We start from the raw sequence: 72,089 nt of genomic DNA on the forward strand, positions 1-72,089 counted from the left end.
AGTCCCACTTTAGGCACAAGTGGCTGGGTGACTTTGGACCAATCACCAGGAGACAGTAAGTCCTAGTCCCACCTTAGGCATGAGTGGCTGGGTGACTTTGGGCCAATCACCAGGAGACAGTAAGTCCTAGTCCCACCCTAGGCACGAGTGGTTGGGTGACTTTGGGCCAATCACCAGGAGACAGTAAGTCCTAGTCCCACCCTAGGCACGAGTGGCTGGGTGAATTTGGGCCAATCACCAGGAGACGTGAATTCTAGTCCTGATTTAGGCATGGAAAACTGGCTAGGTCACTTTGGGGCGGTCCCTCTCTAAGCCCAACCCACCACACAGGAATGTTGTTGTGGGGAAAATAGGAGGAAGGTGTTTTAAAAATTCTAATAATAAACATCTAATTCTATTTCTTTGCACCGAGATTGTTAAGGCAGACCACAGCATTTCCATCTGCCATTTTTTTCCTGGCCATTAGCTTGTGATATCCATTGGGCGGATTGAAGTTCCTAAATTTATATGGCTGAAGGTGGATTCCATTTTGGTTCTCGCTCATACACACATTCATTCAAAATCACATCAGAAACCTACCTTGCTCACTGTATGAACAGCCTCTCACTGGTGATTTTATTGACTGACAGCCCTCCCCTGCTCAAGCCCTTCTGATGTCCCTTCTCCAAGGCTCCCAGAGGGCCACCATCACTCCATGCTGGGGCACCAGAATTCAGATTGTTAGCCTGAGAGACGAAGTTGACACTTCAGACATTCTGGGCTCGCATGACGAGACAATCTTGAGCCCTGCCTGCCTTGGCTCAAGTTACAGCTATATCATATCATATCCAGATATGCTATCATGGGAGTTCTCTTCCGATCTGGCACCAACATCTTCACACCTAAGAACTGTTAAGCTTGCATTTGATATTTAGGACCCTCGTTTATGCCGAGCTTTTCAACAGTCAGGGGTGTCAAACTCGAAGGGGTGTGTTTGACCTCGGGGGGGCTGACCAGCTCGGGGGTGTGGCCAGCTCAACATCCTGCAGCCTGCGTGGGGTCTTCCCGGGCTCCATTTTCGGTTGCGACGGCCTCCTGCAGCCCTCTGCCAGTGAAAATGAAGGCTGGGAAGGCCAAGCTCCATTTTTGCTGGCAGAGGGCTGCAGGAGCCCGTCGCAGCCAAAAACAGAGCTCGGGAGGGCCGCACGCAGCCCCCCCCCGAGGTCCGTTTTCGCTGGCAGAGGTACCGCGGAACGGGTCCTTCCGTTTTCAACGGCGGCCCCACGGGCCAGATCTAAGCACTCCATGGGCCAGATGCATCCCGCGGGCCTCGAGTTTGACACCCCTGACCAGAGTCTTCCCACCAAAGCACCACACGAACCAAAGTGAGAATTAAAACTTTTATTAGTGTATTCACATATTAGGCAAATGCAACACAGATGAAAGCATCCCTCTTTTAGGTTTTACAAGTTCTACCAATACATGAGGCTACTGGTAAAACTACACAAATTGGTAACTCTTTGCCCAATTCTTCTTCTGAATTGCCCGGCCCACACTTGATTTCCACCCACCCTCCCTCCCACCGGAGTTATTTCTTTTTTAAAAAAAAAATTTTTTTTTTTGGTATTGCTCTTATGCCCTATTTTGTTACGGCATAAAAAATAATAATAATAATATCCCCTCGTTGCCTTTCGGGTTCAGGCAGCCGATTACAAAGCTTAACACTGGCCAAACATTAGTTGTCGAAGTTAGAATTGCCACTAGGTGTACTTACGAAGTACAAGGCTAGTGCAAAGTAACTTTGGGGGGGGGGGCAGGGGGTGTGGAAAGGAAAGAAACAAGACGAAAAGCAATCCCGCTACTGCCACGACGAAGAGGACAGACAGCTAGATCACAAGATGGTTAGTAAGATGTATACTTTTCAAGTCAGAACCCTTCTGTACAGTTTTTCCCAACCCTTACCCAACCCAGACGTATCTGTAGAATATAATTCAAAATATGTTTATTTTATTTTATTTTTTAAAGCAAGGTCCAGATGTAGGAGTGTCCTAAGGTTCACCCTAACATGTACTCGGAAGGTTGTTCCTTTGGTCAAGCAATAAGCAACCCATAGAAACTGCTGCCGCTTCTGCCAAGAAGATCCTATCATGGACGCTGGTGGCTCAATTCTTATCGTTCACACACACACAAAATAACAACCTTTGGTGAAATGCTCCTTTGTACAACCCACCCAGGAAAAAACCCTGTTCCGCCATCTGCAAGAAGGAAATAGTGAAGCAGAGATCTCCTCTCCAATAAAACGGGAGACGCGGTGGCCTCACTTCTCCCTCCTCACGCCCCTTCCTTCCCTTCGGACTCCAGATGTAGCAGAAGGAAGATTTTGGAGGGCGGGGGGGGGGGGATAACGGAAGGAAGCAGTCACCTGTTTGGCCTTCCCCTTCGTCGATTTGATTTAGAAGCCCAGCAAGCAAACACGTCATAAAAATACTATTTCCAGGGAAGTAGGCAGGCATTGCAGGTCCACTGTTAACATCCGATGGTGTATTAGACAGAGGGCTGATGGAGAAAGTTTAAGGAAGAGAACACAAGCCCTCTTCCTGATAGGGAAGGAAGGATCAATTAAGCCGTACCTGACAATCTCGTTCTCCGCGACGAAGAATATCCTGCTGTCTTTCTTAAGTAGGTTTTGAAACCGGAAGCAAAACCTACCAATCATGGATTATAGAAACATTCAGGTCTTGGAGGCAGCAAGGGGCGAGGGAGAAAAGTTGACTGATTCACCGGTTAGGAGAAAATTTGATTGTTTCATTGGTTATAAAAACCGAATTGACTTACAATTAGTGAATAAATGATACGAAGCGAATCTGAAGGACGGCAGCAGTGACTGCCAGCAAGAAATGCATTTGCTGAATGGACAGGGCGTGTCCCAATTCAAACTGGGATTTGATCGTTTTGAGGAGTGAGGAAGGTTAAGAAATTTATTTGCATCGTTTTTGGGTCCATCAAGTTTTCAGGTGATAAAACCCAACGTTTAATATCTCTCTCTCTCTCTCTCTCTCGTCAGCAGTTGAAGAGAATGGAGCTGGAAGCTTTCTGTAACAAGCACTTCTTCGAGGGCAGTGTAAAAAAGCCTGCAGGCATGCCGATATGGATAGAAAAATATAAAAAGATATGGAGAACCAAGTATTTAGTAGGCTTTTTATGAGATGTCTGCTTAAGCCGGAGCTCCGTACATCTACCAGCGGACAACTGTTAACTAGGACTGCAAACATGGTGCCACGCTTTGGAGACGCTTCCCGACTTATTGCTAAAACTGTACTTGCCCATGTTATTAGTAAACCTGTAGGACACTCAATTTATATATACCCAATAAATTTTTTTTAAAAAAAACACCGTTAAAAGTCTTTAAATGTCCCTCCCTCCTTCAGGAGAAGGTGTTTCTATACACTAACGTTTCACCTAGTATCAGAGTATAAGAAACAAAATCCACAAGGTGCTTGAAAACTGATGAGATTCTCAAGTGCTTTCTCTCTCTCTCTCTCTTTCTCTCAGAACTTTTTTTTTTTGGATAGGAAAACAGTTCATGGAGACCACGCACGCATTGACTGCGACAGAACGAGCCGTTGCCAGGACTTCTGAGCCCTCCGAGATTACGACATGCTAGAGCAACGCACTGAGGGAGACCCCATCTGAGTCAATACTTTATCCAGCCACTGTAGAGGCCCGTTCAGGTGCAGCTCGATCCAACACGGAGTGCTTGTTACCGTTTGACGCCTGAAAGGCAAAAGGGGGGGGGAAGAGGGGTCAGAGAAGGAATGAATGAATGAATGAATGAATAAAAAGCCTTTGTGGCATTTGCGAAAACAGCACACCAGCCGAATAAAATGCCTGGTAGACCTTGACTTACAACTGACTGTTTCGAGACCGTAGAAAATTACAATGGCACTGGAAAAAAATTGAGTTACAATTGTGTTTTCACACTTGCGACTGTTGCCGTATGTATCTCTGTGGTCAGGTGATCCAGTGGTGGGATTCAGTCGGTTCTCTCCGAATCACACGAACCGGTAGCGGTGACTGCAGGAGGCTGCACCCACCCGCCTGGACGTAGTGTGCGACTACTGCACATGCGCAGAAGGCCGTGTGCATACGTGGAGGTGGCGCGAGTGAAGTGAGCACGCGTGTACTCACATTTGCGAACCGGTAGGGAAGGTAAGTGAATCCCACCTCTGATGTGATCAAAATTCAGATGCAAAACTCAGGTGCTTAAGAACTGGCTCATATTTATGATGGTCGCAGTGTCCCTTTTGCAACTTTCTGGCAAAGTCCATGGGGAAGCCAGACGCACTTAACAACCGGGTTGTTAGCTTAACAACTGCAAACGATTCACTTAACAATTGTGGCGAAGAAAGTTTGTAAAAATGGGGCAAAACTCACTTAACGATTCTCTTTTAAGTAAGATTTGACATGGGAGTAATTTTGGTTGCTAACTTGCTTAGCAACATAAATTTTGGACTCGGTTGTGGTCATAAGTCAAGGCCTGCCCATACACAGTTTAATTACAGGCCAGCACTTGAAGAATAACCTAGACCCCTTCTCCATCAACCCTACCCCACCCGTGTATCAGCACTGCTGGTACCTAATTTCCACCTCTTTGTGGCCTCTTGGTTGGTAATCACTAGCCATCACAGAGGACATGAAAAGGCAACAGGGTTTATCTGTTTGTTAAGCAGGGAGACATCTGGTTAGCATTTGGGTGGGAAACTACCAGGAACACCAGGCTGATGAGTAGAGCATAAGTTTAAAAACACATCTTTCAAGAGGAAATAGCCAACTTTTCCCCTATATCCAGCAAGGAAACTATAGGGAGATATCACCAGGAGTCAAACGTGAGAAGGGAGCTTCTATCTTCACCTAAGTCTCGGCGAAGACCAATTTTATAAGGGGAAATAATTACAGTTTCCCTGAAAATAAGACATCCCGATAATAAGCCCAATCGGGCTTTGGACACATGCACTAAAATAACCCTTCCCAAAAATAAGCCCTCCCCCAAAATATTTAAACGCAGAGCTGGAAATCAGGTAAGACGGCAAGCGGAGCCCCATCTTGCTCCACGCACCCCTAAATAATAAGACCTCCCCGAAAATAAGGCCAAGCACTTATTTTGGGGTTAAAAAAAAATATAAGACAGGGTATTATTTTTGGGGAAACACGGTACTTTGTGACTGTCTAATTTATCAAGCCAGTGTTTTTTTTCCCCAATTTGTAATTACCCACAATGACTTAGGGAATTACAAATCTGATACTTATTGAGAAGGCAAAAGGGCAAATTTAATTCTTCTTGTGTCGTCAAAATGGCTTTTTCTTGTCCTTCCAGTTACCTGTACATTTGCTTTTGAGCTTGCTTCTCCCTTTCTCCTTTCTCATGGCAACTACCCATTTCTTACTTAACCTATTTCCACACACACACACACACACATAACCTTGCTAAGAGATAACAACTCCCTCACGTGCAGCTTTTCTTCTGCCTATCAGCCCGGCCTTGAAGGTATCTGTCCTACTGCACAAGTTGCAATTTTATTATCTGGGTACAAAAAAGCAACTATCTCTTTTCTAAAACAAATTGCAAGTCCTACTTACTTTGGGCACTTTCATCTTTAAAGTTTGCGCCACTGTTCATATTAAATTTTCCCTTTCTTCGGAATAACATAATGCATGTGATAGATCAGAAAAGCCCTGATGACATGTAGATTAAGTGCTTAATAAAGAGGTAGAATAGGATTTGGAAAGTTATAATCAAATGTTTAATAAGAGTGGTGGGGTGGGGTTTTTATGGATTTTTATTATATGACGAATTCGTAAAAAAAATTGTGTGTGATCTGGGCGGCTGTATACATTTGTTTAACAAATCATTAAATTAACAACTGGTTTGCAACACGATGACACAAGAAGAATTTAATCAAAGTTGGCACTTTAGAGAACTAAAGATTAAAACTAAAGGTTAAAAGATGTCAAGCACATATGGAACCTCTCTTTAGTAAACTCTATAGAACTAGAGACAGTCTGTTTGGCCTACTTTGGCTTAAGGCTCCAGTTAAAGAGACCAGGAGACTGTGAGTTCCAGTTCTGCTTTAGCTATGAAAGTCAGCTAGGCCAGTCACTCTCTCTCTCAGTCCAACTTACCTGTCAGGGTGGTTACTGAGGGGAAAAATAGAAGGAAGGAGCAACAGATATATTGGCCACCTTGAGTTGTTTTTATCAAAATAATAAAGGTGGGGTATAAAATAAATAAGTAAAAGAAAACTCATTTACAAAACTTGATCACTGCTTCACGCTGTACAACATCCACAGGGAACTGTAAAGCTTAAAGTACCAATGGGAAGGAATTTTGGGGGGGAAAGGGGGGGCAGAGAAACCACAAGACATTTCACAGGCTAGATATGCCTTTCGACATCAACTTTCAAACCCCTCCCTCGCCTAGGTGCAAATTGAAGCCGAATGGACTTTGTCTCCCAAAAAAAGTTGTCTACATGGGCCCAAGGATTGCTGAGGTATTAAGTGAGAATATTCTCTCTTTGTACAGAGTTTAAATTTCTCTGCCATTTGTCAGCCCTCTCACTGGAATTTTTTTAACTGTCCGGGGAGAAAAGAGCTTGGGTTTCTCACAAAAGACCCTGAGGTGACCTAAAGCAGGGGTCTCCAACTTTGGCAACTTTAAGACTTGTGGACTTCAACTCCCAGAGTTCCTCAGCCAGCAAACCTGGGAGCTGAAGTCCACAAGTCTTAAAGTTGCCAAGGTTGGAGACCCCTGACCTAAAGCACCACTATTTGTATGCAAAAAGACTGCCAAGCATGAGGGCTAGTCCAGGTGGATTCTGTGCGAAGGCTAGGACTGCACCTGAATGTAGGCTTGGGAATTCCACCCTGCCACAAGGGAATTCTTCAAAGCTCCACCAAGTACCTGTATTCAGCTCCCCATCCTTTAACAAAACTCATCCTGATGGTGCACATGCGGGTGAGCTGATACACGGCTTCGAAGCCCTGATTCACAGACTGAGCCAGAAGAGCAGCAAATTCCTGGTTGTTAAAGATCTTCAGGTTGCAACCTATATGAAAGGGAAAGACAGCTGGAGGTTATTACTATTGCCAGGCCTTAGTAAGACCACATCTAGCGTACTGCATCCAGTTTTGGTCACCACACTATAAAAAAGATGTTGAGACCCTAGAAAGAGTACAGAGAAGAGCAACCAGGATGATTAGGGGACTGGAGACTAAAACATACGATGAAAGGTTGCAGTAACTGGGCATGGCTAGTCTAGTGAAGGGAAGGACCAGGGGAGACATGATAGCAGTCTTCCAATATCTCAGGGGCTGCCACAGAGAAGAGGGGGTCAAGCTATTTTCCAAAGCACCTGAAGGCCAGACAAGAAACAATGGATGGAAACTGACCAAGGAGAGATTCAATCTAGAAATAAGGAGAAATTTTCTGACAGTGAGAACAATCAACCCATGGAACAGAAGTTGCCTTCGGAAGTTGTGGGAGCTTCATCACTGGAGGCTTTCAAGAAGAGGCTGAACTGCCATCTGTCAGAAATGGTGTAGAGTCTCCTGCTTGGGCAGGGGGTTGGACTAGATGACTTACAAGGTCCCTTCCAACTCTGTTAATCTTTATCTGTAAGTTACCAGTATCCTCTCCAGGTTAATATTACATAACTCATCTCTTTAAAGATTCAGCAGCAATTTTTTTTTAAAAAATGGAACAGCTTTTGGAGATGCTGGAATTCAATCTCTCAATATTCCCAGGCACAGTTTCTCCTGGTTAGAAAATAAGGATTTGACATTCAGAACGTCTAAAGACATCACTTGGAAGAAATCTGCCTTACAGTTCTGGACATGTATTTTAATATACTGAATATATTTGAGGGGGGGCAGTTTGGTTTTACATATCTTACCTGGTGGGATTTTGCACACAGTGGCCGGATGCCAGCCATATCTCTGGTTACAGTTGGGACTCTGCACGAAGATTGCGCTATCACTTAAGCACTCAGCAAAAACTTCCCCACCGATATAATACAGACGAACTCCCCTTCCTGGGTGGGGGAACAAGGAACAGAGGAAAGAGAAATGCTGAAGGTTAACATCTAAACTGCTCAGGTCCCCTTCTATCATTTTGAAAATTACCTGGATTGCTATTCTTTTATAGTTTAGCATGCCATAGTTATGAAACTAAACGAAAGAACTGAGTTTACTTCTTCTTGTATTGCTTGTTTATAATAAGGGAAATGTTTTTATATAAGGGGGAGAGGAGGGGGGAGGGGAAAGGAGGGGAGGGGAGGGGAGAGGAGAGGAAGGAGGGAGGGAGGGAAGAAAAGAGAAAGAAAGAAGAAAGAAAGAAAGAAAGAAAGAAAGAAAGAAAGAAAGAGAGAGAGAGAGAGAGAGAGAGAAAGAAAGAAAGAAAGAAAGAAAGAAAGAAAAAGAGAGAGAAAGAGAAAGAGAGAGAGAGAGAGAGAAAGAAAGAAAGAAAGAAAGAAAGAAAGAAAGAAAGAAAGAAAGAAAGAAAGAAAGAAAGAAAGAAAGAAAGAAAGAAAGAATGAATGAATTGAACTGAACTATGAAGGGCAGAAGACTGGTAATTCATCAGGGGATCAGACACCCACCCACCCCTACCTATGTGCCGTCTTGTCATTTCCACCGTGGCGTTTCTGTTGACGTTGGAGAGCAAACCTAGGCAGAATCGTTCGGAGTTGGATGGGTCCGTGAAGCCATCTACGGTAAGCGAAGGTTGCGATGCGTGGAAAGTTTCACCCACTCTCTGGTTTAGTTCATAATATGCTATTGAACACCAAAAGGCCGGCTCCGAGTAGGTAACTGGCTGCAAGTCTGGCAGGGAGAAAGAAAGAAATCCATTCTTAAAAATCTTTCTTTATATGCCCTCTACTTCTCAGTATTTGGCAAGGATCTGATAAGTCACGGCTACCATTATTGAAACAGAGCAGGAATGTCCATCTTTTCAGTGAAACCATAATCAAAGCTCTGGCGGGACAGTGGTTGAGGGGACACTTCCTTCGCTTACTCCAAAAATTAACTGCTGTTTAAACAGGTAAAATAAAAATATAATACATTTTATTAAAAAGTCTATGTTTGCTCTAACTCACCTCACGCAACAAAACAATCTGAACGTCTTAATTTTAGGGAATGCTCACGCCGTCTCTTCTTTTTATTTGCAGGGGAAAACTGAGTTGAAGTTATACTCTGCCTGAAACTTTATTTTCACTAACAATTTCATATCTTTATTCCCCTTTCTGTTCCACTCTTTGGCACCACATTTTCCATGATAATGTGGTCCTAGATTAAACCATCTTGATTTAATGTGCCCACAAGCACAGTAAAGGATTCACGTTTTCAGAAGCTCATTTCCAAAAACACAGTCCATAAAAATATTAAAACAAGTTACTGGAGCTAGTTAAAAGACTCAACATTTGATTTTTAATGAATTGTATGGGCACCTATAAATTGATAGAATTGAGGCACCCATAAATTGATACAATTGTCATTAAACATACAGTATGCTAGTAATATCCCAACAAAGTACAGGTAGTCCTCAATTTATGACTTAGCGGCTGTATGAAGTTACGATAGACACCCCCAACACCTAATGACTCATTTTCAAAGTTATGACTGCCGTACCCCTCCCCTTGTGGTCATGTGAACGTATTTTGGGTGCTTGGCAACAAGCTTGCCTTTACGGCCATTTGCAGCATCCCACATACAATCATGTGACCACAATTGGCCTTGTTTTTTTATCATTTATCATGGCATTTCATTCCAATTGTTGGCCAAAAAAAAAAAACCCCACGCAATGAATTTGCTTAACAGCCATTGAAAAAATTGTCAAAAAATTGAATCTGGACCCAATGCCTCAAGGTATGAATGCAACGACTTATGACCATAATTCCAGGCTCGATTATGGACATAAATTGAGGACTGGCTAGTTTTACTGTTGGGAGTTGGAGTCTCCCATCTGGAAGGAAACCGATATGCGTCCCCCATAGTATAGCGTGCAACAGTAGAGACCTTCAAATTTCTAGGTTTTACCATAACTCAAGACCTAAAGTGGACACCTAACATCAAAAACATCATCAAAAAAGCACAACACAGAATGTTCTTTCTGCACCAACTCAGGAAGCTCAAACTGCCCAAAGAGCTGCTGATCCAGTTCTACAGAGGAATTACTGAGTCTGTCATCTGCACCTCCATAACTGTCTGATTTGGTTCTGCAACCCAACAAGACAGACACAGACTTCAGAGGATAATTAGAACTGCAGAAAAAACAATGGCTACCAACCTGCCTTCCATGGAGGATCTGTATACTGCATGAGTCAAAAAGAGGGCTGTGAAAATGCTTACAGACCCCCTCGCATCCTGGATATAAATTCTTTCAACTCCTACCCTCAAAACGATGCTATAGAGCACTGCACAATAGAACAACTAGACACAAGAACAGTTTTTTCCCAAACGCCATCACTCTGCTAAACAAATAATTCCCTCAACACAGTCAAACTATTCACTAAGTCTGCATTACTATTAATCTTCTCACCGTTCCTATCACCCATCTCCTCCCACTTATAACTGTATGACTGTAACTTGTTGCTGTATCCTTATGATTTATATTGTTTCCTAGTATGATTTGATTGCTTATTTGTATCCTATACTATCATTAAGTGTTGTACCTTATGATTCTTGACGAATGTATCTTGTCTTTTTATGTACACTGAGAGCCTATGCACCAAAGACAAATTCCTTGTGTGTCCAATCATACTTGGCCAATAAAGAATTCTATTCTATTCTATTCTATTCTATTCTATTCTATTCTATTCTATTCTATTCTCTATTCTCTATTCTCTATTCTCTATTCTATTCTAAATAGAGTACTCTTCCTATTTCTTAAAGCAAAGACATTTATCCAATTCAGTTACTGAAAGCATTCCCTGCTTACCTAGGCTGTGATTGACAGGAGAGAGTGTACTAGGAGACAGCTCTGCCGGCGATCCTGGGAAAACAATCAAGGACATTATTTTGTTTTTTCTCCTCTTGCCTGTGTGCACAACATACAAACACACCACACAAATCATTTAGACAGAGATCCAGATGCCATTTTTTTCACAAGTTATCATTACCTTTGGACACGGTAGTCAAAAGAACCTGGAATCACTTTTATTCTTTCCTCAACTCAATGAAATGTTGAAAAGATTGGAAAATGTTTGGACAAAGGATGGGAGGAACTATGATTGCCATGACAGAACCTTAGCATTAGTTCTAGTAACTAGCTTAGAATTTATCTTATTTGTATTAGCAATAACATAACAAAAATTAAGGTTAAGAAATCAGGATAGATGATATATATTAACCTACTGAAAAGAGCATTTACTAACCCATCGCCCTTTTAGTATCTAATAATCCAAGAAATATGAAATGTGCAGGTAGTCTTTCACCTATGACTGCAATTGAGCACCCAAAATTTAGGTGAATTTTACCCCATTTTACAACCTTTCTTGCCACCGCTGTTAAGTGAATCACTGCAGTTAATATGTTAGTAACACAACTGTTAAGTGCATCTGGCTTCCCATTGACTTTGCTTGTAATTTAAACTAGCCATTTGCTGTTACGCCATATCTATCTAATCAGTAAAACCCAAAATCAAAGTTTCATTTTTTTTCTACCTCAAGCACAAAGTCCAGAAGCGGTTTCCAGATAGAAACAAAGGTATTTGCATTTTTTTCCTTGCTCGAAGCAGCCATTAAATCTTTCATATATTATGCACAGCACCAGAGTCCACTGGAGTTTGGTGGCCAATAAGTTTAAATCAACAAATAAACCAACATACCCTTTAAAACTTAACACTGATACAACCTAAGAACATATTTTGTCACAGAGATATGTAAAAACGTAACAAAAAATGGCCAGAAGACTTGAGCACACCATAAAAATAAAGGCATTTACCTGTATCCATGCTTTGGTTCAACTGCTGGTCACTTGTTTCCCCATCTTCACTGATATAGCCAGGGGGTGGTGTTTCTACCAAGAGCAAAATATAACTGAGAACCCTTTAAAATAAAACCTTTGCTCAATACCATCGACACTAGATGTTTTATCAATAAACAAAGAATAGACAAAATATTTAGGAATCAAACTACAGCCCTTGAGCCTATCTAAACATACCTCTGGCCAGAAATCGCATTGCCACTATTAGGCAGCAAAGAAACTATCAATGTCAGGTTCAGAGGAAAAAAAATTAGACAGTCACTTGCACATCCCTTCTTTCTCCCTTCCCCGATTCTATAAGCCATAGGTTGCAATCTTTAAACCAGCGTAGACATGTTCAGACATTAGTTTTAAGACTGTGGAGTGAGTCTTTGATTTTTTTGGGAGAGATGTGGGATGGTGGTCTTTCTCAGAATGGGAATAGAAAAAAAGGGGAAGCTCTGGACATTGTGGTCCCAAACTGTTCTTAGACACGCATGTAAGTGCATAGAGCTTTTTTACTCATCCTCATTAAATCAGGAAAGTCCTGACCAATGCAGAGCTTGTAACCCTTTGGAAGTTTCTACTCGCAATAGCATGTAAGACATATATATTGCTTCACAGTGGTTTAAAAGCCCCTCTCTAAGCGGTTTACAGAGTCGGCATATTGCCTCCAACCATCTGGGTCCTCATTTTACCAACCTCAGAAAGATGGGAGGCTAAATCAACCTTGAGCCTGGTGAGATTCGACCTGCTAAATTGCAGACAGCCAGCAGTTAGCAGAAGTAGCCTGCAGTACTGCCTTCTAACCACTGCGCCACCACGGCTCTTAAAGATGCTGTCAAAGATCATCTTTCTTCTTTTCTTTATGAAAAAGTACACTGGCAAAGATTCTGATGATGGCTGAAAAACTTTTAGTTGGACCCAGAGCGCTCCAACAATTACAAAGAAATACCAATCCTAGCAAGCATCATGCTTCCCATGCTGTTATTTTCTTTTGGCACATTATACAATGGATTTCAGTTTAGTTCTGTTTGCATTTACAGGAATACCTGGTATGTAATTGCTTTGTGGTTCAATTCCTGCTGGAAAATTAGTGTTTTCAGGAATGGAATGAGTGTAGTCATCAAGAGGAGGAAGTTCAGTCAGAATCTCAGTGTGCCGTGGTACCAAAACAGGAGGCAGAACTGGGAAGAGGGGAAACAACCCAAAAAGTTTAGCACAGTTTAACCATGTTTAAATACACAACAATACACATACTCCTCTATAAAACGTATTGCAGACTCTAAAGTTGTATGACAAGGTTTTAATTCAAAGCACTGACCGTTCATTTTTATGCTTATTTGAGATTAAACCCAAAGGTAAACATGGAGAAAATCACACCAATTAGCATAAAATGCTAATTTAAGAATCAACACTTGGGGAGGAGGAGACTTAATATATGTTACATGCAAATATTCATGGTGGATATGAGTACTGCTGTCTGAAGACTTAGCCAGAGTCTCCTAGGCATATTTACTGAAAAGGTTATCTTCTTTATTTCACACGTTCTTCTGACAAGCAGAAATTTGTCTTATTTTCTCCAGAATCACTCCAGGAGGAAAGGGTGGAAGTCTAAGGAATGGAAAGCGATGACTGGACCAAGAGAATGAAGTTATCTTTAAGACTGAGATCCAAACGGGATCTCGCTGATTCTTGTTTAACCCTTTAACAGTAGATATGAAATGTAAAGGAGAGGGATCCAGATACAGAATTCACTAAAGTCACTTTGTAGCATTTCTCGGCTCATATATCTCAAAGGTGCTTTTTTCAAAAGGCAACTGGCCTTTGTTTTTCCTTGAAGATGTTTTGCTTCTCATCCAAGAAGCTTCTTCAGTTCTGGGAACTGAAGTTCTTCAGTTCGGTCTAAGAAGCTTCTCCAGTTCAAGCTTCTTGAATGAGAAGTGACACATCTTCAAGGAAAAATAATCAACCAATCAGAATAGAGCTGGAAGGGACTGTCTTCTAGTCCAACCCCCTGCTCAAACAGGAGACCCTATTCTTACATTTAAGATAGGTGGCTAACCAGTCTTTTCTTAAAAAACCCCGTGATGAGGCACCCACAACTTCTGAAGGCAAGTTGTTCCACTGGTTAATTGTTCTCACTGTTAGGAAGATTCTCCTTATGATTCTTGATAAATGTATCTTGTCTTTTTATTTACACTGAGAGCATATGCACCAAAGACAAATTCCTTGTGTTCAATCACACTTGACCAATAAAGAATTCTATTCTATTATATTATTATTATTATTATTATTATTATTATTATTATTATTATTATTATTATTATTATTATTATTATTATTCTATTCTATTCTATTCTATTCTATTCTATTCTATTCTATTCTATTCTATTCTATTCTATTCTAAATTGCAGGTTGCTTCTCTCCTTGATTAGTTTCTATCCATGTTTCTTGATTTGCCTTCAGGTACTTTGGAAAATAAGGTGAAATAAGTTCAAAGTCCAGCTGCCTTTTGAAAAAGCACCTCTGGGACAACCATGGTCCTGGATGGCTGAGAATCTCCATAGATTCTCAGCTCATGTGGTAGATGTGAGACTAAAATTTATTTATTTATTTATTTATTTTTATATGCCGCCCTTCTCCGGAGACTCAGGGCGGCTTACAATGCGTTAAGCAATAGCCTTCATACTTTTGTATATTTTATACAAAGTCAGCTTATTGCCCCCACAAACCAGGTCCTCATTTTACCCACCTTAGAAAGGATGGAAGGCTGAGTCGACCTTGAGCCTGGTGAGAATTGAACTTGCAGTAATTGCAGGCAACTGGATGTTAAATGCTGCCTTAGTAGGAGGCATTAGCCTCCTACGCCACTCAGGCTCCTGTGTGGTACCATTTCTATCAGTCTCAGTTCCTTGCACCTATGACATGTTAACAATTAAGCAATAACCTGCCCTCAGAAACCCTTTTTTAATCCATCTGAACAAACTTTCTTTTAGAAATTACAGAGGATTGGGGGAAAACAAGCAATTAAGCATTCTTAAGTGGCTGCTCCAAATTGTGATGGAATCCTTTCCCTGGAACTACCAAAGAAAGGTGAACAAACGTATCGTTCAGATGTCTCTATATTAAAAATTCTTCGAGCCACTTGAGTCTCTACAACAAAGCAGAAAAGAAAGATAATTGAGGAGTTCTGTCATTTTAATTGAGGCGAACGCTTGCAACTCTTTGCAGCTCCAAGTTATGCCAGGAAGTGCCAAACACATGCATTCAATACAACAAACAATGCTTTTCTCAATATTTACGTGCCACTGTGAAAAATTAAAAGTTGGATTAACTCCCGCTCAAACCCTTGGAAATAACGTAGACGTTCCTTTTGATTCAACTTTGTACACACTGAACGTTATGTCGGAGGTTTAGTAAGGGAAGCCTGCATTAGCCAACCCCTTTACGTCAGCCGTGCTTGCCATCTTCGTACCTGGAGTCTCCACTCTCTGGTAATGGTAAGGATTTACACACACTTCATCCTTTTTAAGATTAAAAGCATATTCACAGTTTTCAATGGCCTTAAGTTCATGGTGGCTGTGAAGGTCAGGCCAGCGCCACAAGCGACAGTAAATGACATGCGGCAATCCTTTACGATGGGACACTTGGAGGCGGCCATCAAGAGACCTACAGAGAGGGGGGAAAAAATATTCCAGAATGTTCTGAGTTGTTGACTTGCAGCATATTTCAGATGACCTACTCAGAACTATGGCGCTTAGAGCACCCTTCCGTCCTACCCGAAAAAGAACAATGCAAAAGAGCTGCCACAGACATTTTTCAATATCTTTCGACATTGCAATATTCTTTGCAATAGGAGAGGTAGTGTCATGGTTAGTGCACACACTGCTATTACTGGCCCTTGAATCAAAGAATCTGTGTGTGTGTCATACTGACGGAACAATAAATAAGTCTGCTCATCAGCAACACTTAACACTAGGCTAAAACAGACAATTATTGCTGCTAAGAATATAGGTTGTACAAGACTGCGCATAAAATTATAGCAGTCGGATACCAAAGGAATTCACATTGCATGAAACAGTATTTCTCAACCTGAGCTGCTTTTAAGGCCTTTGGACTTCCGGCAGGGCTAGCTGGGGAATTCTGGGAGTTGAAGTCCACAGGTCTTAAAGTGGCTCAGATTAAGAAACACTGGCATAGAACACGCAGCTTCCATCAGACGACACAGCGTGCTTGTCTGTGATTTCTGCATCCCTTGCTGCTACCAGTTGAAAAGTTTTGCTAGTTTTAAGATAAAGACTGCCTAGGCCTACACAAATGCAGATGAATTTATGACTCATGGGATGGGAAAGACAAAAATCTCAGCACACAATGCAAATAGGGTGACATGGGAAGGAAAAAAAAAAAGGAACCATCAAAAGCCAGACAAGTTGTTTTCTTGTCTCTGAGTGCACATACCTGATTCTTAACAAAACAAAAAAACATATATACAAATACATAGTGTGCAAGCATTTTTAAAGACACACTTAGTAACCTGGTATGAGGTAAAATGCCCCCATGTTTTTAACTGAAGAACAGATTATGAAGTCACACGCCCCCCTCCCCTCCCAAGTCTTCCCACAGCACTAATAGGAAGAGAACTTTTGTTGGTTAAAACATCAACTGAGAACACAACATCCGTGTTTAAAAGGCTCTGTTGCTAGGAAGCACTGCAACTGGTAAAGACCCCTGAAAAGCCGAACCCACCCGCAAGATCTCTACAACGAGACACAGGGCAGAATATTCACCTGGTTTGTTCAGAGAAGCTGTATAGGCCTGTGGTATCCCACTGATCTATCGTATTTGGTGTACTCAGTCCCCAAATTTCAGAGCAAGTGCTGTGTATAAATTGGAAAAACAAAAACAAAAAAAGTTGATGTGAATATGGAAGCATGGTTATTCAAACTACCATGATGTAAAAGACATGGGAGAAATGTACAGAAAACTTCCTTCCACATAGAAAATACTGAAGAGTTTGCTTCGTTTTCTTTCTTTCTTTTTTTTTTTTTTAAATACTAGTATCAAAGAGAATGTATTTTCTATATGAAGGAGGCCGGTAAAATGGAACATGTGATTTTAAGGTAAAATGATGTTTTCAAAACGGTGAGTACGTCTGCTGGATTGATGCAATTCGCATATTTGTAATATACCTTAAAACAGGCAAAACCTCGTCAACCTGGCAGTACACAAACAGTCTCTTTGCAAAAAGTAGGAAAAAAATCTTTACAAAATAATAATAATAATAATAATAATAATAATAATAATAATAATAATAATAATAAAAATTGCAAGTCAGACTAAAATCATGTCAGTAAAGTATTAAGAGTTCAACAAACTGTTAAAACCAGAATTCGGGAATCACCCAAATCAATTTGTTACTAGCTGGAATGTGCACGTTTTCCATTACTTTCGCTGAAATATCCTTCTTTTGAGCCCACCACCTTCAACCCTTCGTCTTTAATGTCATATGAAAGGATACATCCAATTTGCTGTTTGTTGTTAACAAGTGTACAAAATACAAGATGAAATCCAACAGGAGGCAAGCAATTCAAATTAAATTTGGGGAAAAAAACAATATCAAAGGTTTTCCTTTATTTCCTTTATTTATTCATTTATTTAATATATCCGCCATTATTTTTATAAATAATTCAAGGAGGTGAATTTACCCAACACACAACACGCTTCCTCCTCCTATTTTCCCCACAACCACCACCCTGTAAGTGTGTGACTGGCCCAAAGTCATCCAGCCGGTTTTCATGTCTAAAGCGGGACTAGAATTCACTGTCTCCTGGTGATTGGCCCAAAGTCACCCAGCTGGCTTTCATGGCTAAGGAGAGACTTGAACTCAGAGTCTCCTGCTTTCTAGCTTGGTGTCTTAACCACTAGACCAAACTGGGTCTCTTCCATCCCTGAAAGAGAACTGTCATTTCACAGGAATCTCAGCACCCAAGACTAACAATTTGAAAACAGTATCACAGCAAACCTTATTTACACTAATGAGCTCAAATCTATCAATCATTATTTCGTATCTTTTTGTATTTTTCTCAGAAAATGGTTCGTGAGCTTTGGTTTGCAGCAAGCAGAAGGAGAACCTCTACCTAAGATCTGACCAATAATCAACTGGGTACAATAAGCAGCTGGAGTTCAATACACTGTTACTAATTTCTCTCCGAGGCGGAGCATTATCACTCATAACTGCCAGTACTTACCAAAAGGCAATCCAATTGAAACTGTATCCCGTATATCTTGTATAACCTTGCAGGCTGGTGATAATATTCTGGATAGTGAAGTATTAGAAGTCAATTCAGGTAGACCGTGTACGATTAGTGGGATTTACGTGGACCTTGAGAAGAATCACCCAAGGGGGTCTGAAAAGGTGCCACTACGTTTCTTCTGATTTTTAGCCGCCACAGAATAACATGACTATGTATAATTAATACGTCTAAAGCATTTTGAAAACCCTTTTCTTGTTCAGCCAACAAAACAAGAGCCTTATTTGTCGCTCTCAAGATACAAAATATGTGCATTATTTGAACTCTTTGAAACAATACTCTATCATACCCCAAAACTCAGAATGGGGATACCTGATTATATTTAAAAATCATTTGTTATCTAGATGTAAAAAAAAATTTTTTTTTTAAATTTTTCTTGTTGTTAGTCGAGAAGTTATGTCTGACCCATTGTGACCCCACGGACAACGTTCCTCCAGGCCTTCCTGTCCTCTACCATCCCCCGGAGACCATTTAAGCTCATGCCGACTGCTTCAGTGACTCCATCCAGCCACCTCGTTCTCTGCCGTCCCCTCAATCTTTCCCAGCATTAGGCTCTTCTCCAGTGAGTTTATTTTCCTAGCCACCATTAATTCTGAAATGTTAAATAAATGCGGAAGATTCTGGAAGCAAGAAGCTCAGTTAACAACTGTGTTCACAAATCTTTTATTGTAGAAGCATTGTGGATTTTCCACTGGTAATGCTTTTTTCCAAAGATTTTTTGCCCCCCTGAGGATCAATGCTACCATTACGTCTTCTTTGTTAGTTGTCATTTAATATGTTTTGCTGTTACCTTTGCGATTCAGGATTAGTGCAGTCATAAGAAAATTAACCATAACCTAGGAATCAGTATATCTTTCCTCAGATGAATCTCATCTCTTCAATTATACATGTGATCAAATGCCAATCGAAATGCGTATTAAAGTTAAATTATGAACCAAGATCAGGAGATGGGGGGGGGGGAATGTACACATACAAAAGCAGAATCCAGAAATTATTATATGTAATCGCAATGGCTGTATTGGCATGAATCAACAGTAAGGCAACAAATTGACCTTCTAAAGAAATTTGCAGTTCATTAGAAGATAACAAGAACATAATCAAACTGTACCTTGGCAGTTGTAAATCTTCTTTCAAGTGCTCATAGTCCCAAATCTACTAGAACTCTCCACGTCATTCAGAGAGACAGTTTGCAAAGTGAATGGTACAGACACAGCCAAAAGTTGCTGTCACCCCTGAACCTACTGCTCAAAGCATTAGTGTCCTCCCAAAGGCTCAGCATGGCCACTTCACTCTAACACAGCAATCCTAGCTTCTTCATTACGCCAACCCTTCCCACCATAGATTCAAACCAGGGTTTTCCAAGATGGCCTTCTGAACTGTTTGCACAAGCCTATAAATATATGGCAAAACAACCCCTAAAACAAAAGGAATCCACTGCTCTTTATTTCTGCATTTTATTAATAATCTTCATGACACTACATTTATTGGAATAATGTAGCCTGTCCACAAAAATAAAAAGATACTACTGAAAAACCAGTTGCTTCAGTTGCACAAACCTGAAAACAATTTGCTTCTTTGGAAGAAGCCTGCATACTTAAAGGATTGGTTCATCTTTGGCACTAGCTGTGTTCTCCATACTGGAAAAGTTTTGAAAATTAGTACCTCTAACGTTGACCAACACTTCCTTAAAACTAATGATTAGTTTACAGCAGAGTTGTCCAACCTTGGCAACTTTAAAGTTGCTGACTCCAACTCCCAGAATTCCTCAACCAGCCATAGTGGCTGGGGAATTCTGGGAGTTGGAGTCCACAAGTCTTAAAGTTATCAAAGTTGGACACCCCTGGTTTACATCTATTATCTCCTTGCAACCGTTGAGAGTTGCAAGAGCCTTGGTAGTACAGTGGTCTAAAGCACCCTGTTATTAAGACCAGTTGCCTGCAATTACTGCAGGTTCGAATCTCACCAGGCTCAAGGTTGACTCAGCCTTCCATCCTTTCTAAGGTAAGTAAATTGAGGACCCAGTTGTGGGGGCAATAAGCTGACTTTGTATAAATATACAAAAGTATGAAGGCTATTGCTTAGTGCATTGTAAGCAACCCTGAGTCTCCGGAGAAGGGCGGCATATAAATCAAATTTAAAAAAAAAAAAAGAAAAAAAGAAAAAAAAAGAAAACAGCAAAAAATCAGTATCAGAAATCATTATGCATTTTTGCTGTTCTGACATTACTCTACTGAATTTAAAATTTACAAACACTGTAAATAACCTCATTTTAGTTCCTATTTTCCAACTGTCTCTAATGAAATGTTTGTGAGAATGGTGTTTGAGAAAGATTGTGGTGTATTTATTCATGTGTGCAGGCAGATGTGGATAAGACAGACATACATGGGATTTGATATATCCATTCTTTATGCATGACATTCTCTTGATTTAAAATTGTCTCCATAATTTAAAGAGATGAAAAAGAATGACAAAAGCTGAATTAATCCGTATTATGCATTTTCAGAAAATATTTTTGTTGAGGGGGAAAAAACATAGATATACAGTATAAGCAATCCAAGGTAAAATGTGTCTGACAGTCAAGTGGAGGATTTACTCATCTATAAAGTTCTGCATCATTTTAGTTGTAAAACTTTAGACTTTATAGATGAGGTCAATACAAACCAATTGTTTTATAAACTCCCACCAATAAAACACGCTCGAAGAGATGGTAACAAAAAAAAAACCAAAACAAACCTGGAGACACAACTTAAGAAGCACAGAAAAGAGGTTAAAAAGTATCAAATAACTAAGGCTATTAACCTAGGTTTCATGTCCAAAATCTCACAAAAACTGAATGAAAATATAGCTCTCAACAGCACCAACTTCAGTCTCTGAATGAATACCGTTATACCCTTTGGGGGGGGGAATGACTCCCCTTCTGCAAAACAAACAATAAACAATCTCTTCAGAAGTTGAATGAATGAATGAACACAAGAAAATGCTAAGCAAATCTTGAGGGTGCTTGACATTACAAAAATATTCGGAACATGCAAAACCTAAAATAAATGAAGCAAACAGAATTGGAGAAGTTTCTCAACTGGCGTTTTCAAATGTCACTGAGAACTCTTAGGAAAACTGCAATATTGCTGGAGGCAACATAGAATGGCAAAAAGGGACATATACTGGACATCATCTTTAGAGGCTATAGTCTAGTCTAATACTTTTAGAAGGATACAAATTAATTTAATGATTTGTAACTGTTGTAACATTTCAGTAACATTTGAAATTTAGAATTTCCAATCATTGGCTTTGGGTAGGATCCTTGGTAAAGGCAAATTAAATATTACGGAAAAAGCTAGTCAAAGCAAGGCTTGTAGCATTGCGGGTGATAGGTTGTGTGGGAAATGGGTGCGATCTCAGCCGGAAGGTGGGTTTGTGCATCATGCCACAGATTACCCCCATCACCTGAATTGCAAGTGAAGACACACCCCATCCCGTTTCCATGCAAAACTAATTTACCAGATTCTGTTTTTTATGTTTCAATCCTATATTGGTAGAGCTCCTACGAAGGATGTACACTGACTTTGTACAGGTCAGGGACTGAGATCCCACTAAGGAGCTATTGAAGAGGTCCTTCAGAAAAAAGTAGGCCGTAAAAAAGTTACTTTGTTTAGTGACCGTTCAAAGTTACAACAGCACTGGGGGGGAAAAAAGCGACTTGTGACAGTTTTTCACACTTATGACATCCCTCCGTGGTCATGTGATCAAAATTCAGACGCTTGGCAGATGACTCGTATATATGACGGTTGCAGTGTCTCAGGCTCATGTGATCATCTTTTGCGACCTTCTGATGAGCAAAGTCAATGGGGAAGCCAGATTCAATTAATCACTGTGTTTCTAACTTAACATCTGCAGTGGTTTGCTTAACAGCTTGAGCAAGAAAAGTCGTAAAATGGGACAACTCGCATGTATGTTGCTAGGAAACAACCAGAACAGGCTAAAAAGAATCCTTGCCTCAATCTACAAATTATCTTGAAGTGAATTTATATGTGTCCAGCAGTCACCAATACAATGAAATGGCTGGATGGATAATATGGCTCTGGAGCAGAGCTGTCAAAACTCCCAACCCGCGGCCCGGATGTGTCACACGCCAGCCACACCCCGTTTAGCGAAGGAGGAATAAGTCCCGATACATCATGTGATGACGCCGTGAGTTTGACACCCCTGCTCTGCTGTATTTCTAAATAGAAAGGCTTTATCCTATCCTTGATCCATGCACTGGCACATGGATTTGCTGCTCAAGGACAGGGATGATGGCTCATTTGAACTCTGGAATGTTTTGAAATGCTGTGGTGAACATTAACTGCTCCCATATGTCTAGAGCAACTTGCTAATTGTTTCTACCGAAGATCCTATACCTAAAATTTCTGTGCGCTGCAGAAATTTTGCAAAAAGCTGGGGCAGTTATTGGGCTTTTCAAAACCGGCAAAAGTTCATCACACTCTTCAATATTCACATCAGAAAAAAGAACAATCTATCACAGTGTTGACAAACTTTTTCGGCACTAAGTGCCAAAATGGGAGCATGCGTGCATGCGTGTGTGTACGTGCCAGAAACTGGAAAATCATCTTCTCGGCGTGTGCATGCACACCGGGAGGCTTTTCTTCCCGTTTCAAGAACTCCCACACACCAGCTAGTCGGCAGCTAGTCGGCCTGTCAGAATCCGGAAAACCAGCTAGTTGGCACGCCAGAATCCGGAACAGCAATGGGCAACAGCTCGCGTGCCCGGAGAGATGGCTCTGCGTGTCACTTCCAGCACGCGTGTCATAGGTTCGCCATCACGGATCTATTGTATTTCTGTAGGAGAGGAAGAAGCAGCCCCATGCTATTCTGAAACGAACCATCAAAGGTTTGGCTACTCCAGTGCCCAGCACCAAAGAGTATCTCCCATAGATTTTCTCTAAATTGTAGAGCACATACTAATGCGGGAGAGGCCTGATGCTACTGGGTATAGTGGAACAAGTTTTAAGAGGAACAGATTTGTGTAAATTTGGTTAACGTGCTGCCCAGTAGGAAAGAGCTTGCTGCTTATTACTTGGAAGATGCCTATAAAACTGCTTGCACAGATTGAAACAATAGGAAAAAAATCTGCTTCTCCGGCAATTAGAAGGGAAGAGACAAAACAGACTGTTCCGAGCAACAAATATCACGTCTAAACTACATGTAAGATGCTAGGAGGTAATTTTTTTTTAGCACTAAAGCTCTGTCAATACAGGGCAGCAAGGCAATTAGGGCTTCAAAAGAAAATAATTTTAAAAATAGTACAACGCTAAATACAATGCTCCAAAAACAAAAGTGAAGGGATTTACCACATGTACTGAAGACTGTTACACAGGATAGATTTATGATCAGAGAGACAGCATTTAATTAACTACCAAAAACTAAAGACAGAAGGTGAGGGAAGATGCTTTATAATACAGGCTCCACTTCTGAAATGTACTAACTTAAACTATGGACAACCCAATTACAAAGGCAGTTTACTTAAATGGAGAGTATTTTTAAATCCCGTTGCTTCTCAGGTCTTGATATAACTGTCTTTAAACAATCACTCGTTATTGGTAATGTAATGGAGAATGTTTCAAAAAAACTGGGGAAATGAATATACTGTCTTTGGCCATGGAAACAATGGGTGGCCGTCTTATTTTGTATTTTGTACTGTGTATCTATTTCTAACAACATTAAAGTTAAGCCATAAATTCTCCAGTGCTTCAATCCAAATCCGAACTCTACTTCGTAACACACAACTTAGGGTTCTGTACCAGAACTTAAAATCAAGATTTGAAGAGGTTATTCAAGTTCCCTAGTTCAACTTCTCTTTGGTAAGTTCCTTGACATATGGATCTGCAGCCTCTACTTGAGAAGGAACCTACCAACTCCAAGTGATTCCACAGTGATTCCACTGCTTTTACAGGTAGTCTTTGACTTGCAACAGTTGGGACCAGGAATTTCCGTTGCTAAGCAAAGTGGTTCCTAAGTGTGTTGCACTCTTACACTTACTTTATTGATTAACTCTGGGGCCATATCAAAGTGTTCCAGACACAAATTATTACTAAAATCTAATAAAAACAATTTAAAATGAAATTGGAAAAAAATACGATTTAAAATGAAATTGGAATAAAATAACAGTTTAAAATGAAATTGGAATAAAACACAATAATGTAATATATACCGTATTTTTCGGAATATAAGACACACTTCCCCCCCCAAAAAAGGCTGAAAATTTGGGTGCGTCTTATACTCCGAACGTAGCCCCACCTATCCACCGGCCCTCACCCTTTGGCCTCTGCCTCCCAGCAATTTGCTTCCTTGCAGCAAACAGCCTGTTTCAGTTTCAGCACAACCTGATTAGCACAAGCAGCTGATTGTGGTTGGATCGGCCTCCCAACCATCAGCTGTTTCAGACTGCAGGGACTGCCATTGCCGCCTCCGCGCACCCCATTTTCTGCCCACTTTTATTCCCGCCGCCCGAAACGGGTGGAAAATGGAACCCACAGAGGTTGAAAATGGGAAGCGGAGGCCGAAAATGGGAAGCGGAGGCCAAAAATGAAGCACACAGAGGCGGCAATAGGCTATGGCAATCCCTGCTGCCTGAAACAGCTGATCCTCGGGAAGCCGATCCAACTGACAATCAGCTGCTTGTGCTAATCAGGCTGCACTGAAGCTGAAACGGACTGTTTGCTGTTTGCTGCAAGGAGGCAAATTGCTGAGAGGCAGAGGCAGATTTTTTTTCTTGAGAAGACACAGCAAACAGAAACAAAAAAGAGCAGTGCCTTGTGTATTACTCTGGCAGTGTAGTGGAAACTCAAAAAGATGAAAAACAGCTGCAGAATTCACAACAGGTTTGGGAAACTTGGTGGGGTTCTCTTTCTTCATTTACGCCTCATTAAAGTAAGCAGGGAACACAGCAAGCAGAGGTATCTGGACCTCTCTTTTTTTTTCCTCCTCCCGCAAGATTCAACAATCTTTCAGTAGGGTTGATTATGGAAGATGGCATGAGAAGAGTGGTGGAACCATGTTCAGCAACTACCCGGATGCCTCTGATCAAAAATGCACCCAGTTTAGCTCCAACTATTACATCTCTTAGGGGACGCGGTAGCTCAGTCGCTAAGACGCTAAGCTTGTCGATCAGAAAGTTAGCAGTTCAGCGGTTCGAATCCCTAGTGCCGCATAATGGAGTGAGTTCCTGTTACTTGTCCCAGCTTCTGCCAACCTAGCAGTTAGAAAGCACATAAAAAATGCAAATAGAAAAATAGGGACCACTTTGGTGGGAAGATAACGGTGCTCCGTGCGCCTTCGGCGTTGAATGATTCCGGTCACATGACCACGGAGATGTCTTCGGACAGCGCTGGCTCTTCGGCTCAGAAACGGAGATGAGCACCACCCCTAGAGCCAGAAACAACTAGCACACATGTGCAGGGAACCGTTACCTTTTTTAATGTCTCCAGTAGAAATCCACCCCCTTCCAACTGGATTCAGTTATCTAGACAAAATTCCATCCAAGCACCAGTTTTCTCAACAGCAGAGTTTTCAACACCTCTCAGCCCTCTCCTATCATGAAGAAGTAGGACATCCCTCCTTCACTTCTATTAAAACGGCAAGCAACGAGAAAATGGAACACCAAACATGAGGTTTTTGTCTGAAGAAAAGATGGCACACCCACAGTTATGCCTGGAACACACTTGGCAGTAACTGGATGGAAACTAATCAAGGAGAAAAGCAACCTGGAATTAAGGAGAAACTTCCTAACGCCAAGGACAATCAATCAGTGGAAGGGCTTGCCTTCAGAAGTTGTGGGTGCTCCATCACTGGAGGTTTTAAAGAGGAGACTGGACAGTCACTTGTCTGAAATGGTATAGGACAGTGACGGCTAACCTTTTTCTCTTCATGTGCCAAAAGGGTGTGCGCGCATGCGCATACAACCCCCCCCCCACGCTCCTCCGGTGCATGCACACACAACCCCCATGCCTACTCAGCCTCCTGCACCATGACAGGGGGGCATTTTCATCCCCCCCCCAGGCTCCGAAGGGTTTCTTCGAGCCTCCAGGAGGGCTCCGGAGGCTGGAACAGGCCCGTTTCTGGACTTCCGGGAAGCCTGTTTTTCATCCTCCCCAGGCTCCGCACGGACCCTTCACTTACCTGGCATCCAAAACGGAGCGCGCAGAGACTCCTGGGAGCCTCCTGGGCCCAAAATTGGGCTGTGGGGGGGGGGTGCGCTGCACCCCCCCGCACTCCACCCCCTGCACATGCGTGCGACCCCTGCCCCCACACATACGCACACATCTCGCACATGTGCCCTGCCTCCTGTGCATCCCAAAAATCAGCTGGCTGGCGGGAGGCGCGCACGCATGCGCAGTGGAGCTGAGCTGGGCGACGGTTCGTGTGCCCACAGAGAAGGCTCTGCGTGACAGCTGTGGCACGTGTGCCATAGGTTCGCCATAACGGGTCTAGGATCTCCTACTTCAGCAGGAGGCTGCACTAGAATGCCTCCAAGGTCCCTTCCAGCTCTATTCTGATTATACTAGATGGTCCAGGACTTGGGGGGGGGGGAAGCTATCTTCCTTATGGACCCAACCTATCCCCATTAGCAGAGCCATCTAAAAGTCACCAACCTCTAAGTAAAACAGCACTGCAAGCTATTCTTGAGGTTGAATAGTCTGACTGGATTAAAGCAGTCAGAGTACATTCAAGCCTGATTGATTCTGCTCCCCTTCACAGAGGCCCACCTCTGAAGGTTGTACGGCATGCATCATTTTGTTTGCACAAGAGACAACTAAAAAGGTACAGAAGTCTTCTGAGGAAGAGAACAGGAAAGAGGCATAGAGAGAAGTGGCGGAAAAGGAAATTCAAGAGTACTTGCTTGGAGTTATTGAGATCAAATGTATTAAACAGGGAAGGAAGTCTTTCACAGCCAGATTGGCTCAGCAAACAAGTCAACAGACTCAAGTTTCTTCTGAAGGTGTGATCAAGAATGGCAGCTGTCTAGAGAGGAGAATAGTGACACTTCACATGAATAGAAGTTCCAGAGATTTTTCAACTCAGAATTCTACGATGCTTGTGATAAAGAAGTTGGGGAGGATGTTGGACCTGGATATTAAAAGACTACCAGTTGCACCAAAAAAAAAAGGGAGGGGAGGGGGAAACTGTCTTCCCAAGTCACATCCTCCTTCTTGCCTTCCTGCCTGCCTCCGGTTTGGCCATTCTTCTCAGCTGGGGAAGCCAAGACATAAAAGTTGTCCCTTAACATTTTGCCATCTTCCTTGAGCAATTCATACACGCATTCATTTCCTTTTAATTTGAATACTGTTCTCAGATCTTCATTAAGGTCTTTTTGTGAAGGTTTCTTCTGCTAGATTGCTTCCCCCCCGCCCCTTTGTGCTTTTCGTATTTTTATTGTCAGGAAATTCCATTCATTCTAAAGCAAACAATCATTATATGTAGCACGGTGAAATGGATGGCCTTGAGGAACAGAGGGCAGAACCATTACCAAAGACACAAAAGAAGAAGACACGGATTTAAGTCTGGGACAGGTAGAAAGTGTGCGCAAACATCTCAGATGGTTATAAAAGAAAAGAAGGGGAATCAGACTTACAATAATTGGAGCTAATCCAAATAAAAGTAGTCTTTAGTCTTCTATGGAGTTCATTTCTTGGTCTGGTCTGCCTCGCAGGACTGACATCAGCTCAATAAGCTAATTACCAACAACCTGACTTTCTTATATATCCCCTAAAGTCTTGGCTTACTCACAAAAAACAGTCATTTAATCACTCAGACAGGAAATCAGCTCTCAGGACCCAGTTCTTGCAACCAGCAGCTATTCAGGAGATGATCTTTTGACCCCTCTCACCATTGAATACACAATTCCTCAGAACACGCAGCTTCCTTGACCATTCTCTTTTCTCTTGGTTATCTTTTCCTCCTGTTGAATGAATTCCACTGGAAAATTCCTATTTACTCTCTCCGTGTTATGCAATCCTGATAATCAGGTATTGTTATTATCTGTGCCGTTTCCATCATAAATTGTATTTATAAATAAATCTGTGGCTGAAGAAAAGATACACAGCACTAGTATCTAAAAACTGTCTGACCTGGGCACTAAGTTCTCCACAGACAAGATAGTTCTCGAAGAGTTTCAGAAAGTATTACAATCATGTTGTGAATGCCCTTGAGAATTTTAACTTTGCAGGTTTTTTTCAAGCCCTTTTATTCAGCTCCACATTATAAAAAAATGAAAACAACCTTTACTGTTTTAAACCACGAGTTCCCTGTGGGTTCGGAACCTACGGAAATAGAATTTTAAAATAAAATTTAAGAATAAAAATGTTTTGAATATAAAAACATTCAAATTCTGGGGTGTATGGGGTTTGGGGTTTTTTGTTTTTTTTCCCTTACCCTATGGTTTAGGTAAACTACTGTTTTCCATGCTTGACATTACAGGGAACAGTTTAATAAGCAAACATTCTCTTCAATTTTAATTGCCATCTAAGACCGGTTAGAAAAATAAGTGAACACAGCAGAGTAGGTCGAAGGAAACATAAAAAGAAAATCGAAGGCAACGGGAATGGGGATACTTAGGCAGCATGTCTGGTAAAACAAGGGATGGGATTAAGAATGAATAATTAATACTGCAGACTGAATATGTAAGTAAGTGAATGGAATGAGATGGCTGGATCAGATGAAGAGAATTGAGAACTAAAATGCAAAGCGAATATATGATGGAAGAGTAAATGGGCCAAGAGGACGGAGTTGATGAAATCTTCAAAAGGAGAGTTGAGAATTTAAAAAAGGAAGTGCAATGTGTGAAGAAGTGTGTGAACATGGTGAAAACAAGGATGGTGAATAAGATTAGATTTCTTTCTCTTTTCTTCTATCTTTAGCTTATTTTGCTTACTGTTGCTTACTCTTTTCTAAAGTTTTGTTTATAACACTGTTAAGCAAAAGGGAACAGCAAAATATTAGGTACGTATGCAACAAATGACAAATGAGGTATGCAAGGTGTTTTCAAAGTGGCAGTCAATTCTTTGAAAACGTCTTGCATGCCTCATTTATCATTTTATTGCCATTTTAAAGGAACAGCAATAATATACACAGGAAATCTTATCAGCTTTGTGACTTAAAAATTGTTGTAAATTAATTTCCTGGATGATGTCCAAAGGAACTCTCTTCATTGAGTTCACTTTCATTTCCTTACTCAATAATCAGCTTTTTTTTTAAAAAAAAAAATCAGTCACTAAGATTAGTTATTAATAGTGACCTGACTATCTCATATAGTAGCATACCAAATATTTACTTTGGCATTTAGTCAATGAAATTCATACTCCTCTGGAATAATTCAAATCATATATAAAAAATTATTGTATTTCCAACAGATCAGGTATTTAAATTGGATTCAACATTTAAGTAATAGTCTGAAATATAAAGGTCAGAGTTATTGAGACTAGTACACTTACCGGTAATCAATCAGAAGATTAAAATAATTTCATTCCTAAAAAGCTGACGATGAAGTAAAAGATGTGCCTGCCTTGTCAACTATCAAATATTTGAATTCCAATAAATGCAAAGACTTTGCAGACCAAGGGTGCAAGTGTGTGCCAGAGATTCTTCTGTCGAAGTTCAGTAGCATTCAATCTCTTATTAGTTATTTCTCCACATTTTGTTCAAGGCTACAGAGACTTCAATGTTGCACTTTATGTTAAGAATGTTGGCTACGACACCTCAATCTACTTTTTTCATGGTTATTTTCGTAAGTGCCACCCAATTATGCCAATTCTTGATATAGTGCACCAAACAGTCGACTAACAAGTTTACTGGATGTCTTGTGGGAGCATTATTTTTAATTCAAGTGTTTGATTCATTCACATTTGCACTTGGAAGAGAGAAGCAAGGGCTCAATTCCTTATGAACATTCTGCAGAATAGGTCAAAGCCATCCCTGTTCTTACTCTCAATTGCATATTCTGGTGTTAGTATTTAAATTTCCAAGAAGATGTCATTCGTAGTGATCCCATGCACAAACTGTTATGCACACAGTTTGCTGTGAGTGATCCATATTTGGAGTGGACATGCATGTTCTGGGGTAACAACATTTGAGGTAGGAGTGATAAGCAGGGGGAAAAAATTCAAAAATCTTAGTACCCCTTGGCTTTAAGCACAACCTACCTAAGCAATCCACCTGTTCCAAGTAACAGACCCAACACAATCAAAACTCTTGAGGCCTGTGGCAGCCCTGAAGATGCTCCAAAATGGCTTCAGGGTTGACACCTGCCTGCTTACATGTCAGGTGCAAGAAGTCAGGAATCGGAATAGAGTTCAGAAATATTACAAGTTTATTTCATGCTACCTATACACAAGAATCTGAACTACTAATGGCCAAGGTGAGTTGGCGCAAGATAAAAGTCAACGGACTTTGGGGGGGGGGGATTGGACTTAGGTCTTTTACATGGGTACAGAGATTCCAAACTGATGATGCATTTGACCCCACCCTCAGGCTCAACCTGATCAGGTCCTACATTACTTTCCCCAGTCTCTCATTATCCATTTCCATTAGGCATGGAAACCAGCTGGATGACTTTAGGCCAGTCACTCTGTCTCAGCCAACCCAACTTTACAGGATTGTTGTTGTAGAGAAATTAGGAGGCCAAAGTATTACCGTGTTTCCCTGAAAATAAAACCCTGTCTTATATTTTTTGAAGCTTGGCCTTATTTTCGGGGAGATCTTATTATTTTGGGGCGCGTGGAGCAAGATGGGGATCCTCTTGCCATCTTATCTGATTTCCAGCTCTGTCTCCCTAACCCTAACCAGAGGAAATAGCGGGACCAGCTGCGCATGCGGTTAAATATTTTCGGGGAGGTCTTATTTTGGGGGAAACACGGTAGATATGTTCATCACCTTGAATTACATATACGGTGGTACCTTGGTACTCAATTGCTTTGAAACTCATCGAATTTGGTACTCAATGCATTTTAATGCAAACATTGTGTCCCAGTACTAGTTTGTTTGGTGTTCAATGCACAAGCTAGAACTTGTTGGTGTCAGCTGCCTTGTGACTCACTACATTATTCCTTATGGGAGAAATGTGTTTGGTACTCATCATTTTTGGTATTCATCGCACCTCCTGGAACCAATTAACAATGAGTACTGAGGTACCACTGTATAAAAAAGGCAGGATAAAAATACAACAAAATATTGTCTTGTTCACGCACAGAAGCCTTTTCAGAACTGTCTGGACCTGAGATTTCTAGCTGGAAGTTATCCCATTGTGCATGTCTAGCCACTCAGCTCCCATTTCTTCCTCACTTCTCCTAAGACTGAAAGCACTTAGTGGAGTAAGCATCAGTAGAGGAAAAAGTGAGTGGTTATATTAATACCCAGATGACCATTCAAAGAGTACTTTGAGAGGAGACAAAGAGATTGTGATTGATCGCTCCTGGTATTTGAACAGTACATGTGTTACATTCCTATGAAATATTCTTGATTTACTTTAGCTTCTAGACTTACCAGACCTACTAATGTGTTGATTGGATCCTGTGAGGCTGCCTACCACTGGAGTTAACTGGTGTGTGATGGTATATTTTCAGAATTGTCCAATTAGGCATAGAAGGGAACATCATTTCACACTTGGCTACGTGTTGATTTGACTGACTGCAACTGAAGTGTTGGAGACAATATGTTCTAACCTGTTTCATAGTACTTGTTCAAATGTGCGGCACTCCTTCCCACCTCTATAGACAACTGATAATGACCCTTGGCATTCTTGAGGATTCCAACATCCTCAGATACTTTTATCATACAGAATCTGTTCCCAGGGTTTATATTGCTGGTCAGAAATAACATCAGAAGGGAATTCTCTCTTAAAGTTGGGAGAATTGCCTACCATTGCTGAATACTTGATTATTAGATTGTAGTTTGCCCCAAAGTCACTGAACGACTTTGAACTAGTAACTCTTTTCTTATCTTACTGCACTGTTTTATTAATTTATTGTTTTTAATTGCTTTAACCATTTTATAGTTTTAGAATTGTAAACTGCCCAGAGTCACTTGGCTGAGATGGACAGCCATAAAAAAGGGAGGGAGGGAGGGAGGGAGGGAAGGAAGGAAGGAATTGTTGTGGGGAGAGTATAGGATAGAACACTACATATCCCATCCTGAGCTCCTAAATAAAAAACAGATAAATAAATCAATTAATGGGGAAAAGTGTGGCCTCAATCAAGTTTAGCAACACCCGAATGTTCTGAATTGATACAAAGATCCTGAGAAGATGTAAAGTAAATCTGGTATCATAGGCAAGTTATAACCTGAAGGTGCTATGAGTAGTCACTTCAAGCATGGATTACCTGTACTTCTTTTAACCTGAAGTAAACTATGAGTACTACAAGGTACTTCATTTAAGTTTCTAGGGGTCCTCACCAATCCAAAAAGGATCTGAAGAAGAAAGCCTGTGTTCCCATTAAGGCAAAGTATCCATATGCATAAGCATTTTGTTTCAGAAGAGGACTTAAAATACTGATCATAAATACATTTTGTCAGAATCCCTTCAATCTGAAACATACTGAATCCAATGGTCGAAGGGAAAACCTGGGGTGATAAATTACCTAGGGTAGGGAAAGCTATGTGAGTAGTCAGATCTAAATTATAGTGACTTCCATGCATAATAGGTAATAGTTGGGTGATACAACAACAGGGTAATGCTCATTGCAGTGGCCCCCTTCAGAAGCAGGAAGGGGAGAAGAGAAAGGCTGGATCTGTGGGTTTAGTGATGGTGGGTGATATTATATTTGTGGTGGTGGCAGGTATGCTGGTGGAAGCCCTAATGGAGGTGATCTCACCACATAAGGAGTTTATGAGAAAGAGGCTGAATATTTTTCCACTCAGGTGCTGTCACCTGTACTTTAAGGATCTCTTTGCATGGTTACTATTTCTGTCTCCGGCAGGAGATTTTGTGGGCAAGCAATTTCCACTTGTCAGTGTAGGCGAGATCAGCAGGTGATACTTTATCACTTGGGCTATGATTAGGGCTGATTACAAACTGAATGAGCTCCACGAACCTGGCACCAAAGATTTGGTTCTTAATAGAACCTTCTAGTAAAGAAGGCCCATGCCTTCCTAAAATTTCTAGCAGTATATATAGGTTATCAATAATACGGCCCTTTTCCAACTGACAAAGGTAGAGTGAGCACCTGCAAGCAAGGCATCATTTATTGCCAAAATTAGTACATTTGTGATAAAGGACCCTAGAGCAGAGTCCCCAACCTTTCTAGCTTGGTGGCCTGGCCTGGCGTGGGGGGCGTGGGGGGAGGGGGCATGAGTGGCAGGCGCATGGGTGCGTGCTCAGCTCCATTTGTGCAAGTGATGGACTCACACGCCCACTGCTCACACAAATGCAGCTTCATGCACAAGCAAAGGATGCTTGCACTTATGCACAAAGCTCCACTCATGCGAACAGAAGGTGCTTGTGTGAGCGTGCAAAGCTCCCCTTGTGCGAGCGGAGGGCACTCGTGTGCAAAGCTCAATTCTTTGAGCCTCGCCCATCTCTCCTGCGCTCCTGTTTCAAACAGACTGCGGCCTGGTAGTTGGGACCCCTGCCCTAGAGGATATATAGCAAACTTTTTGCACAAAAGGCTATTGCCACGATCACCTTAAAATAGCACACAATATAAAACAGAATCAGTAGCTCCTGTCAGGCAAAGTTTTCAATGAGGTTACTGGCTTACATGGTCTGCTCCTCAGAGTCAACTGGAGCTAGGTGGCTACAATAAATTGAAACAAACACATACACACATATATGTACCATATTTTTCAGAGTATAAGATGCACCAGATTATAAAATGCACCTACCTTTTTTGATGAGGAAAACAAGAAAAAGAAATCTGCCTCTGCCTCCCAGCAATTTTGCTTCCTTACAGCAAACAGCCTGCTTTACTTTCATTTTCATTTTCAGCATAGCTTGATTAGCACAAGGGGAAAAAAAATCTGCTCCAGAAATTTACCTCCTTGCAGCAAGCAGCAGAGGCCCACACAAAACAGCTGAGAGTTGGGAGGCCGATCCAATCAACTTGTGCTAATTACACTGTGCTGAAGCTGAAAGGAGCTGTTTCTTCTTGCTGCTTGTTGCAAGGAGGTAACTGCTGGGAGGCAGAAGCCAAAGGGTGGGGGCCAGTGGGTGGGCAGGGCTACATTCGGTGTATAAGACGCACCTAAATTTTTACCCCTTTTAGGGGGGAAAAAGGTGCGTCTTATACTCTGAAAAATATAGTATGCGTTTATTTCAATTTACCATAGCTATCCAATCCCAACTGACGCTGGGGGAGGGTACCAATAGAATCCATACAAGCAAATAAGACCTAAAACCATAGCGATGGCCCAGACAAAAGCAATCTCAAAATGACACAAATCAAACTAACGAACAAAAGCAAAACACAGTACCCCAAAATGGAAGGCTTTAACAATACATTAACCCCAGGCCAGGGACCAAAGCCAGTTTTAAGAGCTTGCTTGAACCCTAGAAGAGAGGACACGGTCCTTGTGTCTGGGGGCTGGGACAGAGGAGGAGAAGAAGAAGGGTGAGGCTGTGACAGAGAAGGTTTCCTTTCTCAGTCCTGCAAGAAGACAACATTTGAAAGAGGCGACCTGGAATGCACTTAACCTGTTGGAACACAGTGGGCGTGCACAAAGAACTGAAGGCAAGGATTCCCTTAGATAGTTAAGCCCTATGTCATACAGGGATTTATAAGTAGTAACTAGCAGCTTGAATTGTACTCAGAAACCAACTAGCAACCAATGCAACATAACTCGTCCAAGCGGAGTTCTTTATTGTTCTACAGACATCTATAGAAAAAAATCTTGCCGTACCGAAGACTGTACCTTCTGCATCTACAATACACTCCGTGTAACTATTTAGAGAAGGAAGGGGCTGTTTTCACCCTCTTTCTCTCACACGGTGCCTGGAGGCCGTACGGATCTGGATGGGGAGAAACAGGCTCAGGCTCAACCCATCCAAGACCGAGTGGCTGTGGTTTCCGACGTCCCGATATAGTCAGCTGGTGCCATCGCTGACTATTGGGGGCGAATCATTGGCCCCCACGGAAAGGGCTCGCAACTTGGGCATCCTCCTGGATTCACGGCTGCTTTAGAAGAGCATTTGACGGCCGTGACCGGGAGGATTTTTCATCAGGCTCGCCTGATTCGCCAGTTGCGTCCCTTTCTAGATCGGGACTCCCTACGCACAGTCACTCATGCCCTCGTCACCTCCCGTCTGGACAATTGTAACGCTCTCTACATGGGGCTCCCCTTGAGGAGCATTCGGAGGCTCCAACTGGCGCAGAGTGCGGCCGCGCGGGTGATTATGGGAGCGTCGTGGCGTTCCCATGTAACACTCTCCTGCGCGAGCTGCACTGGCTTCCGGTGGTCTTCCAGGTGCGCTTCAAGGTTTTGGTTATTACCTTTAGAGCGCTCTATGGCTTAGGACTTGGTTATTTACAGGACCTCCTGCTACCACCAATAGCCTCCCACCGGCCAGTACGCTCCCACAGAGGGGCTCCTCCGGGTGCCGTCAGCCAAACAATGTTGACTGGCGGCCCCTAGGGGGAGAGCTTTCTCTGTGGGGGCACCTACGATCTGGAATGAGCTCCCCCCAGATATGGAGGATCCCGAATCTGCGCACCTTCCGTCACGCGCTCAAGATTTTTTTATTTCATCAAGCTGGCCTGACCTAATTCTTTTCCCCTTTTAAATGTAAATTTTAATTTGTTTTTAAATTATTGAGTATTTTAAATTTGTCTCAGCCAAATTATTTAATTCGTTTTTATTCTACTTTAAATTTTTGTATTTATGTGTTTTATTCTGTGACTGTTCACCACCCTGAGTCCTTCGAGAGTAGGGCGGTATATAAATCCAATAAAAACAAAACAAACAAAACAAACATGGTATCTGGGCCGAGTTGCCTCTTACTCCTCTGGAATGTGTTGCCTCCCTCCTGGGGATCCACCTCCTCACTAGATTCTATCACACTTATCCTATCAACAACGTAAGACTTTGTAAGTAAGGACACATCTTTAATTTGGAGTGGTGATCAATGGGCCATGACATTTTGAATCAGCAGTAGCTTTCAGATGATCTTCAAAGGCAGCCCCATGTAGGGTGCATTTCTATAAAACCCCGTCACTAAGTGACCAGGGCATGAGTACATTGTTTGAAGGACAATTTCCCAAAGGAGGAAAGGGCACAACTACTCTTCAAAGACCCTTCTATCCCATTCCACCCTGACCCAAACAGCCTCCAAACAGAATCAGTGTATCAATAGTTGTTATTGTTGAATACATATATCTTTAAATAGGTTGGTTGTATCTAGCCTTAACTGAGCTTTGTTTAATGAAGCATTTTTCAAATGAGCTGGGACAGAACACTTTCCAGAATTCGTAGCATGCATGACGTTACAATTTTAGGCAAAAATGTATGGTTTACCATATTCTCTTTCATTTAAGCCTTCTAACATACTCATAAGTTCCTAATGCTATCATTTATCTTCTTTTAACGACCCCATAATCCCTTGCGGGGTGGAGTCTGGGCAACTGAAAGGAGCTGTTTACTGACCAGATGCCCTTCCTGTCACCAATGCGGAGTTTTGTTTAGCAGATATATTCTCATTGTGCCCAGAGAGAAAAATATCTGCCTCTACCTAGGATCGAACTCACAGCCTCCTGATTGTGAGGCGAAAGCTCTACCTCTAGGCCACCGCACCACTCATTTATGCTTTATAAATATTTATTCATATTAGATCTTTTGGGTTTTGTTTGGGTATTAATTACATCACTATATATACTGGGTTTTTTTTAAGAACGCCAGGACACATGAAGGAATCAGATCCGAGTGCATAATGTTCCAAAATAAAACTTCCATTTTTTTTTTTTAAATAAATGAATCCATATTCTCTTCTGGGAACACTTCCCAATTCATCATATATACAGCTTCCCTACTTGTCATTTTAAACCCACTAGGAAAAAATACCCAGATGTTCTTGATACTCAAGAAGAAAAGTAGACATCCCGGAACCAATATTGACAACTTAGACAAATTCTTATAGCAAATTTTGGCTTACAAAATTGAAGTTAATGTTCCAAATGGGAGGATGACATTTAAATGTGGTTAACTGATTGAAGAGCCAATATACCCTGGTAAATAAGTACTGCCATAACCAAAATATTGACAGATAAACAAAAGGGAAACAAGATTGCACCCTTGCTGTATACTTATTAAATTTCAGTCCATTTTGCTTTAGAAAATTCTTACCTTGGTATTGTAACACATTTTGTATTGCAGTTCTGGGTAGTGATTGCTTTTTCAAGCTCATCCAGTTGTCCCGTCTTCTTGAGCTTCTTGACCAAACTTTTCACTGCTTTTTCGCACCACTTTTCTTCCTGTCCATTCTGCTCACCTCCACCAGCACCTCCTGAGCCACCAGCCGATTTCTTCCACCCTAACAGTCTCTTCACAACCGGCGGGGTGAAGGGCAATATAGATGACATGGCCCAGTACGAATACACCTAACACAATTCAGCTGCCTTTCACGACCTATGGGGGAAAAAAGAAAGCCGTTAGAAGATATAATAGAATTCCTTAATTCTTCCATTGTATCCCGACAAAATGGAGATTTCTCCCGCTAATACTGTTATTGGATATGCGCTTAGTTCTAAGTATAAGATCTATTTTGTTTCCATGTAATAAATAGCTCAGATTGAAAGCATCTGCCAACTCTGAAGCTAGCCTGACTAAGGCCATCTTGGAGGCTTCAGTATTGCCACAATGGACCAATGGTTTCCAAAGATACAGATACAGAGTAACAGAGTTGGAAGGGATCTTGGAGGTCTTCTAGTCCAACCCCCTGCTTAGGCAGGAAATCCCTACACCACTTCAGACAAATCTCTTCTTAAAAATTTCCAGTGTTGGAACATTCACAACTTCTGGAGGCAAGTTGTTCCACTGATTAATTGTTCTAACTGTCAGGAAATTTCTCCTTAGTTCTAAGTTGCTTTTCTCCTTTGTTTCCGTGTGTTGCTTCTTGTCCTACCCTCAGGTGCTTTGGAGAACCCCTTTCTTCTTTGTGGCAACCCCTGAGATATTGGAAGACTGCTATCATGTCTCCCCTAGTCCTTCTTTTTTATCAAACTAAACGTCATCTCAAAGATGAGGGTGAATTAAAACCTAGAATTCACACTAGACCAGGCTTTTGCAAATTTCCTGCGCTGTAGTTGTGCACATTTCAACTCCTAGAATCTTCTAGCATTAGTTATATTGGCTAAAAATTTCACAGCGCTGGTCTACCTCTTTAGGTTTTATCCAGGCTGAGAAGGCTAAGACAAGCTAAAGTGTGGTGCTAAAACTTAAAAGCTCACATAGGAAGCTACTGTTAGGTGCAAGATGCCTCCTTTGCTTGATACTAGAAATCTATTTCTATCAATTCACAGAGAGAGTAAATCCCATTCCTTCCTAGTACTGATGATGTGACCTAAGCTGGGTAATAAAATGTCTGTAAGAAAAGAACCAAGCTCAAAGAGCACCAAGCATCGCATAGTTCAAACCCGAGCTACAAATATTCTCTTCTATTGACAGTTACTTAAAGCTGATGAGTGCATTTTCTACCCTAAAATATTGGAATTTCAATTTATCACTTACAATACTAGATGCAATGCATGTATTACAAGAAAATAAATGTATGTAACTGTTGAGAGCAAAACATTTTGACATATTTTATATATAACTGTCAATCCTAAAAAAATATGAAATTTATACAAAAGGGGAAACCTAGTGTCACTTTTGATTAGTAGAGAAAAAAATCAATATTTCTTGAATCCCATCTTTAATATCTAGAAACATTACTTTTTCAATCTTTCAGTATAATTATTTTACTATTCTTAACACCCAACAGATCCAAAGTTCCTCAAAACAGGTCAAATTCCACAATTTTGGTTATAATTCAACACAGCTACCACCTATTTTTAAAATAGAATTTTTCCATACAGTTATATATTCATATGGCTCAGCATCAAAATCAAACCTATAAAGGTTGGTATATTTTATATTTAAAGTTCTTCTCCTGCAATTCCAGCAGCCAGGAGCTACTGGATGCCCAAATTTCAGCACATGGGCAATATAGGCACAGAAGCCTCTTCAGATGAAATGAATCGCTAGGAGAGGCTTCCAGGGAACTCTGAAATTTTTAAATATTTAACCTCACATTTTTACTGTAATGGGGAAAAATGTATACACATACACCCCTGCATATGCATAAACAAACCACATATTTTTAAACAATCTAATTATTATGATCACGTCAAGATGTCTTAGAATTTACATTTAAATCACATAATCAGAAAAAATGTTTATATTAAACAATTTGTCCTATCATTGCTATATTCCATCATACATCAAGTAAAATAATCACAACCAGAAGCAATGGCTGGTAATAATTACTGAAAGGGAGGAATGGAGAGAAGGGGTAGAAAATGTGTAAACTGACACCCCTGGTTCTTGTTTATTATATATTCAGAAAAACGCAAACCTCTAAGATTCACAATATTGCACAGACCAAGCAAGAATTTCTGTGCATAGGATAAGCAAAACTGTATCACTATTCATGGTTTGGCATCCAGATTTCATTTAGTAAAGGAATCCCTTCCATTCTCCAAAGCTCAGTTCAGCATCAGCTGGGGTGACAATGAGTCATGCACCGTCTCTCAGCCCTAGGAAGAAAGCAGTAGCAAACCATTTCTGAAAATAATGTTGAGAAAACTGCAGGGATTAACTCAAGGCGTTCGTCAGGACTGACCTGAAGGCCTAGTCTTTGTTTCAAAAAGCCATATATATGTATATCTATATGAATTGTTTTGCACAAATGTCTGTGTGTGTTGGGAAGTTATTCATGAGTTCAAATGCCATTTCAAAGAATGGCAAGGGAAACTGTGGCATTAACAGCTAAAACGATGCCTTGAATTTGTGCATAAAAGCTTTTTCTCCTGCAAGGTACAATATACTACTTACAATCAAAATATAATTTATGAAGTTCCCTGTAATATAAGCATGATTCTGGGGGTGGGGGGGAATCTATTCTATATAATTGTAGATAGGATGTAATCCAATTAATCTAGTATTAATTATTGAAGGGACTCCCTCTCCCTGGTTACATCCGGTGGTGAAATCCAAAATTTTTTACTACGGGTTCTGTGGGCGTGGTTTGGTGGGTGTGGCAGGGGAAGGATACTGCAAAATCTCTATTCCCACCCCACTCCAGGGGAAGGATACTGCAAAATCCCCATTCCTTCCCCACTCCTGGGAGAAGGATATTGCAAAATCTCCATTCCCACCCAACTCTGGGGCCAGCCAGAGGTGGCATTTGCCAGTTCTCTGAACTGCTCAAAATTTCCACTACCGGTTCTCCAGAACCTGTCAATACCTGCTGGATTTCACCCCTGGTTACATCTACCCATCTCACCAGGAGAGACTTGTTATGGATCCTGCCTGCTAAGGAGTGCCATTCGATGGGACCCAAAGGATGAGCCTTCTCTGCTCATCCTACCCAACCTATGGGACATTGTAACCCCCTGCCCCAAAGTGAGATTGGCCGAGAGCCTCCCGATTTTCTGGAAACCTCTTAAAACCCGAGTTTTGTCAGCAGGTTTGGGGATCCCATAGAAGTGGGGAGCCCCTGAAATGCTACATGATAGGAAAGATCTCAAAGGCTTTTAGTCTCCCAGGGTTTTAGTTATATTTATGTTTTAAAGTTTTTTTTTAATTGGTCTGTTTTTATTACATGGCCCCACTCCCAGAGTCACATCCATGTGACCGGCAGCCATATAAAGGTGACATTTTTTAAAAAAAAAACCTACAATAAAACAATACAATAAATGAGCTAGAATGTATTTATATTCCTTATGTAAAATCATGCACGGCTCATTTAGCAACCTCCTTGCTTAGCAACAGGAATTCTGGTCTCAATTGTGGTCGTAAGTTGAGGACTACGTTTAGTCAAATTGATGGTTTGGCTGACCCCTTTTAATGCTGTAAAATACATTATGCTGCAGCCACAATTATTTTGGTTTTAAATAACTTCCGGGTACCAGGAAGAGCTGCAACCATCGTGACTTTTTAGTCTCTTTTTCACCAGTCCCCACGTATTTTAGAAGTTTCCTCTTCAGAAGTCAAAAGTAACTATGTTGGAATGGGCTGGTAATTTCCCACTTCCTTCTATTTCTTAGAATTGCACCATGAGCCTTTTGGCAACAACTCCCCATGTTGTGCAATGTGCCACCCTTTGAAATTCACTGGCGAATAGGATAATAAAGAAAATACTATGGAATTATTTCAGGACTAACTTTAAAACGGGGTGGATAAAAATCTATGATTTTTTTTTTTAAATCAAAAAAATCAATTTTTAAAATTTTTATTCAATTTATTTTAATAAAATGATTTTAGAGTAAAAATCTATCTAAAGATAGTTTTAAGATCCATTAATAATTTAGTCTACTCAGCATGAAATAGAGCTTAATTATGTAGCATGAGGCTGTATATTCTGCAATATCTGTCAGGGACTGTCAGTAAGTCAACGGCAGGTCAGAGGAGCTGCTGCGGGACAGAGATGACAGTTGCTCTTTAAAAATCGTGATTTAAATCAAGTTGATTTAAATAAAATCCACCTTGCCTTAAAACATTTAGTTCTTCAGATCAAAGGAAGGCCATTGTCCTCAAGATGAACCACCAAAATAGATAGATAGATAGATAGATAGATAGATAGATAGATAGATAGATAGATAGATAGATAGATAGATATAAGATAGAGATATATAGATAGCATGTACAATTTATGTATTGCATCAACTGCTCTCAAAATCTTTAGTCGATCTTTAGTAAAATCCTGGCATATATTAGTAAGAACATGTGTATACAGGTTGTCCTCAACGTACAACTGCTCGTTTAGTGACCATACAGTTAAAACAGCACTGGAAAAAAAGTGACTTATGACCGGTTTTCATACTTATGACCTTTGCAGCAGCCCCATGGTCATGTGATGAAAATTCAGATGCTTGGTAACTGACTCATATTTATGACAGTTGCAGTGTCCCGGGGAGTCATGTGATCACCTTTTGCAACCTTCTGAAAGCAAAATTAACGGGGAAGCCAGATTCACTTAACAACCGTGTTACTAACTTAATAGCTGCAATGATTCACTTAGCAACTCTGGCAAGACAGGTCGTAAAAGGGGGAAAAAGTCATTTAACGAATGTCTCACTTAACAACAGAAATTTTGGGCTCAATTGTGGTTGTAAGTGTTTTGATGTTCTAACAAAGTTTAGTATTGCTTGTAGCTTTACAAAAGTAGTAGTTAAATCATATTAAAAGAGCAACATACAACTTTTAGAAAGCAATATTTATAGCTCACTTAGCAAGTCAAGCTCTTGATGCTTCCAATTACAAATTTGCATGCATGATCCATTAATACAAAGTAATCTGAAAACTGCATCTTAAAACTCTTAAAACTGTATATACTGTTGCCAAAACTACAGAGAACAGGCAGCATTTCTTCAACTATAAGTCCCGAGTCCATTGTTGCTCTCCAGATCAAGGGTCATTTATGAATATGCAAGTCCAGACTCTTATTTTTCAGAAATGAGTTACGTTTTGCAAATGAATGTAGATGTTGAGATAGTAATACAGTATATTGACAGTGCAATATATAAGGCCAAGAGAATAAGGCAGCCAACCAATGCTTCTGGCCCTGCCCTAACATTCAAATAAACTGGCACAGGGATCATTCAAAACAGTTTCATTACAAGCTGAAGAGCGAGCTTTGAGAAAAAAAATTAGGTAACATGCATAATCACGAACGAAGGTGAACGGACGTATCCCAGGATAATATTGCAGGATCCAAACTGGGTCTATCACCAGGACCAGAGGTTCAGTCTTCCAAGTTTTTGGACTCGTGCTGGAGCTCATCCTCAGGGAACTTCTCTCTAGCAGACACACACTGCTAAATTCCCTAGGATGGGTTCCAGCATAAGTCCAAAAGCTCAGAACACTTAACCGCTGGTTCCGGTGATTGACCCAGATTGGATCCTGCAATATGCATGATCCATATAAATGTTATCTTCAATGCAGGAAAGAAAACTTACTCCAGAGGAATGCCTTTTCTTCATACAAAAACAGAAATCAAGATTTTAAAAATGTAAATGTATGTCTAACAATGCATACAGCATGTTTAAAACCCAGTGTATCAATACTATTCTGCAGAAGAGTTATGCGATTCTAACTAAAGCAAAGCAAAGCGTATAACTCTGCATGGTAATAAACAGAGTATCTATCCATCCATCCATCTATCTATCTATCATCAATCAGATTTATACAGCTTCACATTCCACCAGAAACAATGGGAAGAGCACAAGATAAACATATTTAGAAAGTGTAATAATAAATACAACAAAAAACAAAGATATAACCCTAGGAATAAAAATGGCCACCTCAGCAAATCTCTGGTATCTTGAGAGCTCTAGATCTGATCACATAACCTGGTCTTGAGGGCTTTTTGGAATATTAAAAGGGATGGAACTAACCTAATTTCAGGGTGAAGGATAAGGTGGACTCCAGACCAAAGAAGGCATATCTTCTGTGACCCATCAATGGAACCTACAATGTACCCTATCTGCTAGTGCTCATGAGGTGGGCTGATATAACAGGTGGGAAGGATCCCTCAGCCTGGCCCCATGCAATGAAGGGCTTTAAAGGTTAAAATCAGCACCCTGAATTGGGCCTGGAAGCTAACGATCAGCCAACGCAACCCTCTTGAGTAAAGATGTAACATGCGCTGTTCTAGGAGTGCATCAAACTGCCTACCACCCTGTTCCAGCTGAAGCTCCCAAATTACTCTTCAGCAGTGGTGGGTTCCTCCCGGTTCCGCCAAGCCAGTAGTGGTGACGATATCATGTCACCAAACCGGTTCTCCCCTCTGCCCCCCCCCACATTATTCTTACCTTTTATTTGGCCCCACCCCCGATCTATTGCTGCCTCCTGAGTCCCAGCTGATGGCTAGAGGAAAAAAAACTGTTTAAACTCTTGCCAGGGGGCTTCAAAGTATTAAAAGAAAACAAATGAGTAGACCGATGCCTGCAAAAATAAATGGGTAGACCAGTGCCTGAAAAAATAAATGGGTAGATCGGTACAGCTCTGCAAGCAGTTAAAAGCCTGGTAGACCAGTACCTCTGCTAAATCCTAAATAATTGTCATATGACCATCAAGCCACGCCCACAAAATAAGCCACGCCCACAGAACCAGTAGTAAAAAAATTTAGAACCCACCCCTGCTCTTCAGGAACACACTGCCGTAGTCCAGTCTGGGGGTGATTAGGCCATGAGTGACTGTAAGCATCTTAGGTATCTTGGAAAGATTCTTTTTCTGTCATAACAGCTTTAGTAAGTTATTGCCGTCTGTGAGAATGAAGCAGTGTGGGACAGCGGTTAAGGTGTTGACTGGCACTGAAAACATACCCACAATTTATTCACATCCAAGGAAGCTTCCTCATCAATTCAAGTTAACCCCTCTTTCTCAGCCCAACTTTCTTACAGGTGTTATTGAGGGGGAGAATGGGAGGAGAGGCATTGCATATGCCACCATGAGATCCTGAACAAAAGGTGAGATACAAATCTAACAAAAAAAAATTACACCCTAATCCTTTTAAAATTACTTTAAATTAGTACTCTTGTCAACTGTGACAAACAACTTCAGTAATTAGATACTGAATGAAGTAATATTTTCTTTAAAGATTAAGGTTAAGATCTCCTTTGAATCAAGCTTAACTCTTAGGTAATTTTTTACTTCATCCCACTGCTACATTGCAGGATGTGTTGTTTTTTTTTCAATTTAGCAATCTGCCCTACAGCCCTGATATTCGTTGAAAACTCCCACACGATTACAACTAGTTTAGTGCCGAAGCTCTAAAGTCAACCAGGAGGTGCCATCCGTTGAGGCAGTATCACTTTAACCTATCCTAAATCCAAGTTAACTCAATTTATTGGTAGGTACAGGGAGTCCTTGACTTACAACTACAAGTGGGACTGGGACTGGTCTCATTAAGTCAGTGAGGTTGTAAAGAGAGACATCACATGACTGCACCCCAACTTCTGACAGCAATCACAGCACTCCCCACTGTGGTCACTAACCGAGAATTGTGAGCTAAGTGAGTCTTTCTTTGAGTAGCCACCCCAATCCAAACCATTCCAGGGTGGGTCCCTCCCAGTTCCTTAACCTTATGGCTCCCAACTCCCCCACCTAACTCCCACTTTGCTCTGCCCTTTGGCCTCCCTGCACCCTGCCTCAAGTGCCCTAGCAGCACCCCAGTAAGTGCCCACAAGTGCTCGTTTGCCGAGATGCCTTCTCCCCCAGTCCCACATGGCACCACAGTCTAACCAGCAAACACACCAAGGATTCTTCACACCATAGAGCACCCCAGTTTTGGTCACCTACAAAAAAAAAAAATTGTTGAGACTCTAGAAACAGTGCAGAGAAGACCAACAGAGCTGAGTAGGGGACTGGAGGCTAAAACATATGAAGAACGGTTGGGCATGGCTAGTCTAGTGAAGAGAAGGACCAGGGGAGACATGATAGCAGTCTTCCAATATTTAAGGGGCTGCCACAAATAAGAGGCAGTAAACTAATATTTTCCAAAGCACCGCAAGGGAAGACAAGAAACAGTAGATGGAAAGTAATCAAGGAGAGAAGCAACCTGGAATTAAGGAGAAACTTCCTAACAGTGAGAACAATTAACCAGAGGAACGGTTTGCCTCCAGAACTTGTGGGTGCCCCATCACTGAAGGTTTTTAAGAAGAAACTGGACAGCCACTTGTCTGGAATAGTATAGGGTCTCCTGTTGAAGAAGACCTCCAAGGCCCCTTCCAACTCTTTTATTTTGATACTCTGTTTCACTGGTATCAATTGCACTTCTGGTTTTCTGTAAAACTGCCCATGGTGAACTATGAACTTGCTTAATGACATTTGCTTAATGACTAAAATGCTTGTAAAATAAAGTTGGTCATGTGACGGATTCATTTTATAACCATTACAACTTACAACTATGATGGACGGGATCCAGTATGGTCATATATTCAAAGCTTCAAAAAGCATGGATGGCTTTCCATGCCCACCTCAAGACTGGAGTAGTCACCACTCCTTGAGATTTAAACTATATTTTCAATCTATTTTCCAAAGCACCTGAAGGCCAGACAAGGAATAGTCGATGGAAACTGACCAAGGAGAGATTCAACCTGGAAATAAGGAGAAATTTTCTGACAGTGAGAACAACAATCAACCGATGGAACAGAAGCTGCCTTTGGAAATGGTGGGAGCTTCATCACTGGAAGCTTTCAAGAGGAGACTGGACTGCCATCTGTCGGAAATAGTGTAGGGACTCCTGCTTGGGCAGGGAGGGGTTGGACTGGATGACCTACAAGGTCCCTTCCAACTGTGCTATTGTAAGTGTTCTTTTTGCTCCCCAGCCTACTTCAGCAAGCGCCCCCTTGTCTTCACCCTATATCACTTCAATGTGCAAGGTACTATTTGTCGCAGGACAGTTTCCCCTTTCAGGAAAAAGTGAAAGAAGAACTAAAAATTTCATTTCCTGCTTAATGTCTATCGAAAATGAAAGGGCAGTTCATTTTCATGCTGCAGGTGACCTGCCCACATTACCTGAGAAAAATAGCAAGATCTCTCCTCCAGAGTAAGCAGGAAGCATTTTTCTCACTTCCGGTCAGTCACCAAAGAGAAATTGTGCAATTGGAGAACTTGGCCGTCTGGGCTCTTAAATAGAATACAGGTAGTCCTTGACTTACATTTTTAGTAACCGTTCGAAGTTACGACAACACTGAAGAAAAATGACTTTTTTTTTAATTTTAAATATTTTATTCGTTTTAAAAGTAAAACAATGGACATTGCTCAACTGAGATATGTAAATTTGTATATAGATCAAGGAATAGATTACTTATTAACTTGATTTAGACTCAAATGTTAGAAACCAGAGACGTTGAGCAAGAAAAATGACTTATGGCCATTTTTCACACCTATGATAGTTGCAGCATCCCCCCATGGTCACGTGATTTACATTCGGATGCTTGACAACTGACTCACTTTTATGATGGCTCCAATGTCCCGGAGTCATGTGATCCCCTCTTGCGACCTTCTGACAACCAAAGTCAATGGGGAAATCAGATTCGCTTTAAGAACCGTGTTATTAAGAACTGCAGTGATTCACTTAAAAAATGTGGCAAGAAGAGCCGTAAAATGGGGCAAAACTCATTTAACAAATATCTCACTTAGCAACATACATTTTGGTCTCAATTGGGGTTGTAAGTTGAGGACTATCTGTAATAATAATTCTTAAATAGAATTCTTTTCAAAGCAACCATGAATGCTTCGTAGGCTGGCACTTGCTGAGGTAGCTGAGCCTTCCGGGGGCATGGCAAGCGGCCCCATACCTGTGCAGTTCTGGGATTGCTTGTCACCAAACAAGCCGAGGCAGCAGGAGGTCCAAAAGAGCATTGATGGGAAGAGATGGGGGAGGGTTGAAGTGCCCTGTGGTTTTAAGAGCAGGTGAGCTGCCAATCACTGGAATTTCAACTGCATGACTACCAGGGCACTGCAGCGGTCATAATTTCGGCCATGAGTCATAGATGTCCATTTTTCCAGCATTATAGTAAATTCAAACAATAGCTGAACAAAAGGTTGTTAAGGTGAGGATTACCTGAAAGCCTACACAGAAGGAGAAAGAAAAAAAAGGGGAAAACAGAAGGAAGAACGTGTGTTGGACATGTTCATCGCCTTGAGTTATTTGCAAAAATAATAAAAGCAGGATGCAAATAAATAAATAGCCCTTTTATTATATTCGGCCTATGATACAGAAATATCCCCAGAAAGTTTTACTTGTCTTGACTTGGGAACAGATAAGTTAAGACTCTATGAGGTTTAGTGGTGTCAGGTCTGGATCGTTTACTGCGCAAGGATTTGTGGCTAATTCCCTGCCTCCTCCCTGGCTGGGTGGGCATTTCCCAGGCACCCAATAAAATATGCCTCCTCCTAAAAATGGTTAGAAGAACATTTTGCAAAGAAAACTAAGATGAAAAACATTTTCTTCACATTCAGAATAGGAAACCAATCAGAGAAGGAGCATTAAAAGTGTGCTAATAAAGATAGAAAAACAGCAGCGAAGCTTAATGAGTCAGTCTCCGCTACTGAGGATTTAGAACAGATTCCTGCATACAACACTTTTTCAAGAAGACTTTCAGATGAACTTAGGCAAACGGAGGCAATGTTAACTGAAGTTATAAGCCAAACTAAAAATAAATCAATTCTAGGTCTGGAGGACACCCACCCAAGAGTTCTTGAACTTACTTATGGAATAGTTGATCTTTCACAAAAATACATAATTTCCCTTTTACAATCTGTCTTTGAGACTGGAAAATAGAAAATGTGGCCCTGAAGTTTAAAAAGAGATCACAGAGTTGAAGTTAAATCATTTTAACATCTAAGAAATGGTTAAAGAGAGTTCAAAAAGAAAATAAGCAAACACAAAGAACGAACCTTTATAAAAAAAAGAATCAATGTGACAAAGATAAAAGTCTTACCTCACTCATCTTGAAGATTTACCTAAAAGCATCAACAACCATATGGACAAAAATGGTCCAATAAATATTACATATTTCCATTTTTTAAAAAGGTATTTGAAAAATCCATTCATCAAAGGCTCGTGAACAAATTCAATTGCTATGGGTTATGAGGACCAGTAGTTTGATGGATTGGCGATTAATTAAAAATAGAATGCAGAGAACAGAAACAAATAAGCAATTCTAATTCTGGCTAGATGTGCAAACTGGTTTCTCCAGGGATCAGTGTTGGGAGCTGGTGAGTTCAAACTTATATGTAACAACTCTGGAGTTAGGATTGAGTAGTGAAGAAGCATGCTTACTGACAATTCCAAAGGGAATGCGAAGAACTTTAAAAGAAACTCTTCAGACCAGGTAAATGAACGTTATGTTGGAGGAAAGCAACTTACAAGTCATGATGTATAGCTTAATAAAAGTATCAACCCAGTGTGCAAAAGCTGCAAAAAGTCGAATTCCACACTTGAAGACCCAACTGCCAATACAGTAATGTCTTTATACAAATCCATGGCAAGAACACACTTGGAGTATTGTATACAGCTCTGGCCACTGCACCTTAAGGTTATGATAGACACTGAACAAGATGCAAAAAAAAAAAAAAAAAAGGAGGCAACCAAATAATCAGGCAGCTGGAGTAGTAACTAGAGCTATTCAGCTTGGAGCAAAGGGAGAGCAAGGAAAAACATACTGGTGCATAAATTTACACATTGTTTAGATAATATGAAGAGTTATCTTCTGTTTCTCAAAGTTAGATAAATGTAGGGAGAGAAGGAAACACTTATTCATACAACACATGTGGAATTTACTGCCAGCTGACAGTAATTGCAGCCAATTTCAATAGTTTAAAAAAGGGGACAGGTTATCAATGCTTACTAATACCAATGGCTCTTGACTATCTTTCTGAATTACAAGTGCATACCTTTTATTTTGGCTGCTGAAAAGCAATAGAGAAAGGGGGTTATTTTACTGCTACAGCTTATTCTATTTTACTTTTGTTGAGCATCGACATTAATGTCAAGGAGGAAGGGGATGCTTTGAAAAGCACCCAAGGAAGACCCTCCCCTTGTAAATGGAATCTTGTCTTTTGCCTACCCTACTCACAAGAGAACCTGAGATGCAAACAGCCTCTATTTTTTACAATATCTGCTAAAACGCGTACGTTTTCCTGCCACTGAGGCAAGAAACAAAATTGTAAAACAAACTGTAAAAAAAAAATCTGCCATATTTTCTTTTAAAAAAAACTTCCAGAACTCCTTATTCTTCCCTGCCCCCAAATTAGAAAATCCTAGTCTTGGCCACACTTTTTAGTCTCAAGTCAACCAACTGATATACTGTCTTGTAACTTATCTTCCTCATCTTCCCTGCCCTTTAACTAAAGCATTGCCTGTTTCTGCACAAGCTTTTCCTAATAACCTCTTCTTCCACTCAATTTTCTTTTCTTTTCTTTTTTCTCAGTCTGTCTCCTTTGTTCTTCTCTAAGTCTCCCTACAATCTTGACAGACACAGTCAGGGTCTCTCTCTCTCAACTCTGCTGTGTTCAGAATGGGTACCAGGATGTCAGATATTGGATAAGTTTCCATTCTGGGCTAATGCTCCTATAAATGGGACAAAGCTCACAACCAATTTCTCATTTAGCAACATAAATGTTGGGCTCAATTGTGGTCCTAAGTCAAGTATCTCAATTCCGATTCTGCTCAACCCACTTTACACTATGAAATGTCTTACTAGATAACAGAAATATTTAGCACGTAGTTCTGCAATCAGAAATCCAAATAAATCTTCATATATAGATGAAAAAGTGGTATCTTAAAACCCATTGCACTTTTTAAACTGTAGCTGTTAGTGTGCAGAAATGTTAATGAACTGCCTTAGTTTTAATATGCACAAGTAAATATGACACATTCAAATGCAGACTCAATTACCATATTAGTAATAGGTGGCCTTGGGCAAGTCAAGTACAGTTTCAATTCCCCTTACATGTTATAAGAACAACAGCAATCTATTTTATTAGGATTTCTGCAAGATCAAGCACAAAATGTTGCTATTTTAAAGATGCAGACAGTAAGCTGTAAAAAATAAACTCTTCTACCTTTCAGAATACAAAACTGGCAGTATTCTTGAATTCTTAACAGGTATAAGAAAGATTCTGCAAATCTGCACAGGCAAAAAAAAATCTGACTGCCTCATTTCCAGACAATGAAAGCTGCAAAAAGTTAAAACTAGCAAAACAAAGTTAGTAATTTGTTAGCCCAGTTTCACATTCGCTGCTATCGATAATACAGAGCATAAAAGAATACACAACCCATTTTTAGGCACGTGAGTTTCATCAAGTTAAGTCAAGCTTTCATTCCAAGAAATGTGTTAGAATCAACACTATTATTGTCTTCAATTAGCTACCGGTACTTTAAAACAGCTCTTAGGCAAAGAGGTATTTACAAAGCTGCCACAAAGCTATGACAGATGATCACAAGACATTACCTGTGTTTTGCTGTCAATATTCATTAGAAATTATGTTAAAATGTTGAAAGTGTTAAACTATCTTTCAGAATAACAGAGTTGGAAGGGACCTTGGAGGTCTTCTAGTCCAATCCCCTTCTCAGGCAGGAAGCCCTAATACCCGTGATGGCGAACCTATGGCATGCATGAGGTGGTACGCAGAGCCCTCTCGGTGGGCACGCGCGCTGTCGCCAGCTGCTCCTCTGGTTTACAGCGTGCATGCTGATCTTTCTGGGGCTCCAGCACGCACGAAGACCAGCTGGCTGGCGCGAAACCAGCTGGCCTTCGAGTTTCCAGAACTCCGGCACATGTTCCAGTTTGGGCACTCGGTGCCGAAAAGGTTCACCATCACTGCACTATACCATTTCAGACAATTGACTGTCCAGTCTCTTCTTAAAAACCTCCAGTGATGGAGCACCCACAACTTCTGGAAGCAAGTCGTTCCACTGATTAAACTTTCTGTTGAACTAATTTGAAAAAGACCAACTAACTTCATAAAGCATGTAAGCAGTATCAAATGTAACAAAACTGACTCTCAAACAGTTTATAAGATTGCATTTAATGTATTATGGCACTTTACTACCAAAGAAACTGCTTCTATCAATGGAAGTAGAGGACCAATCGTCTTCCCTGTTGTAATCAATCACACCTTCAAGGACTGCACTAGAAAAGTCCTGCAAATTTATATTTTGACTAAATTTTGGGGTAAAGTGGGGCAGAAGAGAGAATTTATTGTTATGCTACCAAATTTCATTCTCTACTGTGCCTCAAAAGGCAACCAAAGGATATTTTTACAAGTAAATAAAATTAGTGAATAAAGTCTGGGCACTTTCTAGATATTGCTTTCCCCATATCAATAACTGCAAATTGTCCAGCTCCGACCTCTACCTTATCCCTTTGGAGAGCAGGCCTCATTTAGAATTCTTTCCAACAGAAGTTTTGTGGCTCACCCTGTGAGCATATTCAGAGTCTTGGTAACAGCAGGTGCTTATAGGCATGTTTTCAAAATGCATTTTCTTCATAAGGAAACTGGGCACTTGTATAATAAGAAAGGAAAAATGGGGACATAAATTACTCTGAAGTTGAATTCACTCAACAGAATTGCAATTTCCAAGTACATTACTTCTTACAACGAGAATGAACATTTCCTGTATTACGAGAATTTTATCCCATTCACTATATTAGCTCAGAAACGTAATTGTAGCCAACATCCTGACAAGAACACCAACAATTCCCAGAAACCATATATGTTATTAACTCATAAATAGTCAGAATTTTGTATTGATTGAGAACACCAAATGCTTACCAATGAGGTGACACCTTATTTCTGAAATAAGCATCCCATTTCAGTTGTTGATTAACTCATCTAGATACAGGCAAATTGTGTGCTCTTTTTGTCACAACCCTGACTTTTCTGAAAGACAATATTTTCTCCATTAATTGTTTAAAACAAAATATTGTGAGTGGCCAACATCAAGGGAAAAGGTGGAGGGGGGGAAAGAATGGACAGATTCCTTTCTTGGTATGCCATAACTGCCCCAAACAATCTTCAAATATTTCATCCAGAAATAATTTTGTGCAGACGATATTTTGTAGCAGTATTTCAGAAAGAGGAGTCATTTAATCTTATTACTGGTTTATCATAGGGACAGGAAAGGGGTAAACAGCATTTTTTAAAAAAAACAAAAGGTGTGTTCTATCCTAAGATATATAGTTTGGGCAATTTCCTTTTTTCCCCCTCTTCTTCTTCTAGATAGGATTACATATTACATATTAACAGAGTTGGAAGGGATCTTGTAGGTCATCAAGTCCAACCCCCTGCCCAAGCAGGAAGACCCTACACCATTTCCTCCAGATGGCAGCCCAATCTCTTCTTGAAAGCTTCCAGTGATGAAACTCCCACAACTTCCGAAGGCAACAGAAGTTCAGATTTAACCGATTAACAGAGAGTTGGAAGGGACCTTATAGGTCAGGGGTTCCCAAACTTGGCAGCTTTAAAGACTTCTGGACTTCAACTCCCAGAATTGAAGTCCTGCTGGCTGGAGAATTCTGGGAGTTGGAAGTCCACAAGTCTTTAAAGCTGCCAAGTTTGAAGACCTCCGTTATAGGTCATCCACTCCAACACCACCCCCATACAGTACTTCAAATCATGCCCCTATTTAAAGACCTTAAAAAAGGGGGGGGGGTTTAGGGTGTACTGTATTGTAATATAATAGTCTTTCAAAATAAAAATTAAAAAAGGGTGGGGGGAACCTTCCCATCTTACCGTGATGGCGTGGTGCTTTTTGAACCTCCCTTTTTCTACAAAACGGCGACAAACCCCGCACCCCGGAGTACGGCACCAAGTCAACACTACAATACCCAACCTATTGACCAACTTCAGTTCCTTTCTCCTCCCCCCCCCCACCCCTACCCCGCAACCCGACCTCCGTGTCTACTTCGCCTGCACAGAGGCGGCTCTAAAAAAACCCAGCCGCCTTGCAAAAAAGAAAACAAAAAAGCATTCGCGAAGCTTGCACGAGAGGAAGGGGAGGAGGAGGAGGAGAAGGATGCAACGTTTTCCATCCTTTTTTCTTTTAATAATCTATCCTCTCTTTTGCAAATCCATGCCTGCGCCCGGATACGAACCCGGCCTCTTCCAAGGGGCTTCCGATGGCCGCCCCCCGCCCCCCCCCATGACGCCCCGCTTTTAAGAAGGGAAACTCGGGCTGGGACTCCCAGAAGGGGGGAAGGATGAGTGTAAGGAGGGGGGAAGGGGGTTACTTTGCAGACCAGCTCCAAGGAAGCCCAAAATTGCTGCTGCTGCTGCTCCTCCTCCTCGCGAGGAAAACCTGCCTCGGGAGGGAAGCGGAGCCACTCGAGCGGCCGGCCGAGATGCTGCTGCTGATCCCCGCTCTCTCGCTGGCTGTTACTGCTGCTGTTGCTTCCCCCGGCCCCGCAGAATTCCCCGCCTCAGCCCGGGAGGCTGTCGCAGCAACCCCGCAGTGGCGGCGAAGGGGCTGCAGCGTGCGCCGCGCGAGGGAGGGAGGGAGGCGATCCTGACGCTTGACGCCCGAGGAGGAGCGAGGCTCCCGGAATGGGGGCGGGGAGGGCGTGTGTGTGTGGGGAGGGGGGGAGGAAAAAAAAAAAAAGAGGCCGGCCCATCCCGCTGCCTGAGGCAGACTCGCATCGTGGGGGGGGAGGAGGGGGGGCAAAAGGGGGCGGAGGGAATTGAAAGGAGGAGGCGGGGTCATCTTTTTTTTTTCTTTCTCTCAGCCCCCCCCCCGTCCGCTTTCATCGCCGCCCCTCCCCCTCAAAGGGAAGGCCTGCCCCTCCCCCACCACAACAAAGCGTGGGCGCCACCCCCACCCTCACCTCACGCGCAGCCCAGGCTTTTTGGGGCCTATGCCGCCCTCACCCCACCACCCCCACCCGCTCCTTCCTTCCCTCCCTGCGCGGCCTCTGGTCCTCGCCGCTCCCGCTCGGCCACCCGTTGCCCCTGAGACCAACCTCCGCGCCCCCGAGCTGCGCCTCTGCCGCCCTCGTTCTTTTCTCGCTGGCTTGCCCCCTCACCGCTCCGCACCCGCCATTGGCTGCCCGGATCCGGCCCCGCCCCGCCCCTCTTCTACGCTCCGCCCGCCGCGCGCGACGCCGTTGGCTGGCGCGGACGTCCATCCAAAAGAGCGTCGGCGCGGAATGGAGAAAGTGGGGAAAGGAAGGAGGGGGCTTAGTCACCGAACGCCTCTTTCTCTTCTCCCCCCTCCCCCCCCTTCCACCTCCCCCTCCCGCCCTGGCTTAAGCCCCGCCTTTCGCTCGCGGCCTCAGCAAACGGCGATTGGTGTCGGGAGAGGCGACCCATCGCTCTGACGCGACGGGGGCTCACTCCGCTAGGGGAGGGAGGCGGCTGAGGAGGGCAGAAGGAAGCTCCGGATTGGCCGCGGCGCGCATCAAATCAATCCCCCTCCCCAGGCTTTAGGTCCCGCCTCTTTCCCCGCCCTCCTCTTCGCGTTTTGCGCGACCGGAGTCCGGAGAGGGCTTCGCAAAAAAATTGGGTTGAGCCGCATGTAGAGGATTCGTGGATCCCTCCGCGTTAGTTCCGATAACCTTCCGCGCAGCAGGAAGAGAGGAAATAGTCCTCGCCATCGCCACGTCCCAAAATTCAAATTATTCAGAAAAACAATAAAAGCTGTTTCTCTTTTTCCAACCCCCGAAAACCACAAAAAACCTCTTCTGTCCCAGAGCTAATTTTGTTTCTCTCAGAAACGTTGCTTTTTCACCTCAGCACCACGCCCAGGTGTGAGGAGAAAAAGGCTTAGGCAGCCCCAGACTTTGTCCCGGGAGAAAATTGAATGGGGTAACTCTTAACCTGAACATTTTTGTTATTGCAGTAAAATATTCTGGTTGCACGAAGGGAGCCATGCTCAAAAGTTGCATGCTGTGTGTTTTGCACGTCTTGCATGTATGCATGCAACTGACTATATGTTCCTCTGTCTGTATTATGCAACCTCTGGAAAAGATATTTCCAAATGGTGGAGTGTATATTGATTGGCCCAGGTTTTTTTTTTCCTTTTTTTCCCCCTCTGCAATGGAAAAGTAGACATTCAAAGGGCTAACAAAGCCAAATTCAGGTTTTTTTTTGTCTTTGCACAACATTTTAGCCAGGTTTTGATGATCCATATTCACCCATGATGGTGAATTGGGTTAGGAATTCATTTGGGATTGTGGGGTTTTTTTGTGTGGGGGGGGGGGAAGTGTGTTGTGCAAACCTGCCACTTGGTTTGTTATGGCTCCATGTCTTGGGCGAATGAAACCAGAAAGTGAGTTGTTCCAGCATGTGTGAATGCACCCAACATGGCATGAAGCTGGTTTTGACAGGGATGCTTAGCCAAGGGGAAACTTTCATTTGTGCAACCCAAAAACAAGATTATTGCAAAGGTCACAGAGAGGGCTCCCCCCCACCATCAAATTTTCAAGGACGGGTTATATATTTATGTTTAGTCAATTGGAAAACCTGAAGGACCAGGTTAAGGATAGATTGTCATGGAGAAAATCTATCTATATGGTCATTAGGAGTCAAAAACGACTTAATGGCACAGAATCAACAACTGATCATGGTATTCATAGGCCAACACAAGGAGGGGAGGAATTGTAATCCACATTTTTAATGTATTTTAATGATTGATGTGGCCACCCCATTCACGGTAGTGACTTCAGTGGTGTACAAAAACTATTCAGTTTTTAAGAATCCCAGTAAGATATGCCCAAAGTCAGAAACAGCAAATTCCAACTTACAATAAAAAAACATCACCCAGAAGAGTTTACTTATAGCCCCCTATTTTCTTTTTTTTTTTTTGTCTCCCATTATTTCTTTGAAAAAAAGAAGAAGAAAGTGATTACAGGTAGTCCTCAACTTATAACAGTTCATTCAAAGTTACAACAGCATTGAAAAATGTGACTTATGACCAGTTACAACCTTTGCAGCATCTCCGTGGTCAAAATTCAGATGCTTGGCAACAGATTCATATTTATGACTGTTGCTATGTCTCAAGGTCATGTGATCACCTTTTACGACCTTCTGACAAGCACAGTCAATAGGGAAGCTAGATTCACTTAACAACTGGGTTATTAACTTACCAGCCGCAGGGATTCGCTTAACAACTGTGGCAAGAAAAGTTGTAAAATGAGTTGCAAAACCCACTTAACAAATGTCTCACTCAACCACAGACATTTTGGCCTCAATTGTGGTCATAAGTCAAGGACTTATCTATACAATATACCGAGAATGATCAGAGGGACATAAAAACCCACCTCCTTTTGCTTCTTTTTCTTTGTTACCACCCCATTTTGATTCATTATTTTATTAAATTATTGGCTGATTTGCAACCGTTTGTAAAAATAGCTCCTAACTGCATTGTTTAGACGGGCATGAGGGGGGGAAGAGAAATTATCTTGTTTTGATAAAAATATGTCAGCAGCAATATCCCATTTCTTCCTATCAACCACCCCCCTGCAAATAAAAAGAAAAGAGGAAAAAAAAACACAAAAAGTAAAAGAAACTCTTTTAACGTCTTCCTTGGCCAATTGTTTCCCCCTCATCCTTAGTGTGCAAATTGCATTAATCTTATTTGCAGGGACATTTTCTCCTCTCAAAATTTCCCACCTCTGCTCTACAGCAATGGTGCCTCCCTTCCTTCCTAAAATTATCTTTTCAGAGGGCCTAAGGGAGGGAGAAATGCGCTTCTTTTGCTGATCTACAAAGTGCCAAGGACATCGAGCTAAGCCATCCTGCCGCTTTGTTTGATTTAGGGATCAAGTAGGTGAATCCAGACATTGTTCCCAAGGCAAGGTTTAGGGCTTAACTTTATGTGTGGATTCAGTAAACACATCAGAGGCTGAATGACCTTAAGTCAGGAAACAGATAATCAAGCCTGACTTACCTTTCCTTGCTAGTGCTAAATACAAATTAATCATCATAATAATATCATCATCAGGGGTCTTGCTTCACAATGTGGTGGGCAGCCAGCAGCACCCTTCAAACAAATATGCCCTGCTAATTCTTTTTCTATTTAGGAAACAATGTCAAAGTACATCTACCCTGTAAGAAGAGTTTCCAGATAGTCTGATTTGCAGCCATTAACAAATGATAAAGACTGCCTCCTGAATAGCATTTAGACAACAGAGTTTGCCACCTCCAAGTGATAACACTTTCTTTTCATGCTGTGAAAATCCTGCATACCAGCCAATGTTTAAAGGGTGTTACATAATAAGATGTTAATGGCTGTGGCATCTTTCATTGCTGGGGCCTTATGATTACTTGGATTTCAATTACAATGGTTTTCTTGGTAATTTGCTGCAACCCCAGACAGATCTGAGATCAGACCTGTCTGGAGATCTAGGACAATGAAGGCAAGCCTATGACACATGTGTCAAGGGTGACACACCACAACATTTTGGGTGACACACCAGCGTGACAACAACAATTTTGGAAGCACAACTCCAAAAATGAGCTTCTTTTACTCGTATTTCATTTTTTGTAATTATTTGAGGTTTCTGTATATAATACATAGCACCAGTGATGATTGGACTGCATTATGTTAAAAATAAATAACTGTGTAAAGAGTTTGTTTTTTGCTGGGGGAGAATGTGTGTGACACGCCAGCAGAGTCAAGTGAGGCAAAAAAATTTTAAAAGTTTTAACACGTTGAGGTTCACCATTACTGCCCAAGGGAAATGACAACCCCAAAATATCTTTACAGGAATACAGATTTCAAGTGATGGAATCTAGCTCATCTTTAAAAAGAATTTCCAACAGAACACTGCAGTAAATATGTCAATAAAAGTTTTCTAAGCCAGTTGGAGAAAATGAAAATGGAGTTTCCCTTGGCATTTGGTATGCAACCTTGTGAGTCTGCATTTTTGCATAACAAGTATTTAAAATGCAGAGGAACTGTTCCCCTTTGAAATGATCATGAGGGAAGCGAGAAACTGTTTGTGGGATTTATAGGCTGCCCCAATCTGAAGCCGTGATTCTTAGCAATTTCAATAGAGATGCTAGAATACTCCTCCCTCCTCCTATTTTGCCCACAACAACAACCCTGTGAGGTGGATTGGGCTGAGAGAGAGTTATTGGCCCAAATTTACTCAGCTGGCTTTCGTATCTAAGGTGGGACTGGAACTCAGAGCCTCCTGGTGATTGGCTCAAAGTCACCCAGACAGTTTTGATGCCTAAGGTGGGACTAGAACTCACCATCCTCTGGTTTCCTGCCTGGTCCCTTTACCACTAGACCAAACTTACAATGTTTTCTGATAGTGTATACAAAACATACAGCTATACATACCCAAGCAATGAACTGATAACCTGTGAAAAGTGTTCAAAGTCATACAGAAAAATTGCATCCTCCAGAAAAGAAAACATTCCATCAACTGTATTTAGCTCTCTTGTTTACAAGCCTCTGAAATGAATTTTCTTTTTATATTCTCCTTTAGTTTGCAAAATTCATTGGGTTTTAACATTTGTGCCAAGTTTCTTGTGTATGTTTGCCATTTTAATTCATGAAAATATATTGAAAAGTACAATTGAACATTGCTTTTGTATATGTGTATATTATAAAAATGTTTAATAAATATATAGTTCTTATGGACCCCTTGAATTCTTAGCTAATATGCATTATAAATCAATAAACCATGCCAGTTTTATAAATTGTACAATGCCTTGGCAGACAATTTGCTTTTTCGTTGCCTATTTAAATTCAATATTTCTGAAGTGTGAGTTCTTCACACATTAAAATTAAATATGATGTTTATGATTATAAGAAATTCACACTAATTTAAAACTTCAGCAACAATTTGCTTTTGTCTGTATGCATTGAAAGAGGAATTGAATACAGTTATATTGTCAATCTTTGAACACATATTTTCCATTTATGTATTTGATATACAAATTGATGAGTGCTAATATTTTTAAAAAAATATACATTAATAAGGGTGGTCATTCAAATGGCAATAACAGTTGTTCATGATCCAAGCTGTTTTTAAAAATACAAGTTATGCTTCTATCTGCAGAATAGAATTAAGATTAGAATTAAGATTAGAATAAAATCTTCTAATCTTAATTCTATTCTGCAGATAGAAGAATAAATAAATAAAACCCAGTTTAGAAGATACATTGATATGGTTCACACAACATAAAAAAAATCACATATTAAGTCCAGGGGGCATTTAAGTTGCACATATTATGATTTGCAAACTATTTTTTAAAAAAATTATTTAGCATTAGCAGAAGATTGTGCCCACTTCATTCCATCATAGTTAAAACAAGCTATAGCTTAACACAGCCTATTCATTACCCATTAAAACTAAATTTAGGGATCTTCTGGACAATTAAAAGGAAAACTTCCATATACAACACATAATTAAACTGGAATTCACTGCCATCTGATGAGACGATGGCCACTATGTTAGATGATTTAAAAGAAAATTGTACAAATTCATGGAAAATAACAATAGCTACTAACCTTAACAGATGTTTAGTATCTCCGAAATGTCAGCTGCAAAAAACAATATGGAAAAGAATGATTGTTGTTCATATTTGCTAGATTCCCAAATATATCTAAATTACTTGTCCAGACCATAACATAGAATCTTACTCCAGCAGGGCCATTAATCAGTTCTGGCAGGATTGTTCTTAAGTTTTTATACGTTACATTCTCTTGAATAGCGTGATCCTAAAATGTTAAATAAGGTGAGCTTGGAGGAAGCTAAGCCTGACATAATTCATTTATTTGTATTTCCTAAGGCTGTTATAATGCTACATTCCCAGTGGATATAACTAGCTTCCAGAATGCCACAACAAGGATTAAAAATTAAGAATTAAAAAAAAAATCTAACACATAAACATCCCCACCAAACATGGCAAGAAATTTACTAGTGTCATTAAACATGTGTTTGTCCAGATGAGAATCTGCTTAAGGTTTATCCCACCTTCATATATAATCTTTGCTACATCTAGAAGAAAACTCAGGTCAGAATATGTATTAATATAGTGTGTGCAAATTATGTACTTCCCCTACTTAACTGAGAATGCATTTATATCTGTAAATGTTCATTAACACTACACTGAAAAATATAATATTTTTTCAGTATATATGAGGTAAAACTAACAATCATTAGGGATGTAAACTTTGGATGTTCACTAATTGTTCAGTTGCTCTGCAAATCTTCCTTTGGTATTAGTGTTTCTCTAGCTTCAAGATAAATTGCTTCTAGTATTTATTCTCAAACAACTGCATCCTATGGTCTCATTTGAAATGCCACATCATGGTTTGCCTCAAATACATTTAACATAGGTTGGATTTGGGTGCTGGTGTTGAAATTCATAATAGAACTTACACAAAACTATCTATGGATAGCTGTTTGTAAAATAAGGTAGTTCAGTAGCTTCTAAAGTGGCAGAAGGAGGAAAAGGAGGAGAATCAAATGCCAAAATAAAGAAGGAGGTTAAAAAAAAATCTAAGACAAAGGAAAATTGGACCACAATTTCACCAGAGCCATTGATAATTGAGCTCCTTCCAACTTGTTCTTCGTCTGGGCTGGAACTATGATTCTTAGAAATCCCTGATTTTTTAAATATATTTATGGGGTTTTTTTTTTACCCTTTCCAAAGAAATAAAATGTAATTCAAAAACAGCCAGGGGCAAAAGGAAGTTTGAAAAACCATCTTTTAAAGAAAAATACACCATCGGGCGCAATAGGACTTACCTCCCAGCAGATGTCACCATTCAAGAAGTTCCTTCTGCATGGACAGCCAACCTCTGATCTGAGAGAGAGGCCAGCTACTGATCCTATTTTAGAGAATAAGATGTAAACAATTTGCTTTATATCATTGACCTTATATGTTTCTAAGGCCGACATTAATATCTCGCGGAGAGGCAGAAACCCAAATAGCCTTAGTCTCCCGTTGGGTGAAAAAGTTTTGTCTACTGAAGTTATGACTGTTTGAAGGTTATCAAGGCCACCTAGAGCAGAGGTCTCCAACCTTGGCAACTTTAAGACTTGTGGACTTCAACTCCATAAGTCTTAAAGTTGCCAAGGTTGGAGATCCTTGACCTAGAGGGAGGCAAAAGTTTAGATGGTAGCTCGCACAATCTCCTACTTTGGGCTATGCTGGGTAGAGGTGATGTGCAATAAAAGAAAATCATTAATTATTTTTTTCCAGGATGATTTCTGATGATTTAGAAAAGAATCCCTCTGGCATTATATTTTTTCTTCTAAATCTCTCCCATCAGCTGACTATTTTCTTGTGGTTCTGAAAGTGGATTATTACGTCACACACTATTCTATAATTTTCTCTAAGGGGTCACAAATATAACCAGCACCATGGTTATATATATATATATTGTACCTGTAAAGGTACAATATACATGAGATGAGGGTGTGGCTAACTGATGAGGCCTTATAAGGCCGAAATAGATCTATCTTAGTCTCCCAATGGGCAGCAAAGGGTCTGCTGGCTGCCAGAAATAAAATAAGCCCAGAAACTAGTGAATTGTGATTTCACTGAACTAGGGCTGCATAATATCTTGGTTTACGTAGGTATCTTTAGCCAGGTTCTTCCTACGTAAACCAAGATTTTTATGCAGCCCTAGTTCAGTGAAATCACAATTCACTAGTTTCTAGGCTTTTTTTCAGACAGACAGCAAGCACCCTGCTGCCCATTGGTGCTTGCTGGCTGCCTGAAAAAAAGCCTAGAAACGAGTGGATTGTGATTTCACTGAACTAGGGCTGCATAAAAATCTTGGTTTACGTAGGAAGAACCTGGCTAAAGAGAAATACACATAAAGGCCTACGAAAAGAAAAGAAAACACACACACACACACACACACACACACATACGTGTGTGTGTGTGTGTGTGTGTGTGTGTGTATGGTTTTGTCATGAAAAGACTTGTAGAAGGTTAAAGATTAAAGTTCATCTTATCAAATGCAGAGGATGTGACCCTAAAAAAGTGATCTAAAGAGTTGGATTTAGCACAAGAAACTTGGGACAGGGTTACCTTGAGGAATCATATTTTTCCCAAGAGTCTCTACCTGTCCAACTCAGTCTAGCACAGGTTGGGCATCCTGCAGAGATCCTGTCAGTCAAAGAGTTATCAGCTGGTGGGAACCAGAAGGGATTTCCACAGTGGCTCTTGCTCTATAGAGCAACCACCCTTCAGAAATCAGAATGCTCCCAACCCGGTTAGACTTTCCTAAGGCCCTAGTACAATGATGGCGAATCTTTTCGGCACCGACTGCCCAAACCGGAACATGCGTGCATGTGACCGTGCCAGAGCACTGGAAACCCGAAGACAGTGGTGGGTTGCCCCTGGTTTGCACCAGTTCTATAGAACCGGTAGTAAAACCGGCGGGAGGCTCCGCCGACCAATCCCGACGTCATCAAAACGCTTCTGCGCTTGTGAAGTGAAGCAAGAGGCGCACGTGGTCCCGCTGCGAACCGGTAGTAAAGGTAAGTAGAACCCACCCCTGCCCGAAGACCAGCTGGCTGGTGCGCGCATGCCTGTTTTTTGGCCATTGTTCAGGCACAAAAACTGGCCGGAAAATGGGCCAAGAAAGACCTGGAAACTGCCCCCAAAATGCCCTAGTTTTTGGCCGTTTTTAGGCCGTTTTTCGGTGCTCTGGCGTCTGCGAAGACCAGCTGGATGGTGTACGCATGCCTGTTTTTTGGCCTGTTTTCAGGCTGTTTTTCGGGCTAAAAATGGCCTGAAAACTGCCCCAAAAACGGCCTGAAAAAGGCCTGAAAATGGCCAGAAACCAGAAGAGAATGGCGATAGCGTTCGTGCCCACAGAGAGGGCTCTGTGCGCCACCTCTGGCACACACCATCACTGGCCTAAAATTTAGTGTTTTAATTGTAATATATACTTGAATTGCAAGCCACCCAGAGTCATTGACCGAGATGTGAGTTTTGTCCCATGTTTATGACTTTTGTTGTGACAGTTATTAATTGAATCGCTATTCTTGTTACATTGGTAACAAGGTCCTTAAGCGAATCTGGGTTTCCCCTTGATTTTGCTCGTCAGAAGGTCGCAAAAGGTGATCACATGACCCTGGGAGATTGCAACTGTCATAAATTCAGTACATGCCAGCGGCCAAGCATCCAAATTTATGATCACGTGACTATGGAGAGGATGCTGCAACGGTCATGTGAAAAAATAATCATCGGTCACTTGTTTCAGGACCGTTGTAACCAGGGCCGGATTTAGATAAAAAGAGGCCCTAGGCTATTCCACTTATGAGGCCCTTTCACCTCCCATTTTTAAGTTTTTATGTTTGTTTATTAGTAATATGCGTAGAATTTCTCCTTATTTTCGGTTCAGTGTTTTAGTGTTCACTGTTTTTAGAATAGTGTAATTTTAATTTTGCTAACAATTTGAATGTAGGCCCCTCTTGATCTTGAGGCCCTAGGCTGAAGCCTAGTTAGCCTATAGGAAAATCCGGCCCTGGTTGTAACTTCAAACTGTCACTAAACGAATAGTTGTATGTTGAGGACTATCTGTAGTTGCTAGAAGTACAATATCATTTTTGAGTGGAATTTCTATGCGTCAATAGGATTATAGTTTCCAAACCAACTATATTGTACAGTATATAGTCAATCAGGGCTCAACTGGCTCTTGATAAACTGATTGTCATAATCATCGTTCTTAAAGTCTCTTGGAAGAGGCCAAGGATGTTTCCTTCATTTCTTCAGCCTCCTGGAAAGACTGCCTCCTCTGACAGTTGACAGTTGATTTAATAATAATTGACATTTGCAGCGCCAAAGTATTTTGCCCTTGATCAAGGAACAAGAACGCAAAATAAAACTCATTCTCCAGCTAAAGAGTCTACAATCATTTCGTAAACATGAAGGTAGGACATCAAGGGCTGAGATAAGATAACTTCTCCGTTTTACATTCTGGGGCTAAGAATTGCAGCATTTACTTAAACTCTGGCTTGCTTGAATCAAGGTGTTCCAGATGGGGGAGGGGAATAATTTAAAATATATATAAAATGTTTGCAGATGATACTAAGCTGGCAGGAATAGCCAACACCCGAGAAGATAGGCTCAAGATCCAGATGGATTTTGACGAACACTGGGCCCTCTCTAACAAAATGAAATTCAATGTAGAGAAAAGTAAAGTCTTACACTTAGGCAAGAAAAACCAAAAGTACACATATAGACTGGGGGAAACCAGGCTTAATAGCAGTGACTGTGAGAGGGATCTTGGAGTCTTAGTGGACAACCAGTTCAATATGAGCCAACATTGTGTGGTGGCAGCCAAAAAAGCCAATGCAATCCTAAATTGGATTAACAGAGGGTTACAGTCAAGATCAAGTGAGGTACTAATACCACTCTATAAAGCCTTAGTAAGACCACACCTAGAGTACTGCATCCAATTTTGGTCACCACACTATAAAAAAGAGGTTGAGAGTCTAGAAAGAGTGCAGAGAAGAGCAACCAAGATAATGAGGGGACTGGAGACCAAAACATACGATGACCAGTTGCAGGAACTGGGCCTGGCTAGTCTAGAGAAGAGAAGGACCAGGGGAGACATGATAGCGTGTTCCAATATTTGAGGAACTGCCACAGAGAAGAAGGGATCAAGCTATTTTCTAAAGCACCTGAAGGCCAGACAAGGAATAATGGATGGAAACTGAACAAGGAGAGATTCAACCTGGAAATTTTCTGACAGTAGGAACAATCAACCAATGGAACAGATGTTGCCTTTGGAAGTCATGGGAGCTTCATCACTTGAGACTTTCAAGAAGAGATCAGAAATGGTGTAGGGTCTCCTGCTTGGGCAGGGGGTTGGACTAGATGACCTACAAGGTCCCTTCCAACTCTGTTAATCTGTTAAATAAATAATGGGCAGACTCCACCCAAGGTTTCCCCAATAAAATATTAGAGATAGTCCTTGACTTACAACCATTTGTTTAGCAACAGGTTGAAGTTACAAGGGGCTGAAAAAAAGTGACTTGCAATTGGTCCCTGCATTTACGACAGCTGTAGCATCCCTCCGCAGTCAGGTGCTCAAAATGGAGGCATTTAGCAACCAACAATACATTTACAACCGTTGTCGTGGGATCACCATTTGCAACTTTCCCAGCTGGCTTATGACAAGCAAAGACATGTGGGGGAGCCCGATTCACTTAACAACCATGTGATTCATTTAACAGCTGCAGTGATTCACTTAACAACCCATGGCACTGTTGGAAGAAATATTGTTCTGGTTCAGTTCCAAGCTGGGAGAAAGACACTGCAAACATGGAGGCTGATTGGAAAGATGGTTGAATGATGAAGCAGAACCACCAAGCATGTGTGATTTTGGGCAGCTGACCACATGGAGTTGAGAGTGGGGGAGGATGGTATTTATACTTTCTCTTGGGCTTTGCACTTGAGCTTCCTGTTCCTGTGCTAGAACGTGTATTCTATTGGATTTTGCAGACTCTCATGGTGCCATGTACAAATCCTAGGAGTTTGTCTGAGCTAAGCTTGGTTGAAGTTTGGACTGATGCAATGAAGGGGCTTGTTGGGCAATTTCTATTGCGGCTGAGGAGGCTAATCCTACTTTAGTTTAGACCTTGCTGCAGGGAATTTGTGCTTATGAATAGAGCTACCTAGATACTTGGCTTCTTTCAATAACCTCTTTATCTCTTAAATTTATTTGCCGACGGCTATTAAGAAAGGTGGGGGCTACTAAGAGTGAGTCTGCTTCCTGCCTCTAAAAAAACCATGTTTCCCCATTTCTCATCCAGGAAAATATAATATTCTGCCTTTTTAATATTTCCTAAAATATTTCATTCTTCTAGGAGAGGGGTGGGTGCTAACTTTCTACAGCACAAAGGTTTTAAGGTTAGGCGTGACTCATTTACCAACCGCCTGGCTTAACAATTGAAATTTTGGTTCCAAACGAGGTCATAACTCAAAGTCTATACGTATCTACTTTCTAACAAACGTGCTGGGTGAAGACAATTAGGATTCTCGGTTCCCTCTCAGAACTGAGTAAGGAATGTGAAAGCAATGCAGGTAGTCCTTGACTTACAACAATTCGCTCAGCGGCCGCTCAAAGTTACAACGGGACTGAAAAAAGTGACTGATTTTTCGTACTTATGACCATTGCAGCATCCCCACAGTTACATGATTTACATTCCGATGCTTGAGAAATGACTCACATTTATGACGCAGTGTGGGGTCGCAGTGCGTCCTGGGGTCACGCAATCCCCTTTGGCAAACTTCTGACAAGCTAAGTCAATGGGGAAGGCAGATTCGCTTAACAACCATGTTACTAATTTAAACAACTGCGGTGATTCACTTAACAACTGTGGCAAGAAAAGTTGTAAAACGGGGCAAAACTCACTTAACAAATTTCTCATAATTTGTTTCTTATGAATGTGGTCATAAGTTGAAGGCTACCTGTAGAAATCTCACCATCTTCAAGTTCCCCACTGCCGTGGCCGTCCACTCTCTCCCTTGATTTCCACCATTCTGTTTCTTTTGATGTCACAACCATTACATCTGGCTGGATCACCTTATATTAAAACATCTGGGCTACAAAAAGCAGAATGGATGTTTTGCACGTCTCATTGCTGCCATCTAGTGGTTCTTGTGATTTATTTCAGCCAAAATCTGGAAGCCCTAGGAAGCCTATTGCAATTAAGCCCAACATTTCTGTTGCCTAAGGGAGAACATTTGTTAAGTGGGTTCTGCTCCATTTTATGATCTCTCTGGCCACAGTTGTTAAGTGAACTGTTGCAGTTGTTAAATTAGTAACACGGTTGTTAAGTGAATCTGTCTTCTCCATTGACTTGGCTTGTCAGAAGGTTGCAAAATAAAATGATCACGTGACCCCAGGACACACCAATTATCATAAATATGAGTTGCCAAGCAACTGAATTGTAAGCATGTGACCATGGGGATGCTGCAATGGTCGTTAAGTGTGAAAAAGGGTACTAAGTCACTGTTTTTAGTGCCATTGTAACTTTGAACGGTCTTTAAACAAACTGAGCTATATCGGTGGGCACGCGAGCTCAGCTCCACCTGATTTTCAGGCCTTCTGGGCCCACCAGAAGTAGGAAAACACGCTGTTTCCTGCCTCCAGAGGGCCTGGTTCGGTGGGAAAGGTCGTTTTTGCCCTCCCCAGGCTCCTAGAGAGTCTCTGGAGCCTGAGGAGAGCAAAAACGGGCCTTCTGGTCCCACCAGAAGTTGGTAAATGGGCTGTTTCTGGCCTCCGGAGGGCCTCCGGGGTGTGTGTGTGAGGAAGGCCATTTTTGCCCTCCCCAGGCTCCTAGAGAGTCTCTGGAGCCTGGGGAAAGCAAAAAACAGGAGTGCGGGAGGGGAGCAGAGGGGAGCTTGCGTGTGTGCGGGACACATATAATTATGGGTGTTGGCATGCACGCGCGTGACCTCCCACACATCCCCCCTGTGGTTGTAAGTTGAGGATGACTACCTGTACACGTGTCCTATCTGTTGTGTGATAAGATCACATCGCAAAGTTGGCCTTTGTCCTTCCTCTTGTAGACAATCCCAGAAATGGATTAAGTGAAGGATTCAATTGCGTATCTTGGTCATTTTCTTCCGTCTGTATTTTATGTCAATCTATACATATTACCAATAGCAATTCAAGGTTCATCTGTAGAGTCCTTGGTGCTCACTGAGCTTGGTTGTCTATTTGGGTAATGAAAAATCTGCAAAAAACATATCAGACAGCACCAAGGACTCCATGTGTCTCTGTATTTTCTTCTCGGTTTTTATTTCCAGCTCTTGAACTCAATGGCACAGTAGCCAGCAATCTGCCAGGAGATCAAAACATTAACATTAGCCAGTGAAAATATCACCCCAAAGGTTATTTCAGTTCTGCTGAAGAGTAACCAGAGTTCACCCAATATTTCAACTACCTAATTGAGTCTCTGAAATTACCTAATCCAAACTCTGGAGGATTCCCCTTTCTCTAGGTGTGTGAGCATTTACCTGTTTGACATCTGATGTGTAGCATGTATGATCTCAAGATACATCCAGGGGTGAAATGCTCCCGGTTCGTACTGAATCGCCCGATCCGGTAGCGATGGAGGCGGGTGGTTTGGAGAACCGGTAGCAAAAATCCCTGCGCCCCCCCCCATTGCCCACCTGAGCCGTGCAATCATCAGAGGCTTTTTTTTATTTTTAAAAGCATTTTTTCTACAACCTCTTCAGCTGAAGAGGTTATAGAAAAAATGCTTTTAAAAGTAAAAAAAAAGCCTCTGCTGATCAGGCAAGTCAGCTGGGATCGTCAGAGGCTTTAAAAGCATTTTTTTAACAACCTCTTCAGTCGAAGAGGTTGTAGAAAAAATGCTTTTAAAAGTAAAAAAAAAAAAAGTTGGCCACGCCCACTCAGTCATATTACCCCCACACACCAAGCCACGCCCACAGAACCGGTAGTAACAAAATTTACATTTCACCACTGGATATGTCCCTTTTAGTCAATATGGAAAAATGCATGTAGTCCTCGGCTTAGGATCATAATCGAGCCCAGAATTTCTGTTTTCTAAGCGAGACAGTTGTTCAGTGAGTTTTGCCCCGATTTTACAAGCTATTGTGCCACAGCTGTTAAGTGAATGCCATTGTTCAGGTAGTAGCACAGTTGTTAAGTAAATCCGTTCCCCATTCAATTTGTTTCTCAGAAGGTCGCAAAAGGGAATCACGACAGTGGTGAAATCTGAATCGGTTTACTACCAAATGCGAGGTGCTCGCATGCAGTGCACGCCAAAAGAGGCATGTGGTAAGTAGAACAGCGCGCGAGAAGGGGCGGGTGATCAGCTGTGGCGCGCAATCTTTTTTTTTTACTTTTAAAAGCATTGCTTTTAAAAGTAACAAAAAAAGCTTCTGACAATCGTGCTGCTCAACTGGGATTGTCAGAGGCTTTTTTTTTACCTTTTAAAAGCATTTTTTCTACAACCTCTTCAGCCGAAGAGGTTGTAGAAAAAATGCTTTTAAAAGTGGGGGGGAAAAAGCCTCTGATGATTGCGCAGCTCAACTGGACATGAGGGGGGGAGCTCAGGGATTTTTGCTACCGGTTCTCCGAACCACCCGCCGCCATCGCTACTGGATCGGGTGATCTGGTCCGAGCCGGGAGCATTTCACCCCTGGATCACATGACCCTGGGACACTGCCACCGTCAGAAATACATGCCAGTTGCCAAGCCTTCAAATTTTGTTCACATGACCGCCGGGGGCCATGCATGTGCGGGGGGGCAGGGGCGTGTGGGGGCTGCGCATACATGCGCAGGGGGGTCGGGATGCATGCGTAGGGGCTGTGCGTGCATTGCATTTTGGGGGTTCGGGTGCATGCGCTTTGGGTACTCAGTCTGGAAAAGGTTAGCCATCACTGCTAACTTTAAGACCCATGGATTTCAACTCCCAAAATTCCCCAGCCAGCCGATAAGGATATGCTTTTCTGGGTGTGTAATCCTTCTGTTCTGAAAACCTGGTCTTTTTTTTTTTCCTTTATTGGTTCACATCAGGGGTGAAATGCTCCCGGTTTGGACCGGATCACCTGATCTGGTAGTGATGGTGGCGGGTGGTTCGGAGAACTGGTAGCAAAAATCCCTGCGCACCCCCCCCACCATGCCCAGCTGAGCCACATGATCATCAGAGGCTTTTTTTTTTACTTTTAAAAGCTTTTTTTCTACAACCTCTTCCGACGAAAAAATGCTTTTAAAAGTAACAAAAAAAAGCCTCTGATGATCACTCAGCTGGGATCGTCAGAGGCTTTTCAAAGCATTTTTTTCTGCAGCCTCTTGGCCAAAGAGGTGGTAAAAAAAATGCTTTGAAAAGGCTCTGACGATCCCAGCTGAGTTGCCTGATCGGCAGAGGCTTTTCAAAGCATTAGAAAAAATGCTTTGAAAAGTTTAAAAAAAAAAAAAGTTGGCCACGCCCACCCAGTCACATTACCCCACCACCACCAAGCCACGCCCACAGAACCGGTAGTAACAAATTTTACATTTCACCCTTGGTTCACATATAGAGAGAATTCTTGACATATGATTGGTTACTTAGCAACCATTCAAAGTTATGACAGAACCCGAAAAAGAGACTTTGCATTCCAAGTTTCAATGTCCATCCCGCCTCCCCAGCTCCTGCCTCACAGTCATGTGATCCAAATTTGAATGCTTGGTAACTGACTCGTATTTATGACGGGTTGCAGTGTCCTGGGATCATATGATCCCCTTTTGCAACCTTCTCACAAGCAAAGTCAATGGGGAAGCCGGATTCACTTCACAACCGGGTTACTAATTTAACAACTTAAGAACTGCAGTGATTCATTTAGCAACGGTGGCAAGAAAGGTCATAAAATGGGGCAACACTCAACTACCATCTCACTTAGCAAGTGAGGAAATTTTGGGCTCAATTGTGGTCGTAAGGCAAGTTTCTGTATACTCTCTTTTATTGAAAACTGAAACAAACCAAGGTTTTACAATTATAATGGGTTTAGGCTTATAAAGGGCTTAGGCCAGGGGTGAAATCCAAATTTTTTTACTACCGGTTCTGTGGGTGTGGCTTGGTGAGCGTGGCAGGGGAAGGATACTGCAAAATTTATTTATTTATTTATTTATTGGTTCGATTTATATGCCGCCCTTCTCCGGAGATTCAGAGCGGCTTACAATGCGTTAAGCAATAGCCTTCATACTTTTGTATATACCTGCTTAGTAGGGCTTTCGCCCCCCTCCCCAAGCGGTGTTCTTTTTTTTTATATACAAAGTCAGCTTATTGCCCCCACAATCCGGGTCCTCATTTTACCTACCTCGGAAGGATGGAAGGCTGAGTCAACCTTGAGCCTGGTGAGATTTGAACTTGCAGTAATTGCAGGCAGCTGGCAGCTAAGTGCTACTTTAACAGCGCTCTAGTCTGCTGCTCCACCAAGGCTCCAAAATCCCCATTCCCATCCCATTCCAGGGGAAGGATACTGCAAAATCTCCATTCCCACCCCACTCTGGGTCCAGCCAGAGGTGGTATTTGCCAGTTCTCCAAACTACTCAAAATTTCCGCTACCGGTTCTCCAGAACCTGTCAGAACC

General features: G+C 41.6%; 1 protein-coding gene across 29 annotated transcripts; it reads right to left on the reverse strand.

Moving 5' to 3' along the window:
• Positions 1 to 1,365: 1,365 nt before the first annotated feature.
• On the reverse strand, positions 1,366 to 55,278 carry SMAD2 (SMAD family member 2). Of its 29 annotated transcripts, none has more exons than XM_087885523.1 (14): positions 55,019 to 55,135; positions 52,836 to 52,943; positions 52,480 to 52,565; positions 44,684 to 44,812; positions 37,632 to 37,913; positions 16,788 to 16,877; positions 15,476 to 15,669; positions 13,050 to 13,184; positions 11,977 to 12,051; positions 10,973 to 11,026; positions 8,644 to 8,856; positions 7,929 to 8,066; positions 6,938 to 7,082; positions 1,366 to 3,753 (listed from the first exon to the last, which is right to left on the reverse strand). In XM_087885523.1, the coding sequence occupies exons 5-14, from the start codon at positions 37,865 to 37,867 to the stop codon at positions 3,630 to 3,632; spliced, it is 1,404 nt and encodes a 467-aa protein (XP_087741649.1). In that variant the 5' UTR covers positions 37,868 to 37,913; positions 44,684 to 44,812; positions 52,480 to 52,565; positions 52,836 to 52,943; positions 55,019 to 55,135; the 3' UTR covers positions 1,366 to 3,629. The 29 variants fall into 29 exon arrangements, with proteins under 29 accessions (XP_087741649.1, XP_087741645.1, XP_087741658.1 ...); XM_087885519.1 differs by having other exon boundaries at positions 52,418 to 52,565; XM_087885532.1 differs by lacking the exon at positions 44,684 to 44,812 and adding an exon at positions 46,452 to 46,645 and having other exon boundaries at positions 52,418 to 52,565.
• Between the last annotated feature and the right edge of the window lie 16,811 nt (positions 55,279 to 72,089).

The sequence above is a fragment of the Pantherophis guttatus genome, chromosome 2 (assembly GCF_059756535.1).
Source record: "Pantherophis guttatus breed Tessera chromosome 2, ASM5975653v1, whole genome shotgun sequence".
NCBI lineage: Eukaryota > Metazoa > Chordata > Lepidosauria > Squamata > Colubridae > Pantherophis > Pantherophis guttatus.

Coding starts and splice junctions, on each gene's coding strand:
- SMAD2 (XM_034403876.2), bottom strand. CDS start 37,867: ATGTCATCTATATTGCCCTTCACCCCGCCGGTTGTGAAGAGACTGTTA. Junction 13,185..15,475: donor CCAGAGAGTGGAGACTCCAG/GTACGAAGATGG, acceptor CCCTCTTCCCAG/TTCTGCCTCCTGTTTTGGTA. Junction 8,857..10,972: donor TCCTGTCAATCACAGCCTAG/GTAAGCAGGGAA, acceptor TCTCCCTGCCAG/ACTTGCAGCCAGTTACCTAC.